General features: G+C 35.3%; 5 protein-coding genes and 1 pseudogene across 10 annotated transcripts; 2 read left to right on the forward strand and 4 right to left on the reverse strand.

Moving 5' to 3' along the window:
• Window positions 1–6,098: 6,098 nt before the first annotated feature.
• On the reverse strand, window positions 6,099–7,221 carry LOC142174698 (protein FANTASTIC FOUR 2-like). The gene has a single exon (XM_075240785.1). The coding sequence runs from the start codon at window positions 7,013–7,015 to the stop codon at window positions 6,293–6,295; it is 723 nt and encodes a 240-aa protein (XP_075096886.1). The 5' UTR covers window positions 7,016–7,221; the 3' UTR covers window positions 6,099–6,292.
• Window positions 7,222–9,371: 2,150 nt separating this feature from the next.
• LOC142179625 (uncharacterized) lies at window positions 9,372–13,353 on the reverse strand (annotated as a pseudogene).
• Window positions 13,354–14,097: 744 nt separating this feature from the next.
• Window positions 14,098–18,240, reverse strand: LOC142179349 (uncharacterized). Of its 2 annotated transcripts, XR_012707361.1 has the most exons (7): window positions 18,074–18,240; window positions 17,792–17,929; window positions 17,116–17,241; window positions 15,837–16,094; window positions 15,356–15,520; window positions 14,755–14,963; window positions 14,447–14,582 (listed from the first exon to the last, which is right to left on the reverse strand). XR_012707361.1 is itself a non-coding variant. In XM_075249061.1 (6 exons), exons 1-6 carry the CDS (start codon window positions 18,116–18,118, stop codon window positions 14,307–14,309), a joined length of 1,008 nt encoding a protein of 335 aa, XP_075105162.1. In that variant the 5' UTR covers window positions 18,119–18,239; the 3' UTR covers window positions 14,098–14,306. The 2 variants fall into 2 exon arrangements, 1 of the variants encoding a protein (XP_075105162.1); XM_075249061.1 differs by lacking the exon at window positions 14,755–14,963 and having other exon boundaries at window positions 14,098–14,582; window positions 18,074–18,239.
• An 8,803-nt stretch (window positions 18,241–27,043) lies between these two features.
• Window positions 27,044–35,715, forward strand: LOC107793390 (general transcription and DNA repair factor IIH helicase subunit XPD). 3 transcript variants are annotated; one of them, XM_075249064.1, is made up of 13 exons: window positions 27,044–27,774; window positions 29,266–29,546; window positions 30,739–30,815; window positions 30,911–31,314; window positions 31,934–32,127; window positions 32,233–32,413; window positions 32,535–32,659; window positions 32,978–33,067; window positions 33,790–33,868; window positions 33,956–34,032; window positions 34,315–34,423; window positions 34,994–35,141; window positions 35,287–35,715. In XM_075249064.1, exons 1-12 carry the CDS (start codon window positions 27,235–27,237, stop codon window positions 35,111–35,113), a joined length of 2,277 nt encoding a protein of 758 aa, XP_075105165.1. In that variant the 5' UTR covers window positions 27,044–27,234; the 3' UTR covers window positions 35,114–35,141; window positions 35,287–35,715. The 3 variants fall into 3 exon arrangements, with proteins under 3 accessions (XP_075105165.1, XP_075105164.1, XP_075105163.1); XM_075249063.1 differs by having other exon boundaries at window positions 35,217–35,441; XM_075249062.1 differs by having other exon boundaries at window positions 34,994–35,715.
• A 3,184-nt stretch (window positions 35,716–38,899) lies between these two features.
• LOC107793388 (putative aspartic proteinase GIP1) lies at window positions 38,900–41,409 on the forward strand. The gene is made up of 2 exons (XM_016615732.2): window positions 38,900–39,371; window positions 39,669–41,409. The coding sequence occupies exons 1-2, from the start codon at window positions 38,980–38,982 to the stop codon at window positions 40,585–40,587; spliced, it is 1,311 nt and encodes a 436-aa protein (XP_016471218.2). The 5' UTR covers window positions 38,900–38,979; the 3' UTR covers window positions 40,588–41,409.
• A 1,741-nt stretch (window positions 41,410–43,150) lies between these two features.
• On the reverse strand, window positions 43,151–53,558 carry LOC142179350 (mediator of RNA polymerase II transcription subunit 33A-like). 3 transcript variants are annotated; one of them, XM_075249066.1, is made up of 13 exons: window positions 53,180–53,557; window positions 51,781–51,891; window positions 51,585–51,624; window positions 50,470–50,817; window positions 49,964–50,283; window positions 49,799–49,890; window positions 48,791–49,124; window positions 48,076–48,286; window positions 47,418–47,532; window positions 46,741–46,902; window positions 45,796–46,453; window positions 45,123–45,329; window positions 43,151–44,493 (listed from the first exon to the last, which is right to left on the reverse strand). In XM_075249066.1, exons 2-13 carry the CDS (start codon window positions 51,797–51,799, stop codon window positions 43,325–43,327), a joined length of 3,675 nt encoding a protein of 1,224 aa, XP_075105167.1. In that variant the 5' UTR covers window positions 51,800–51,891; window positions 53,180–53,557; the 3' UTR covers window positions 43,151–43,324. The 3 variants fall into 3 exon arrangements, with proteins under 3 accessions (XP_075105167.1, XP_075105166.1, XP_075105168.1); XM_075249065.1 differs by lacking the exon at window positions 51,585–51,624 and having other exon boundaries at window positions 53,180–53,558; XM_075249067.1 differs by lacking the exons at window positions 51,585–51,624; window positions 51,781–51,891; window positions 53,180–53,557 and having other exon boundaries at window positions 49,964–50,388; window positions 50,470–50,608.
• Window positions 53,559–59,055: the final 5,497 nt, after the last annotated feature.

The following is a 59,055-nucleotide window of genomic DNA, read 5'->3' on the forward strand; positions in this document are numbered from 1 at the left end:
GTAGGATGTTCCATGGACAGCTTCTTTTTGTTGATCATGTGATAGAGACTAATTAAACCAAACAAATAATAATTAGTAGCTCTAAATCATTGAATTCAAAAAAAAAAAAAAAAAAAAGTGCACCATGCATTTGCGCATAACGTTTCTGCTATGCGCGAGGTCTGGGGAAAAACCGAATCACATTAGATATTAAATATGTAATTTTACATTATATTTTTGTAAGAGGCTGTTTGTAATATATTTGACGACGGCTTTTTCATTTTCAGTAATTTTTACTAACTTTTTTTGCAATAAAATCACTAAATTAAAATTTATCACTTTAAAAGTACTGAACTTTATTGATGTTGTTATAATATGGTTTTGACTGAAAAACCTCACCAAACCACATTGAAAACCCTAATAAGTATGCCATACAGGACCGTCAAAGGATGTAGTGCAGTGGACAAGGTTGCTCCTCTCTTAATCAGAGGTCTCGAGTTCGAGTCCTGGGTATGGAAAAATTCTTGGTAGGGAACGCTACCCCCCGAATGGTGCCTTACCCGACGCAAATCCGAATATAGTCAGGCTCCAATACGGATATCGGACACCGACTTAAAAACCAAAAAAAAAGTTACGCCACACATCTTTCAGACACTCTCTTATAAAGGGATTAAAGACAAATTAAAGGTGACATAATTTCGTGTCTGTCGGACACTTTATGATTAGTTGTAGACAATTATGTGGTCCTTAGCCGTTTCTTTATACTTGTGGTTAATTTTCTTTTTGCTCTTTCTTTTTCTATTGCAATAATTCTCAGCCTCAAACCTACCAAAAAAGTTTAGTTTGGTTCTCTTTTATGTAAGTTAATATGATCTTTGTTTATGTGCCATTTATACTATTATAGTCCCTTTAGTTGACCATGGACCGAGGGTCTCCTGGAAACGGCCTCTCGAGCCTTCGGGGTAGGGGTAAGGTCTGCATACATATTACCCTCCCCAGATCTCACTTGTGAAATTATACTGGATCGTTATTGCTGTTGTTGTTGTTAGTTGACCATGGAAAAGTTGATGGATTAATATAAAGTTAGAAAGAAAGTGGATTATATATACCAATTAAGATTGTAGACTATAGTATATATTCTTTTATTCTTAATCAGAATCTTGAATTTGAGTTTTGTGCAAAAAGTCGCATTTGTTAGGGAATATTTTACCCTTAACGTGAAATTTTCTGGCGTGAATTAGAATTTAGTCAAGTCAAATGCGAGTATCAAATATATCAGAGCAAAATGGATTTTCAGGCGATTACTCTTTGAGTCGGGCTACTCTTTTAATTAATTTATTATCGAGAACTGAATTCGTAAAAATGGAAGTAAAGAAAAATACTTTTTGGATTATATATATATATATATATATATATATATATATATATATATATATATTAAGGAATTCGCATAAATTGACCATATTAACCTTAAATTGTTCATTGGCAATATAACAAATACTTCTAGGTTTGAATCTTTAGATGTGCTAGTTTTACATTTGTTTTTGAATTCTGTTGTTAGATTTTTGTGCTTTGCTGCTGGTGTGAGATAATAGATATCTAATAAAATACTCTAAATGACGCCCTGACACCATTATAGAATATATAATAGCGAAATAAAAGTTAAATATTAGGATGCTAAGAAAGTAAAAGCATTTCCAATATACCCTCCATTCAAGAAGACGCACATAATTCTCATACGTACAAATTTAAAAAAGAAGTATGCCTTATCCAAATCGGGACAATGACACTAAAACGTTGTCTTTTTGACACGATGGCAAAGTATAGAGAATATAATAATATAGATTGAAAGTATTCTTTCAAGAGAAATTTAAAAATAGCCAGATTTATAAGTGGTCATTCAAAAATAGTCACAGTTTCAAATATAATCGAAATTTAGTCACTTTTTATGTAAAGATAAATTTGAACGAAAATACTGTTCAAAATCTGGAAAAATACTCTAGCATAATATACTGGAGTTCCAGTATAAGATACCGGTCCAGCATAATATACTGAAGCCAGCAAAGTATACCGATCTAGCATAATATGTTGGAGGTTCATACACAGGTGCACCGAACTCCAGTATATTATACTGGACCGGTGTCTGTTGCAGCAAAATAGTGGCTATTTTTTTAATGAGTTAGCAAATGCTAGCTATTTTTGAATGATCAATCCGAAAACTAGCTAGACCGTGTTATTTTAACATGTATGACGCTAATGAAATTATTTGAACTTGTCATATTCTTCTTCTTCTTTTTTTTTTTTAAATCAACCATTCTAGCCATGGGAAATATGAATTTTTCTTTCTTTAAATTTTTTCTTTTTGGACACGTGCATTCGATCACACATTTTGAATGTTTTCAAGTGCATAAATAATTTCGCTAAATGATATTTTGTCTACTTAGCTTGAGTGAGATTGTGAGAGTTTTTTACCAATATTGTTCCTTATCTTTAAGGGTAGGTCTATTTTGATCCCTCAAATATTATCTTGAGCATATTTAATCCTTTAGTATGTTAAAGTGGAGCACCTTTAATCTCACGGACAAAATGTGTTCAAAAACTAACGGTGTTAACCAACTCTTATTCATTAAGCAAATCCTGTTCTAAAGCAAAACGTTTTCCTCTCCTTTTATTGGATAACGCAAATTATCACTTTAATTCCTCATTTTTAGATAATATCTTCTAAAATTTTGACCTTAAAAATATCCCCTTCTGTGTCAGCTTTTAATGAGAAAATTACACTATATAGCCGTTGTAAAAATAATAGACGAAAAAAATATAAAATTTGTATATTATTTTGTATATATATATACATTTTGTATGTTAATATACAAAAATTATACAAATTTTATATACTTTTTCGGCTACCAGATGTAAATAGTTTCTGCTGCGAGCTAAAAGTGATAATATAATCGGGCTATTCGTTTACTTCAATAATATGCCTAGAAGTAATCTTGGCAGCTCTATTTTTTTCAAATTTTAACTTTTCTTTTCGGAAAAATCAACCGAAATTTTTAAAAGTAAAAGTTTCAATGTTAAAATCTTGATTTTATCAGCTATGTATTATTAGTGGGTGTTGGTTTATAAAATATTTTCGATAAGTAAATTAAAAAGACGGTGAGTGCCGAAACCAACTCCGTAATTGATCTTGGACAGATTCTGTCAGTGAGACTAAGGTGCTTCACTTTAGCATACTTAAAGGATTAAATATGCTCAGTGTTATATTTGAGGGACAAAAATAGACCTAACCTCAAAAATAAGGGACAATATTGACCAAAAACTCGAGATCGTGGGAACATAGTTATAAACTACATGGCTATTGATTGACTCAAATGATATTTATGATATTTTTATGTATTAGAACCATCACGTAATTGAAGCTATATTTTAGGTAGATCGCCAATAAATAATAACTTTACTAGCAATCTATTCGACTTTTAGTGGCAATACAGATAACATTTAGCGGCGACTGAAGATGCAACAAAATGTAAAAACTTATGCGACCAAAAATATTCAAAAAAAAAAAAACATCATGGGTAGGTCGTCAATGAATGATGACTTTATAGTGGCGACTATAGTTTATAGTCGCTACAAAAAATTAACACTCACACGACAAAAGTCGCCATAAAGTTAAGGTTATTGTGGCCAAACTGAAAGGATGAACGATTCCGTGGCGACTCAGATCGCCACTAAAAGCTGAGTAAGTTGCGACGAATGCCGACAAGGTCGCTATTTCTAGCGGCGACCCTAATCGACTTTTAGTGACGACCTACTCGACTTTCAATTGCAATTTCTGTAGCCACAAAAACTCTTTATCCTTTACGTCGCAATTCTGTTCGCCACAATAATCTTGACTTTATCGCGACTTTAGTTCCACTAATACTATTCTTTTTTAGAAAAATTGGAGGAAAATGCATAAGTACCCCTGACCTATACCCGAATTTTCAACTATACACTTTATCTTTGCGGGAATCCTATTACCTCCTTAACCTTTTTTAAATGGAATAAATACCACCCTAAAGCTAGACAACTAAACTCTTGGCAAGTGGTGAATTACACACGCCCCCACATGTATTTTTAGTACTTTTTTTATTCTTTCTTCTTTTTCTTATCCTTTTTTCTTATTTCTTATTATTCTCATTTTTTTTTTGGTATTTCATTTTTTTTCTTTTTGTTGTGGTCACCGATGGCATAAAATGGTGGTCATCGGAATTTAACGAATACCAATTTGTTCCGGCGAATTTTTTTTTTCCGACGACAGGTTTTTATCCCGTTTTGTTTTAGATATATATAATTTTTTTTTGAAAGTATAATTTATGTATGGGAGGAAGAGCAAAAGAAATAAAAATGAATATAAGCTGAGAAGATTTTTCTTGTTAAAATATCAATATATCAATTTTTTCGGCTTGGGAAGGTTTTCCGATGATAATTTCCTCCCCCCCCCCCCAAATCTGAGTGTATTTTGCTTTGCTTATGAATAGATCTTTTTGAGAGTTTAATATGTGTGTGAAAAGGGTAAAAAGAGGAAAATGAAAAGCTTTAATATGTGTGTGAAAAGGGTAAAAAGAGGAAAATGAAAAGCAGAATAAATAGAAGAAAAACGATTAGGCAAAGTTGTCGGTGAATGAATATCCGTCGAAATTAAAGAAGAAACGAAAAAAGAAGTAAAAGAAAAAAGACAAAGAAAAAGGAAAAGGAAAAAAAAAGTAAGAAAAATGGTAAAAAAGAAAAAAAATCTGAAAATTATTTTTTCTTGCTTCTCACACACTCTGTCACGGCAACGTTAAGATTGCAAATAATTTTACTTTAAAATAGTTTAGGGAGTAATATGATTCCCGCAAAGATAAAGTGTGTAGTTGGAAATCCGAATATAGGTCAGCATTTTCCGAAAAATTGCCCTATCTGCTTTTAGTTCAAGTGTTATCTTGTTTGCTTTAGGCAATGACAGTTACCAGTCATATGTACACCTAGTACTGCAGCCCACTTGCATGAAGCATGAGCACATTTTGCTCATTTCTATTTATGTTTTAGCATAAATTTAACTTATATATACTGATAGTATAAAAATAATTTACGCAATCAATATATTTTAATCTGTTGTAGCATATAATTGACCTTCTTATTCTGATTACTAGTCTCACTTTTCATAGACGGTATTTATATATATTTTATTAATTATTTTTAAACGATCTGATAATGTAAAAGTTCTTTTTACTACGGTGTATAAAAATTAAACTCGTGCTTATATTGTGAATGGCTCATTGCTCATGCATGTGAGGAGACAAGAAAATTATTGAATTGGTGATGACTGATGAGTCATACATCAAGTTGTACCAATAGTTATAATTCCTCTCCAATGAAAAGGTGAAAGGTTCTCCATACATTCCAGTGAAGAATAAGGCAGTAATAAACAATTAGAAAAAAGAATATTAGCAAAGTTGAATCATACTGTGAGAACCATAATAACTACTCCATGTACAAAAGAATGAGAATAAATACACAGTTAAACCTCTCTACAATAATCTTATTTGTTCCGAATATTTTTTGATGTTATAGCGAAATGCTCTTGGAGGGGTTGTTCTGATGGTAAGCAACCTCCACTTTCAACCAAGAGGTTGTGAGTTCGAGTCTCCCCAAGAGCAAGGTGGGAAGTTTTTGGAGGGAAGGATGCCGGGGGTCTATTTGGAAACAGCCTCTCTACCCCAGGGTAGGGGTAAGGTCTGCGTACACACTACCCTCCTCATACCTCACTAAGTGGGATTATACTAGGTTGTTGTTGTTGTTGTATAGCGAAATGCTGTTATATAGAACATATATTATAACATAAAAATTGGTTCTGAAAAAACTTAGCTTTTATAGTGAAGTGTTGTTATAAAGGGATATTGTTATAGAGAGGTTTAACAGTAGTAGCAAAATGGGAAAATATCGAGGGTCTGTTAGAAATAACTTTTCTATCTGATTATATTAAATTTATTGTTGTTGTTGTTGCTGCTATATATTACCAAGATGGGGTAAAAGAGAGGTGTAGATCCAGCCAAATTTCCAAAAGAAAGCATTTGGCTTTTTATGAATATTTTAACGTTTATACACTGATAGGTAAGAAGAATTTTTCGCTATCAGGTCACCTAAATAATAATTACAGATAATCGCCATACAAAGTGCGGTTAGTAGCATAGATAATAAAGCAACTTACTTGCTACACTAGATTAAAAATTAAAATTATACTGATAACGTAAAAATTCTTTACAGCGTCGGTGTTTCATAGGTGAATTCTTTAGGAAATGACCACCCATAATTGCCCCCAGTTTTGTATCCCTTTGCTTCTATTTCCACTTTCCTTACACTTCCTTGCTAATCTTCTTCTACCATTCTTTGGCCAATAATCATCACCATTTTCATGTTCAATGACTTTGGCTTCGACTTCGGCTTCTGCTTTTTCACCATTTTGAACTTCAACATCTTGTTCAACTTCCATTTCATTATTATTACCATATTTTACCCAAGAAAGTCTGAGCGTGCCGTTAGCACGCTCAGCCTGAAAGTAAGGGCTGCAAGTACTTATCCTTGCAGCCCTTAAAACTAGGCGCCCGCCTTCACGATAAGATTTTATCTGTACTCTGTCCATTCCACTGATTGAAGTCAGAGGAGGTGGAAAAGTTACTGTCTTCTTGATTCTTTTCTTGAATTCTCGACATTTTGATCGTTTAACACCACGAGAAATGTCAGAAAAGAATTCATCCATATTGCTTTCACTGATATAATTACTGCCCGTCTCGCTTCCTAATATCTCTGTGCACATATCCAAGCTTCTTGTGTTCATAATGGAAGAAGAACATTGCTTCGTCGAAGGTTGAACGTCGATTTCCTCCGTTGTATCGGATTGATTATTTTGGTAGGAAGAAGAGTTGTTGAGGATTTGCATGAAACTCCAGTTACTCACATTTTCATTTTCTTCTATTAGTTCTTGTGGAGAAAAGTTTGATATAGGAGGAGACATTTTGGTATTGTTTTGGACCAAAATTGCAATTGAAAACAGAGCAAAAACAGAGGAATTCTTCTGGTTTTTTGTTTGAAGTGTGTAATTTTTAAGTGTGAAATTTTTTTAATATGTGTTTGTAAATACAACGTAAAATAGAGTTTTTATTCAAATCTCTACTCGATAAAGTAGCGCGACAAAGAGCAATGCGGGTTGACAAAGGATAGAAGGATAGGACATGAAGGAGAAGTGAAAGGTGCAAGCTTGAATTTATAGAGCTAAAAAGCTACCACTTGAGGGGGGTTTTTTGGGGGGGGGGGGGTGGGGGTGGAGTAAGAGGCGGAGTCAGGATTTTTAAGTTATGAGTTTGGGTTTCTTATCATTTTAAGTTATTGAGTTCTAAATTAATAATTTATATATATTTAATGAATTTTTAAGACGAATACAGGGTTCGAATCAAAGTTATTAGGTTCGATCGAATCCGCTTCCGGCAGTCTAGCTCCGCCCTTGTTGGGATTCTATATTTTGCAAGGGGGAGGAGAAAAGCTTTTGATGCCACTAGAAATATTCAGCTTTTTACTCTGCCACATATTATAATGAGGAAAAGAACAAGAAAAAGTTGAAGAAAGTGGGAGGCTATAATAACTTGAAATTAGATGAATCTCTCTGGACTTGTTTTTTTTTTTAAAAAATGGTATTTTCCTTTTTTCTTAAATTGGTAAAAGATATTGAGTTTTGCCTGGTTTTAATAGCTAAAAATTGGTTGATAAGTGTAAAAAAAAAAAGGAATTAAAAAAGGTGTGGATTGGTTAAATATCTTTTGTCCATACAAAAATTAGCCAACAGATTATATTATATAGTTTTTGCCCATCTCATTTGTACTTTTTAATTTCCACATAATTACCCTCTTCCCAACCCACTTTTCTTAACTAAAAATTCAAGAATTAAGACATCTTTTTCCAAATACTATTATTTTATTACGGACCGTTTAATTTTAATCCCAAAAACTAGCTCATGAGAGTTTGAGATCATATATAACATGTCCACGCCTCTCTATCGCGAAATGTTAGGATTCTTACATATAATATTGGAATATATTCAGAAGTAATGCGCGAGATCAGGCACCTATGTTTCCTAGTTATAACGGAAAGTTAGAAAATGTGAATGTATTTGTTTAAATTTCTTCCTTCATTGGTTTTTGGTTGTCTATCGAAAACAACATTTCTGTCCGTCCAGGGTAGGGGTAAGGCTGCGTACATCTGACCCTCCCGACCCCACTATATTTGAAATATACGGATATATTGTGGAAAACCAACACTTGTAAATGCACTATGATGTTATTACTTTAAAGTTTGAAATGTCTTTTAGAAAGTTAGTTCAATAAATAATGAAATCCCACTATAATTGATTGGCCAAGAATAATCAAGCTATTTTCTATTTTGTATAGTTTTAGGGATTAATAAGAAAAGTGTGTTTGGAGTTAATTATGAATTAAGTTAAATGTACCGATAAATTATAAAATTTCATTTATCATATGTTTTAGGCTATCAATTAGTGTTACTAAATATACCTTTACAATTTAATCGTACTTAAGAGAGTCGGAATTATCGACATCCACTAACATAATCAATTAATTAAATGAAATTATACACGGTGATAGTATAAAAAATTTAGAAAATCTTAATAGACCGATGAGAATGACGTCAAAATTGCATGGGCTAGCCAATTTTTGGATTGGTAATTTAAAAATAGCCAACATTTGCAAAATAATTGAAAAATAGTCACTATTTTGCTGCAACACGGAAAGTTCCAGCATAATATTACTGGAGATTGGTGCACCTGTGTATGAACTTCCACCGTATTATATTGGACCAGTATATTATACTGGAGTTCCAGTATAATATACTAGAGTTCTAGTATATTATTCTGGAACTCCAGTATATTATGCTGGAATATTTTCCGGATTTTGAACAGTGTTTTCGTTCAGATTTATCTTTACATGAAAAGTGGCTAAATTTCAATTACTTTTAAAACTGTAACTATTTTTCAATTACCACTTATAAATCTGGCTATTTTTGAATTTCACCCGAGAATGACTCACAAGGTGACATAATCCACATGCACATGCAAACCAATGCAAATTAATGGAAAAGTAATTACGCATAGGAAGTAAATCCAACGTCATTTTTGGCTATTTTACAAACGAATTAAAGCATAATTTAAGGCTGTTCTTGTCCTTAAGCACTTAAGCCCAGTCATAACTATGGACATGCATGTTACCATCAAATAATAAACTTTTATTTCCAATGTCTTTCTCCTGCAATATAATATGCAATTCATGAACGTGACGTTGGTTAAATATAATGTGCATCATATGTTAAATCATAACGGTAGTGGTGGAGAAGTTGATAGTTTTTTTGTAATAATCATTCTGAGACAAAGAGGGCACCTCGTATTCCTATTTAGGCATTGAGGGTACTTTGTAGTAGTTATTTTTTGAAAGAGATGAAACATTTTTGTACTTATTTTTTGGAACAGATGGCTTTTTGTAGTAGTCATTCTTTTGTAACGATGGCACCATATGTTCAGGTACATATGGCACCTTCTAGTTATTCTTTGGAACTGATGGCATTTTGTAGTAGTCATTCTTTGGTACAGATGGCATCTTGTATTCCTTTTTAGGTGTTGAGGGTGCCTTCTAATAGTTATTTTTAGAAGAGATGGCACCTTCTTGTAGTTATCTTTTGGAATTGATGGCTTCTTTGGCAAAGATGGCGCTTTGTATTCCTGTTTAGGCATTGAAGGTACCTTGTAGTAGTTATTTTTTAGAAGAGATGACTCTTTCTTGTAGTTATACTCTCGAACAAATAGCTTCTTGTGGTAGTCATTCTTTGGTAGTGTTGTGTATACCTGCTTAGGCACTGAGGGTGCCTTGTAATAGTTATCTTTTGGAAGAGATGGCACCTTCTTGCAGTTATATTTTAGAACACATGGCTTCTTGTAGTAGTCATTCTTTAGCAAAGATGGTGCCTCGTATACCTGTTTAGGCATTGAGGGTGCCTGTAATAGTTATTTTTTGGAACAGATGGCACCTTCTTGTAGTAATATTCTGGAACATATGGCTTCTTATAGTAGTCATTCTTTGGCAAAGATGGTGCCTCGTATACCTGTTTAGGCACTGAGGGTGTCTTGTAATAGTTATTTTTTGGAACAGATGGCACCTTGTTGTAGTTATATTCTGAAACATATGGCTTCTTGTAGTAGTCATTCTTTGGCAAAGATGGTGCCTCGTACACCTGTTTAGGCACTGAGGGTGCCTTGTAATAGTTATCTTTTGGAAGAGATGACACCTTCTTGTAGTTATATTCTGGAACATATGGCTTCTTGTAGTAGTCATTCTTTGGCAAAGATGGTGCCTCGTATACCTGTTTAGGCACTGAGGGTGCCTTGTAATAGTTATCTTTTGGAACAGATGGCACCTTCTTGTAGTTATATTCTGGAACATATGGCTTCTTGTAGTAGTCATTCTTTGGCAAAGATGGTGCCTCGTATACCTGTTTAGGCACTGAGGGTGTCTTGTAATAGTTATTTTTTGGAACAGATGGCACCTTGTTAGGGTTATATTCTGAAACATATGGCTTCTTGTAGTAGTCATTCTTTGGCAAAGATGGTGCCTCGTACACCTGTTTAGGCACTGAGGGTGCCTTGTAATCGTTATTTTTTGGAAGAGATGACACCTTCTTGTAGTTATATTCTGGAACATATGGCTTCTTGTAGTAGTCATTCTTTGGCAAAGATGGTGCCTCGTATACCTGTTTAGGCACTGAGGGTGCCTTGTAATAGTTATCTTTTGGAACAGATGGCACCTTCTTGTAGTTATATTCTGGAACATATGGCTTCTTGTAGTAGTCATTCTTTGGCAAAGATGGTGCCTCGTATACCTGTTTAGGCACTGAGGGTGTCTTGTAATAGTTATTTTTTGGAACAGATGGCACCTTGTTGTAGTTATATTCTGAAACATATGGCTTCTTGTAGTAGTCATTCTTTGGCAAAGATGGTGCCTCGTACACCTGTTTAGGCACTGAAGGTGCCTTGTAATAGTTATCTTTTGGAAGAGATGGCACCTTCTTGTAGTTATATTCTGGAACATATGGCTTCTTGTGGCAGTCATTCTTTGGCAAAGATGGTGCCTCGTATACCTGTTAAGGCACTGAGAGTGCCTTGTAATAGTTATTTTTTGGAACAGATGGCACCTTCTTGTAGTAGTCATTCTTTGGCAAAGATGGTGCCTCGTATACCTGTTTAGGCACTGAGGGTACCTTGTAATAGTTATCTTTTGGAACATATGGCACCTTCTTGTAATTATATTATGGAACATATGGATTCTTGTAGTAGTCATTCTTTGGCAAAGATGGTGCCTCGTACACCTGTTTAGGCACTAAGGGTGCCTTGTAATAGTTATCTTTTGGAACAGATGGCACCTTCTTGTAGTTATATTCTGGAACATATGGCTTCTTGCAGTAGTCATTCTTTGGCAAAGATGGTGCCTCGTATACCTGTTTAGGCACTGAGGGTGCCTTGTAATAGTTATCTTTTGGAACAGATGGCACCTTCTTGTAGTTATATTCTGGAACATATGGCTTCTTATAGTAGCATTCTTTGGCAAATATGGTGCCTCGTATACCTGTTTAGGCACTGAGGGTGCCTTGTAATAGTTATCTTTTGGAAGGGATGGCACCTTCTTGTAGTTATATTCTGGAACATATGGCTTCTTGTAGTAGTCATTCTTTGGCAAAGATGGTGCCTCGTATACCTGTTTAGGCACTGAGGGTGCCTTGTAATAGTTATCTTTTGGAACAGATGGCACCTTCTTGTAGTTATATTCTGGAACATATGGCTTCTTGTAGTAGTCATTCTTTGGCAAAGATGGTGCCTCGTATACCTGTTTAAGCACTGAGGGTGCCTTGTAATAGTTATCTTTTGGAAGAGATGACACCTTCTTGTAGTTATATTCTGGAACATATGGCTTCTTGTAGTAGTCATTCTTTGGCAAAGATGGTGCCTCGTATACCTGTTTAGGCACTGAAGGTGCCTTGTAATAGTTATCTTTTGGAACAGATGGCACCTTCTTGTAGTTATATTCTGGAACATATGGCTTCTTGTAGTAGTCATTCTTTGGCAAAGATGGTGCCTCGTATACCTGTTTAGGCACTGAGGGTGTCTTGTAATAGTTATTTTTTGGAACAGATGACACCTTGTTGTAGTTATATTCTGAAACATATGGCTTCTTGTAGTAGTCATTCTTTGGCAAAGATGGTGCCTCGTACACCTGTTTAGGCACTGAGGGTGCCTTGTAATAATTATCTTTTGGAAGAGATGGCACCTTTTTGTAGTTATATTTTGGAACATATGGCTTCTTGTAGTAGTCATTCTTTGGCAAAGATGGTGCCTCGTATTCCTGTTTAGGCACTGAGGGTGCCTTGTAATAGTTATCTTTTGGAACAGATGGCACCTTCTTGTAGTTATATTCTGGAACATATGGCTTCTTGTAGTAGTTATTCTTTGGCAAAGAAGGTGCCTCGTATACTTGTTTAGGCACTGAGGGTGTCTTGTAATAGTTATCTTTTGGAACAGATGGCACCTTGTTGTAGTTATTTTTTGGAACTGATGGCTTCTCGTAATTGTTATTCTCTGGTAAGCTAGATGGCACCTTGTATTCATGTTTAGGCGTTGAGGGTACCTTGATTCATGGAAAATTATGGCACTTTGTATTTGTCTTGTGACAATGGTGACACATGATAATTGTCACTCTTTACTGGGTTTGGGACTTTATTGTATGTTGAAACAGGTGGTTTATAAGAATATGGTGAATATGCCAATAGTGCAGGTTGCAATCAAGAAAAATGCCAATGCACAAACAAATTGAGGCATTTGTTTCTTCATTTGGCTTCCTATTGAGAAGATTTGAATTCTAAGGCTAGATGATTATTTTTTGGTTAATTCTGTTCCACTAAGGTCTTGAGATAATGGGATGCCATGAACATATCATACACCTTAGCTTGGCTCACTTATTTTAAAAATTAAATCCAAAATTTTATTGACTTCCTAGAACATGGATCCTGTTTACAAACATATCATTTGTGATTTTATAAAATGATTGGAGAGGAAAAAGAAAGAAGAAAATAATATTTAAGCCGTTAGCCAGCCTTACTAGTTTATTCTACAAAGTAATACTTCATTATTTTGGCTTATCTTACTAATTATATTTATATTATGAAAAAATAGCGATTTTAGTCCCTGCATTATAGTCTAATTCTGCTTTATACAAAATGCGCAAGTTTAGTTCTTAAACCTGACATTGTTAACTTTGGATTATTTTCTAAACCACTTCCGGTGAAAGAGAAAAAAGTGTATACTCTCTAACAAATTAGAGATTACAGCCCATTTGCAACTCCATTAGAGTGTCAATGAAATGAGAATTATATACAAACATCTTAGAACTATATACATACAAACATTTTGTCTTCCCTAATCTTTAATTACATAGCTTCTACAATAGAAGTCATCTTAGTCTTCTTGACTGGCCACATTTTTAATTATTCTCCACTACTTAGATTTTGAAGGTTTGGCTTGTCTCCATGTGACTCACGGGTTCGAGGTCGTGGAATCAGCCACTGATACTTGCATCAGGATAGACGGCCTACATCACATTCCTTGAGGTGCGGTCCTTCCCCGGACCCTGTGTGAATGCGGGATACTTCATGCATCGAGCTGCCTTTGCGGTCCATACGTCTAAAAAATCCATGGTCCAACTCTCATAATTTATCCATTTTCAAGAACTATGACAAGTTTTCTCTACAATGAAAGTCCTCTAGTCTCCTTGTCCTGGCCTGTTTTTACCTTTAATTTGAGCCTTTCATATTCTTCATTCTTGGAATTATGAAGGGTTAAGGTACCTAATGTAGTGATTATTTATTGCAAGGACAGCCAATTGTCATCGAGATAGATGTACTTTTGAAATTATAACTCTAAGATCAGTATCGAAAATACTAGTTTCAGTTGAACCCATTCAATATGGTTGCATCTTCCTATGCGTCGATGCTTCTACTCTAAGATAAGTACAACTTAAATCAAGCTTTACTTGATGAATGAAGGTGTTGTTGGGATGAAGTTTGGAGGATGAACAACATAATTGTTGTCTTTCATTATAGAGAACACAACTTGCAATATGAGCTACAAAATTTTACAATATTCGCGATATAGGCAGATTACATTGATTTAAAAAGCAGGTTTATACTTTATCATTGTTTCTTCATTCTTCATCATAGATCTCATCTAGTGATTTGGAAATACCGTATATATCTTTCTGTCGTGTTCCTGATCCGCCATTTGTCTCGGTATCCTCCTCTGGAGAAATGTCCAAACCCATTCCTCTTAGTAAATCTTCATAGGATGCAGAGAGATCTTGTGAGGTCAACTGGTGGTACTCAACAAGATGTCTAAGGCATTGGTTTTCCCTATTCAAGTTTGCATTTTCATTTGCAAGTCTTGATTTTTCAGTAAGAAGTGCCTCCATTTGAAGCCTCACCTGAGCAAAGTAAAAGAAGTAGATTAAATGCGCAGATATTTTGCAGATATCTATTTTGAGTCACAATTCAAATGATAGAATATGAATTTTAATCTAAGGTTGATCATGACTATTCTTATCTAGTGTGTGAGATATATAAACGGCTAGTTTATACAATTTCAATCTATCTTACATTCTGAAGGGGAGGCTTCGTTTAACTGGTAAAGTTGATGCCATGTGACCAGGAGGTTACACGTTCGAGCCATAGAAACAGCCTCTTGCAGAAATGCAGGGTAAGGTTGCGTACAATTAGAAACTTGTGGTCCGGCCCTTCCCTGGATCCCACATAGCATAGCGGGAACTTAGTGCACCAGGCTGGCCTTTTTGAATCTATCTTACTTTCTGTCATGGTTCAAGTAGTAAACCATTTGAGTGTCACGGTTCAAGCAGCATAGCTCTATGTTTATCTACCATATTATACTGTCAGATTATATACCATAAACCTATGCTACATTGTGTCAAACAATTTTTGTGTCATGGCCCAAAGTAACAAACAATTTGAGTGTCGCGGTTCGAGTAGTGTCACTCTATGTTTTCTATAGAGTGACATAACATATAATTTATTATACATCATGCCATGGTTGATGTAGTAGACAATTCGAATGTCATGGTTCAAGTAGTATCACTCAATGTCGTCTATCATATAATATATTATACTGTCAGTTTATATAACTTAAATCTATATCACGGTTCAAGTAGTAAACAACTTGAGTGAGGATGTCAAGTGTCATTACCAGGTCATCTTCTTCTGGTGGTATCCCTTTGTCAAAGCCATCGCGAAGTCTTCTATTCTCCTCCTCCAAAAGAGCAGAACGTTCTTGCATAAAACGTAAGTCTGATCTTAATGATTTCAATTCTCGAGCTAATGTGGCCGCTTTTGATGCCATGGATATTGCAAGCTACACAGAGATAATATCAAGTTAGCACTTAAACACAAATGCAGTAGCAACAACAACAACTATGCCTCAATCTTAAACAAGTTGAGGTCGGCAAACACAAATGCAGCAAAAGTAACTATAATCATTCTTGGAGAAATAACAACAACAACAACAGCCCAGTGAAGTCCCACAATTGGGGTCTGAGGAGGATACTGTGTACGTAGACCTTAGACCCTTGGGAGGGTAGAGAGGTTGTTTCCGATAGACCCTCGGCTCAGGAAAGAAATAGTAGAAACAAGCAATAGAACACAAGAAAAAGGAATGAAGGGGTACAAACATTTTTGGCTTTCTTGAACTTTCCCAGCTCTTTTGTGACCTGCCCATTTTCTTTTTTGGTATCATCATCTTGTTGTGCATCATCTGAGCATTCATCCAATTTCCTCTTCAATCCTTTGTTGCTTTCTTCACTCTCTTTCTTTTCTTTAAAACCCTCATCTTTACCTTCCTTTGATTGGTTTTCTCCACTTTTTGCCTTCTCCATTGTGCAATGAAGTATATCTGTTAATGTGGGCGGTTTCGCTAGATCTCTCGCTCCCTGTATGAATATATATACAATATATATGATCACTAGCTCGACGTTTATTTCTACGTTTCCAAACAATGTATGCACGTGCAAACACAACTTTCAACTTCTAAATATTCTTTTTCAACTATATTACAAGGTACATTCTTCCAAATACTCTTTTTCAACTTCAAATATGCGATTTTTCAACTTCAACAAAATATTGCCAAACTGTTATGCCTCAAAAGTTATATTGCAGAACCGTAAAAGAATACCTAATGCTTAACAGTATCTATGAGCAACTTCTTGTTAAATGATAAATGTAGAAGAACCTCAACTTTACAAACAAAAACTTCTTCTCATCAAACCATATCTTCCTTAAAACAAAAGGCCTTTGATAAATCACACAATAAATCATATATCAACAATATATATGTATAGAGAAAAATTTAAATAACATTATTAAATAGACTCTACTTAGAGGGTTTCAAATACACTGATTTTAAATCCTGAATTTGCTTTAAAGTTACATTGTACAGCTTTTAGAACTTACATATGCTTGACACTATGAGCAACTTCTGGTTAATGACAAACAAGATAGATGGTAATTCTTTCATTCTCATTAGCAATTAAAAAAGAGCAGCCTAGTGCACTAAGCTCCTGCTATGCGCAGGATCCGAAGAAGGAGCAGGGCGAAGCTATGTAGCTCCAAGGGTGGTCAACAAACCAGACCGCCCTTCATTAAAAAATTACGCGGTATATATAGGTAAAATATTAGATTTTAGTGGTATATAACATATACTGTATTGAACACCCTTTATCAGAGATATTTTTTACTTCTTTCAAGTTTGAACACCCTAGATGAAATTCCTGGCTTCGTCACTAGGAAAGAGCGGACTACAATGGTCAACTTGAGATAAAACCTCAATTTCACAAGCCAAAACTTCCTTTAAAAAAGTCATATTTCCATAAAAGAAAAAGCCTTATCAAAAACTCACACAATTAATCCTATATAACCTACAATCATATATTAAAACAAGGGATATATATATACCTGAAGGGCATTTTCAAGATTGTTAGACAACTCTGAAAGAGTGTAAGAAACAGAATCAAATCCTCTTAGTAAAAGCATAGCATCCTCCTTCATTCTCTTTGATTTATCCTCTGCTGCTCCATCACTCTACAACAACCATTTTCACACAAAATTAAACAAAAATTAAGACCCCAAAAAAATTCAAAAAATAAACATTTACCAATTAAAAAATGAAGCACAAAAAAGGTTTAAATTATGTGCATTAATGGTGTAAAGATATTTACACAATCAGGTCATTTCCTAGGTAACTAACGTGCTATCACAGGTTAAATTTCACTAATAGTACACAAAATCCTCTGCTGCTCCATCATTCAGCGACAACCATTTTGCAGAAATGCAGCCTTACTCTGCATTTCTGCAAAAGTTTGTTTCTACAGCTCGAAAACTTACCAGTTACACCAAGCCTCGGAGCAACCATTTTCACACAAAATTAAACAAAAATCAAGACCCCCAAAAAATCTTCTTCTTTTTTTTTTAAAACATGGACCAATTAAGACCCCAAAAAAAATTAAAGAGTTTCCTATGCTCTGACGGTATAAAGATATTTACATAATCAGGGCATTTCCTAGGTAACTATAACATGCTATCACAGATTAAATTTCACTGATAATACAAAATATTACTAGTTAAAATTTACCTTTTGAGCAGGGAGGGGAAAATCAATAGGGAGTCGATTTTCAAGAAGAGTATCAACTCTACTGCGTAGAGTACTCCAAAAACGTTTATCTGAAGATGGACTGTAAATTGGTGAAGAACCCATCAAACTTGATGACCCCTGAAAATTAAATAGTGAAAAAATTTAGTTTTTTTGGGTAATTTATTATACTGAAAATTAATAAAAACAAAAGGGGTAGTACAGAAAAAATGAATCTAAAGTTGTAATCTTTAATGTTGTGTTATTAAGAGGAGAATCAAGAACCTTGTTAAGTGAAGCAGGAGATGAAGATTCTACTGAGATTGTCATTTGAGCTTTATGGATTTAGAGAGAGAAAGTGAATTTGCACAGAGAGAGAGAGAGAGAGAGTGAGTAAAGAGAGGAGGAAGTTTGAACTTTGTATATGTAAGTTTCGTAACGGCTAGTTTTGGGGGAGCTGATGAGGTTGTCTTTAAATAGGAGAGTTCATGACACCAACGTTATAATAAATCGTAAGGTATCACCAAAATATGTGGAGCAATAAATGAGACTGCTCTTCCTTTAATCAGAGATTTCGAGTTCGAACTCTGGGTATTAAATCTCGAGTTCGAACTCTGGGTATGGACAAATTCTTGGTAGGGAGCGCTTTCCCCCGAATGGGGTCATATGCCGTACGAATCCGGATATAATCGGGCTTCAATGCGGGTATGAGATACGGAAAACCAAAAAAAAGAAATCGTAAGTTGCCTTGGTGTCGCATTTATCGTTGGTTTTGGTGATCCCATCACACGACTCGATTGACATTTACCTCCCATCAAAGAAGGATAAATACTTGTTTTGCACTAGTATTTACTCTAAAATCAAAAAAATTAATTTCTATATTTCATCACTAGGCTGAATAAATATGATTTGCAATTAATTGTGTTTTCAGTAGGACTGAGCCCGTTTGGACATAAGAAATTTTTTTTTTTTTCAAAAAAATTTCATTTTTTTTCCGAAATCAGCGTTTGTTCATAAAATTTTCAAATTTCACTTGAAGATGCAATTTAGAAATTTTCGAAAATTTGAAAAACTCCAAAAAAAACTATTTTTTTCAAAATTTTCACTCATAAATCTTCAAAAAAAAACCCAAAATTCTATTCATGTTCAAGCACAACTATAAAATTCAAATACCATTTTAACTTGAAAAAGAATTTCACCCTTTTTTGGGATTTTACAATTCTTATGTCCAAATGCCCACTAAGTGATTTGTTGCTTCCTTTTCACTTCCTTTGAGCCGAGGGTCTATGGAAAACAATTTCTCTACCTTCACAAGTTAGGGATAAAATCTACCTACACATTACCCTTTTCAAACCCCACTTTAGAATTACACTAGATTTGATATTGTTGTTGGATTAAGTGATATATTAGCTCGAAAATCAGCTATAACAACTCATACAACTCCAAGTATCCCCTAATTCTTGATTAAAAAAATTGTTTTTTTAATTTAATTCTAGATTTGGAGCAACACATTTTCAAACAAAAGATATTGTGGATCTTGTGAACGGCATGATCTTAAAAGAAAGTTCTGAAGGGGCATAAATAGGATTCTTCATCGTTAATCAAAGGTCTTTAATTCGAGTTCTGGGTATAGAAAAAATCGAAAGAAATTCAAAAATAACCAGATTTACAAGTGGTCATTCAAAAATAACCACAGTTTCAAACGTAATCGAAATTTAGCTACTTTTCATGTAAAGATAAATCTAAGCAAAAACACTGTTCAAAATCCGGAAAAATACTCAAGTATAATATACTAGAGTTCCAGTATAATATACCGGTCCAGCATAATATACTGGAGATTGGAAGCACAGGTGCTCCAATCTCCAATATATTATACTAGAACTTTCCGCGTGTTGGAGTTCCAGCATAATATGCTGGAAGTTCATACACAAGTGCACCTATCTCCAGTATATTATACTAGAACTTTCTGTGTTATGCAACAAAATAGTAGCTATTTTTCAATGACTTTGCAACGCTGGCTATTTTTGAATGACCAGACCGAAAACTGGCTAGCCCGTGCTATTTTCCTTCAAAGTTCAAACAATGTAAAGAACCACAAAACGCTCTTAAGGATATATCAATATTAATGCCTTAAAACAAGATGAAAAACCTTTTATTTTGTTTAAAGAAACTGCCATCTTAAACAACTGCCAGCAGACTCAAGCATGCTGATATTGGCCATGATCCTTTTATTTCTTGTCATCATCTAATCTATGTTGCTCAGACTCTCCGAAAATGTGGCCGGATACGTGTCGGATCCTCGAAAAGTAGAGCATTTTTGAAGGATCCGACACGAGTGAGGCTACATTTTAGAGAGTCCGCGCAACATAGCATCAAAAATAACCTCCTTGTATTAGTCTCTTAAACAATTCAGCTCATCCCTATGCTCACTTACAACAGCACGGACAATGTCTCCGACGAACATAATACCTACGATGCCAGTGTGATCAATGACTGAAATGTGCCTGATGCAGTAATCTGCAAGTGACATGCATGTATCAGAAAATAGAAAGACAGAATTGAAAGAAAACCTTGAAACGTTAAAGAGTATTGTTCTTAAAGAAATATTGCATGTATACAGTTTAGAAGAGAAAAAGAGACAAATTTCTTCAATAGACAAGAAAGCCAAAACGTATACTGCAAATAGATACAGTAAGTCACTTCCACGGAAGACCCAATTCATAGAGGTTGATTAAGGCCAATTAGAAAAAGTATCTTATCTCATGAAAGGTATTTCAGTTAGAATTCTAAACATATATTTAAGTTTTAAATAAAACTAGTAATGTTACATAAATAAATAACAACAACGACGACCCAGTAAAATCCCAGTAGCATGACCAACTTTAAAAGCCAGCCAAGAAGAAGCTGTTATCTTTAAGAAGTGGTTGATATCTCTTCTTTATTCCAGCAATTGATTTATTTTCCCCGGGTCTCAAACCACCAAGACTCCAACATTATAGTGTCATATGCGTCAAAGCAACCAATCAAAAAGGGCAGCCCGATGCAAAAAGGGCAGCCCGATGCAAAAAGGGCAGCCCGATGCAAAAAGGGCAGCCCGGTGCACTAAGCTCCCGCTATGTGCGGTCCGGGGAAGCGCCGGACCGTAAGGGTCTATCGTACAGAAGCAACATTACATAAGGAGTATCATCTGTAAATATTCTATGTGCGCAATGTCAATGGTGAGATGCAAAGACATTTTAGATAAAGCATGAAGATACTAGCCGACTGCACAGCATCATAAGGAGTATCATCTGTAGTGCACCAGAGCAGAGAACCATCAGTGCCTTTACCATGTCAGATATGTAGTGCTTTCAAAACCATGTTCTTCCATACGAGCAGCTGAAGTCGATTCATGACGTGAAGCATAAGTGGCCGCTTACTGGATTCACTAAGTGAACATGTCGTAAAACAGCATTCTTGAGTACATTTCCAAGAAAAACAATTGCTTGAACTCCTCCTTGCATTTTGTCTAAGAACAACATATTTTGGATTTAGACAGATAACAGTACAAATTTGGATACATTAGCAGCATAATGTCTTGCACTAATGACTAAAACTACATATATCGCATAATCAGTTCGTATTTAATCCAATAGGAGCTTAGATCACAGAAATTGACAGTCCTAGACTTACTTTCACTTAAAAGGGTCTAACCCTTTTTAACCAACAGTTCTCTACAACATAAAGCACCTTTACTTCAAGTACCCCACAAAAGATCCACCAAATGTAAAAACTAAGTAGAGGATTAAGACAACATAAGGGAAAATATTCAACAAGAAGATATAAAATTTTAGATTTTACCCCTACCCCGGAGGGGTAGAGAGGCTGTTTCGAAAGACCCTCAGCTTGAGAAGAAGAAAAATAAATAATAGACAATAGATCAATGACAGCAATAGAAGCTATAAAAATAGTAACAACATCATAAGAAATAAAAAAATAGATGTAAAATCAATAACAATAAACAGCAATACTACCATAGGAAATAGTGAGGAAACTACATAAACCACTAACAACCCACAGCAAAATATCAACAGGCCAACCCCGCCACCGGCATCAAGCCAAAATAAAGATCGAGCTTGGGCATATGGAGTTGCAATTGGCAGTAGCACAAAAGTCCGTTATTTTAAGAATTGAAACATTTGCTTAATATGTTATTTTTATTGAGTTCTTGGTCATTTATCTATGCCTATTTAATATTTTTTATTTATGTTTTAAATTGCGCTTCCCATGAAAAAAGCGCGCTTTGCTTTGCACTTCTCGCTTCGGTGAAGAGAGGCCTCCTCGCTTTTTTCCGCTTCGCTCTCCAAAACACTGGCTCCAAATACCATAACCATTAGCCTGAATAAGAATTCCCAGTTTACATTGTCAAAGTATTGTAAAGGATAAAGTATTGTATTACTACTGTTAGAGTATCTATCATCGTCAATGGTACTGTAGAATTTTTTTTCCCTATTCTAAAAGGGTCTAAGGCAAGGTGATCCACTCTCGCTATACCTTTTTATTCTTGCTTCTCTTGTCGTTGAAACATCTATCATTCCTCTCCATCCAAATAGACCAGAAAATGCAAGAAGGAATAGCAGTCCAGTATGTCCTTTGATGAAGACTGCTCGTACCAGACTACCAGCTGCTTAATGCAAGTTTAATGCATCCTGGCATGACCCGTTGGACACCAAAAATGGCAAAAACATTGTCCAGATCTGCCTAGAGAAGGTACAGTGATGCTGTAGATAATTTACTGCTTCATTGGCATTTCCACACAGAAAGCATCTGTTGCACAAAACAAAACCTCTTTTCAGTTGTCATGGGTTAAACAAGCTTCGTGAGTAGCGATCCAAGTGAAACAGGTGGCTCTTCCAAATGTTTTCCATGGCCAGTCCTTTTGAGTGCCTCCCATATTCCTCAAAAGATTTTTATAACATATTTTTACAGTAAACTCCCCGTCTTTCTGATGCTTCCACCACAGTGAGTAAGCAACCTGATCATTGAGAGATATAGCATCCAATTTCAGCAGCGGTTCATTTACATATTACTGTTCTATGAGAATGTCAATTCCAAATAAGCATCCAGTACTCTTGGCTCATATAAAAACCTCCAAAAATATATTCTTAAATAATTTTAATATGATGTTTACCATCCATCTATAGTATATTCTGTCAGGGTTAAACAATTTTCATTTCAATGCCAGGAAAACCAAAATAATTCATACTATATGGTTAATGAATAGAAGGATGGGGTTGATCTTGTCAGCTTTAATTCTATTGCACCTGAGAAATCCTTGCACAATAACATTGTAAGTGACATTGTTGGGCAAACAACCGTTGCCTTCCATTTTTCTTAGCATATCTTTAGCTTCGTCTAACATCCCTTTGAGACAAAATCCAATTATCATTGTAGTGTATGTTCTCGCATTCGGAACCAATCCAATTAAAGAAAGCTTCTCAAAAATAGTATGAGCTTTATCGTGTTTACCATTTTTGCACAAACCATTAATGACAAGCCATGCAAGATAGTATTGTAGGTAAAAACATCAGGTTTTGACCCCTTTTGAGAAATTTCATGAAACAATTGCATGGCCTCAGCCAACTTCTTTTTCTTACAGTACCCATTTATTAGTATGTTATAGCTAATAGTGTCAGGCTCAATGTTCTCACCAATCATGAAATCAAAAATTCTCCTCGCTCTATCCACTTGACCACGCAAGCAATATCCATCCATTATCACATTGTAGGTGAAAATATTAGGCTCTACACCTTTTCCGACCATGTGTTTCATTACTTCCTCAGCATCTTCAACTCTCCCTTCTTTGCATAGTCCATCTATCACCGCGGTGAAGGTGCGCACATCTGGATAAATATTAAGGCTCACCATCTCAGAGAACAATGTCTTAACCTTTTCCCACTGACCAAGCTTACATCAACAGCAATCCCAAATTTCTGCATTTCTCTAGAAAGAGAAATAACAGCAGTGTAATGCTTCCTATTTGCCATAGTCTTGAATAATTTAGAGAAGCATACAAGAGAAGCGTTTGGTGAACAGTTGCAATTGGTTTGTTTCATTAGTAAAGAGTAAAGACTAAAGAATAGTAGTATATTGTAAGACCACGTTTGGCTTAGCCGATTTAGAGTAGCGGATAAGCATTAGCCTAGCCGCTGAAAAATATTTTTAAATGATGAATCTGATTTACAAAATAAACAGTTACGTGTTTGGATAAAAGTGTTGAAATTAATAATAAACAGCTGAAGAACTAGGTATACGAAGAGTTTTGTTTAAAAAGAATTATTTTAGGGATAGAATAGTAAATATTTTGGTCAAACCTAAAGTGCTTATAAGCTGAAATTTGATAAGTTGGGGGAGACCAACTTATGGCTTTTAGCTTATTTTTGGCTTATAAACACTTAACTTATAAGCACTTTTAATTTTACCAAACGCGCAAATAAGCCAAAAAGTGCTTATAAGCCAGTTTGACTAGCTTATAAGTTTAGTCGAACACCCTCTTGGATTGTCGAAATCAATTTATTTTTGGTCGGTTTAAAAAAGAATAATACCTCTCTAAATTCGGTAACAATTTAGCTTAAACTTACAATTCTAACCATAATGAGAAGCTTTTATAACCACACAAATACTCTGGGTAGGGGTGGCAAATGGGTGGATTGGGTTGAAATTGGATAGGTCAAGATGGGTTAGATCAATAAATGGGTCATTGCCCAACCCAACTCAAAGTGTACTTGGGCTAAGATGGGTTGGGTCAAGATGGGCTAAACAATGGGTCATAACCCAACCCGCCCAACTTGACCCATATTTTAGAATCATGCTCATCTTGCATAAAAAAAGTCTTTTGCCTTAAAATGTGTAAGTCAAAAAACATTTTGATGGTGGGGTGGGGTTGGGGGAAGGGGAGGGGAGCGGGTGAGTGATGCAGAAAAACGAAAAAAAAAAACAAAAAATTGAAAATACATATTTTTTTAGGGGGTGGGGGAGGGGGGTTTGTGGTGCAGAAAAAAACAGAAAACTAAAAATACAAAAAAAAAAAAAAATTTGAGGGGAGGGGGGTTTTGCAGGGACAAGGTAAGTAAATGGTGCATAAAAACAAAAAATCATAAAATTTAAAATACCAAAAAAAAAAAGTAAAATTGGGGCAACTAAATAAATTTCTATATAAGTTGGGTTGAGATACATTTTCTTTTGGATGAGTTTCATGGGTTGTATTTAGGCTGCTTAATGGGTCAGAATGAGCTATAAAATATAATGGGTTAACTTGGGCTCAACCTAAATTGACCTATGAGCTAAAATGTTTGTAACCCAACTCATTAATCTCTGGGCGGGTTAGATGGGTTTGGGCTCAAATTGACACCCTTAACTCTGGTTCCCTTTTGACTTGTTTATGATCACAAATTCCAAAAATCTTCATTTTTTCTTAAGCTCCGTACCCAGTCAAACAAGTTCACATAAATTAGATCGAAAGGGTAATATTTATTCATGGGAGTATAACTGTATAAGTCGCAATAAGTGAATGCAATTTATAATTAGTAATAAGTGAATGCAATTTATGAGTCGTATTAGCTTAATTAAGGTTAGACAAGGTGAGTTGTTGTGATGGTAAGCACCCTCTACTTCCAGCCAAGAGGTTGTGAGTTCGAGTCACCCCAAGAGCAAGGTAGGGAGTTCTTGGAGTAACTGTATAAGTCGCAATAAGTGAATGCAATTTATAATTAGTAATAAGTGAATGCAATTTATGAGTCGTATTAGCTTAATTAAGGTTAGACAAGGTGAGTTGTTGTGATGGTAAGCACCCTCTACTTCCAGCCAAGAGGTTGTGAGTTCGAGTCACCCTACATATAAATGTTCCATTTAGCACTACAAGCATTATATATCTCTCATTTTAACGCAGTTTATATGTTCGCATTTGATGATTCACAATTTTAAAGTTAAATATTTTCACGCTTTATTATATTTAATAAAAATTTACTCAAAAGAGCGTTTGCTTAAATAAATAAATGGTATAAAATATTCGAAATGAAATAGTAAAAAAGCAAACCAAAATAAAAAAAATAAAAAAAGAGAGATTTTCTATATATTAAATATTACTGTAAGTTTTTTAAAAAAATTGGTCACATACGCAAAAGGAAAGAAAGTTTTTTTTTTTTATAAATTTTAAATTACATACTTTCACTACTTTATTTTTAATAAAATAGTTTACGCAAAGGAGCATTTGCTTAAATAAATTTAAAATATTCAACATAGAATCATAAGAAAGCAGACCAAATAAAAACAGAGAATTTTCTATATATATTAAATATATTACTATAGTTTATAAAAATATTGGTCACATACTCAAAATGAAAGAAAGTTATTACTGTTTGACCAAAAAATATAGATCTTGGTTCAAATAATTAAGTTTGTATAAATGATGGCTAATCTTAGCTAATAATAATATATCTAAGATGAAGTTCTTAAAAGGGCCACAAATACTACGAAAATATAGTTGAACATTGACGGTAGCATGCAATAAATATTCTAGAAATCAAGGCAGTATAGCATTCAATATCAATAAATAGCAATAAATGACATTTAAGTTAATAGAATCAATGAGTCACCCAGGAAAAGATGGAATAAGTGGATGTTCTTTCTGACAAGAATTTTAGTGAAAAGGTGATGTTTTAATATTAGCAATGAAATCCGATTCTTTTTTTCAAGTCAAAGTGTTTTTTTTTTACAAATGAATATCATATGTCCCATATCATTGTGTATTTTTCTATTCATAGAACATGTTCCTAAAAAACCCTAACATTGTTGACACCTCCACTTCGGCCTTTGTTGACAATTCGACTTCAGACTTCGCCGCTTCTTGGTCTCAGACTTCGCCGCTTCTTGGTCTATTTTGATCAACAACAACTTGGGAACTTTTTCCTTAGTACTATTTTGGCTTAAATATTCTAAAAATAGCTTTTGACCCATACAATTAATTATAAAGTAATTTAGATAGACATAAAAATTTGTCAAAACAATTTAAATTTTTTTTTGGGGGGGGGGGGGAGGGGGCTTGTTTTGATGTTTCGCAAGCATTAAAAATGTTTTTAAATCAAAAACAAGCCAAAAGTAATACATTACGAGTTCCATCTTTCTACATTTTAATAAACTTATTAATTTTTTTAGTTTGACAAAGTAAATTGGTTTATTATCCCTTATATTTTTTTTTATATATATTCCTCATTAGTCATACACCAAAAATCATAACCCACCCCCCTCACTTCCTCTCCGCTTCACTCCTCCATTAGGGTCTCAAATTTTCCTCTTTATTCTCCAAAAGACCCTACCAAGATTCAATCTCTTTGATCAAAAACCCAAAAAAAAGCTACAAAGATTCAATCTTTTTGATCAAAAAACAAGAAAAAACCAAAACCCAAGTCATGAAATTCCAATTAGAAGACATAACAGTGTACTTCCCATATGACAACATATACCCAGAACAATACTCATACATGTTAGAACTCAAAAGAGCTTTAGATGCAAAAGGCCATTGTCTTCTTGAAATGCCAACAGGAACTGGAAAAACCATAGCTTTACTTTCTTTAATCACAAGTTACAGACTTTCAAAACCCTCAAGCCCAATTAAGCTTCTTTATTGTACAAGAACTGTACATGAGATGGAAAAAACATTAGCTGAGCTTAAATTATTGTATAATTATCAGTTACAGCAGTTCGGGCCGGGGGCCCGAATGCTGGCAATCGGGCTTTCATCTAGGAAGAATTTGTGTGTGAACCCAAATGTGGTTTCTGCTGAGAATAGGGATTCTGTTGATGCTGGTTGTAGGAAATTGACTGCTAGTTGGGTTAGAGCACTTGCTATTGAAAACCCTAATGTTCCAACTTGTTCATTTTTTGAGAATTATGATGCTGCTGATAAGGCTGGTACTTCCACTTTGCCTGCTGGTGTTTATACTTTGCAGGTATTTTGAGTTATATGCACCTACAATGTAATGAATTTTGACCGCATCATTGTAATTTAACCTGTTAGAGTTGGTTACTTATATTTATTGCATGTTACTGATTAATGCTTCAATCATAAGTTATATGCGCCGACATTGTAATTATTTTTATACCATCAGTGTAATTTAAGTTATATAGTAGGTTACGTGCCATTTTTAAATGACCTGATTGTGTGTGAATATTTTTTACACCAACAGTGTATGCAACTTAAACTCCATTATTGATTATGCTTTGATGCCAAATTAGTTGGAGTTGGACGCCTCCAGGATTTGGTATGGTGATATGAGTTTAGTGCGTGATGTTTGGGTTAGGCGCACTTCACGGATTTCAACCATGTCGCAGACGAAAGTGTGGTGTTTATAAGTGGTGAATCATGAATGATAAGAGGGGCGGACTCATTATCCACTGAGTTTGGAGCCTTGCACCATTGGCCCTCTAAAGGGCAGCTCGGTGCACTAAGCTCCCGCTATGCGCGGTGTCCGAGGAAGGGCCGGACCACAAAGGTCTATCGTACGCAGCCTACCATTGGCCCTCTAGTTATTAAAATAAGTTGGAGTTTGGCTATATGAATCTGATTCAAAGTTAAGACTATTTTTAAGCTTCCATCAACCTATTGGAACAGTCCCATTTCATCTACTTATGCTTTTATGAAGCTCACATAGGCACAGTTAGGAAAAAGACACTTTTTTGCTTGCACCAGCTGGGAAACAAATTGGTCATTGTTGATATTGCTCTTTGTGAAGGATGCAATGACAATTGTGTCTAATCTACTTTGGTTTGAGAAGGGGTCATAGAGAAACACCTGAATTTGCAACGGGAAGAGAGATAACACTTGTTTTTTCATTGCATTCTATGGTCTAACGGCTGATCCTTGACTAGAACTTTTACTGTAATTATTGAGTCAAGTTTGATTGCTTATGTTTTTGTGTTAAAGTGGGTGCCCAAGTTTGCGTATGTTCCTGTAAGATTGTTAGAAAGAGAACTGGGTTATAAAGAAGCGCTTAAATTTGCAGTGGTGAAGAGATGTGACTAGTTTTTGCACTGCATCCCACGCTTCATGGACTGATTCTTGACCAGAAATTTCTCTGTCTATGTTTGAATCAAGTTTTGTTGTTGGTATTTTCTCTGATAACGGGGGTGCTCGAGTTTGCATATATCCATGTAAGACGGTTAGTCTCCATTCGTGCAGGAGCTCATTGTTTGGCAATGATTTTTTTGGAGGATACAAAGACATCCGATATATCCTATTCAATTTGGCTCGAGAAGTGCTTGTATTTGCAGTGGCGAAATGAGATATATTTGTTTGGCAATTGCATTCTATGCTCTAAAGATTGATTCTTGACTAGAATTTTTTGCTCTAGTCAAGTTTTATACTTTGTATTCTTCTCTGTTGATGGAGGTGCTCAAGTTTGCATATGGTCTTGTTAGATGATTAAACTGTATTGTTGCAGGAGTTAAGGATGTACGGTAAGGAAAAAGGTTGGTGCCCATACTTTTTAGCGCGGCATATGGTGCAGCAGGCAAATGTTGTGGTTTATAGCTACCAATACCTGCTTGATCCCAAGGTTGCTGGTATTATATCAAAGGAGATGGAGAGAGAGTGTGTTGTGGTGTTTGATGAGGCCCATAATATAGACAATGTATGCATTGAGGCACTTAGTGTTAGTGTGAGGAAGCAGACGCTTGAAGGGGCAACAAGGAATCTCAGTAGGATGTCTCAGGAAATTGAAAGGTAATTGTTACGTTAGGTAAGCTTCTTACGAGTGCTACTTGTTATCTTCCTGCACCGGCAATGCTTAACTTCGCATGTTGATGTTGTTTGTTTTGCATTTAGCCCCACAAAATTTAAATTCTTGTTCTATACTATAATGTTGATTTTAGTGATTATCACCGGGACATTTTGTGTTCATACCCCCCTTCATAGGAGGACCTAGGATTTGAGCGCGACGGAGGCACCACTAAACTTAAATATGCCAATAATTAACGATAACCAATAATTAACGATAAAATTTGGTGTGCTGTTCTTTAAGAAATTAATAAGTATGACAACTTATCCGCAATATATAAACAACCAGAAATTTTTAAAGAAAGAAAAAGCACTAAGCAAAGAGTGAAAGATTACTTTGCAAAATAGGTGTTGTAGGAAGCAATGTTGATAGAAACGGTGTCGCCGGACACTGGTTCTTTAATTTTTCTTATTTTATATATATATATATATATCTCAGTATTTTGTTATAAAACATTTTGACAAAACTGGTTTACTAGGTCTGTAATGAAGCCTTCAATTTTGCGTAAGAGGCCAAGGTTTCGAAATCTGCAAGGTTAAAGGACATAAACTATCATCGAATCCAAAAATGAAAAAGAAAACAAAAGAAGAAAGGAAAAAAATGCTAATTTTGCTTGAACTAGGTCTAGAACACTAGACCGAATGGTAAGGAAAGCTAGAAAGGTGCTTAAACTAGCAGCTCAACCACTGTTGCCGTCCAGCTTTTGTTTTTCAGGGGGTCCAATTAAATTATTTAAGGGGTCCTATCTGGATATACAGTACACAAAAAATCTGTATATACATGGTTTTTGCCGAACCTAACAGGTTCCGGTGACCCCGCACCCTCCACTGAAGGTCCGCCTCTGCCCCCCTTCATGCTGAACCATAGTTTGCATATTCTTACGTACACAAAATGGAAGTATAAATTTGCTAATACCATTTGAATTCTTTACTTATGCTGTAGTTCTTTTGGTTAAGTTTTGGCATATTTGGAGTACCTCGGAGATTGTTCAGCCATAGTATATATGATGTTATCATCTGTTATAATCTATAACCCCCTCCCCACAAGCCCCGAAAAGGAAAATACGTAAAGAAGAAGAAAAGAAAAGTAGACAAGTGCTGAATACCATGTTTGTCTAACATCTTGCATGGTAGGAAGGCTGAAGGCCACTGATGCTGGTCGATTGCGAGCAGAGTATAATCGTCTTGTTGAGGGTCTAGCACAAAGACTGCCTGGTATTTTGAATATATTGTCTGTTGACTGTGTACTTCTAATCATGTACTAGTGATATTAACCGAGGTGTTCGCTCATTATTTCTTCTTTGTTATAGCTCAGGATGCATGGCTTGCTAATCCTGCCTTGCCTGATGACATCATGAAGGAAGCGGTGCCTGGAAATATAAGGCGAGCAGAGCACTTCTTATCTGTTTTGCGAAGATTTGTCCAGTATCTTAAAGGGCGTCTTGACACTGAAAATGTGGAAAAGGAGGGTCCTGTTGCCTTTGTTGCTTCTATTACTACACAAGTTGGAATCGACCAAAAGATGTTAAAATTTTGTTATGATAGGCTTCACTCTCTTATGTTAACCCTGGAGATAACTGATACAGATGAGTTTCTGCATGTGCAAACTATTTGTGACCTTGCAACGTTGGTAGGGACGTACTCTCGGGGCTTTTCAATTATAATTGAACCTTTTGACGAGAGAATGCCACATATTCCTGATCCTGTTCTTCAGGTGCGTGTTTGCTGCTCATGAGGCAACTATGGACGTATTTGTCTTATCATACCTCAAGCTAGTCTAAGTTTGCAACATATATCTCTTGATTTAATTTGGGTTTTTTTTCCATTTTTAGCCCGACAGCCGAAAATAATTACAGGCGGTAGCTCAAATATACAAAACATATTTACACTTAATATAGAAAACATATACATTTGCGGGCTTTTTTTTTTTGGGCGGCCCAAAAATGTTATTTTCCCATTGATTTATCTGTATCAGAGATTATTGTTCTTAGTTTCTTCTGAACATTTTATCATGGAGATATTGGATATTTCTAGTGCTCTTGTTTTGTTAGTTGTTCTTCAGGCACTTACTATTATGCCACCCCGTATCTATCCGAGAATGGCGTCCATTTGTCTTGCTTTGACTAATATTATTTTTCTTTTAATGATTGTCTCAATTAGTCTAATAGTAATCCATGTTCTGTAATGAAAAATTTGTTTCTAAGAATATTGTTACTATTACTATATCGAAATACATTCAACTATAAAGATGTCTCAGTCGACAGTGATCTTTCAGTAGTTGTTTTACTATTAGTTTTCAATTTCCTTACCTCAGAAATAATTTGGCATGCCAGCTTACCTGTCATGATGCTTCTCTCGCCATAAAGCCCGTTTTTGAACGATTCCAGTCTGTTGTTATTACCTCCGGGACCCTTAGTCCCATTGATCTCTACCCGCGTCTTCTCAATTTCAATCCGGTAGTCAGTCGAAGCTTCAAGATGTCTTTGACAAGGGATTGCATATGCCCAATGGTCCTTACACGGGGAAGGTAAATCTTTGAACCAGTTGTTGACCCTATAATTATACTAGTCTCAACCCCCACCCCCTTCGGGTTTGGTATATGTTATCTGTTCTGTATTTGTGTTAATTTCAGTGATCAGCTTCCAGTAAGCACAAAGTATGATCTGAGAAGTGATCCTGGCGTCGAGAAAAATTATGGGAAGCTTTTGCTAGAAATGGTGTCTGTCGTTCCAGATGGCGTTGTCTGTTTCTTTGTCAGTTACTCTTATATGGATGGAATCGTCAATAGTTGGCATGAATCAGGAATATTAAAGGTGCCAGTATACCTTTTATTTTATATGAACTGATGAGATTAATGCTTTATGACTATGCCTTAGCAAACACATGTGGCTCCTTCTCTCTACTGTTTTTTCTTATCGACGTTATATGATGCAGGATATAATGCAACATAAACTCGTATTTATTGAGACCCAGGATGTTGTAGAGACTACATTGGCTTTGGATAATTATCGCAGGGCTTGTGATAGTGGGAGGGGTGCTGTTTTCTTCTCGGTTGCTAGGTGAATCTTTTTTCGAGTTTATGCATTTAACAATTTTGTACTTCTTCCTTGCGTGTTTCTTCTTTGCCAAACAAAAATTACTATGGGGTTAGTATTTCATTTGTTTCGGCCTTCGTGCGGGTTTGGTTAATTCAGGTCAGCAACTGAATTAACTCAACTTTTGAAAATGGAAAACTGATCTTTGGACAAGAATGAGTTCAAACCCTTTTCAAAATTTATGCTTCTGGTTTGGTTAGGTTTTGGCCTAATTTATTTTTGAGTTTGCATTTTCTCTCTTTCTCTCCTTTTGCTTTAAAATATGTCTGTGTTACTATGCAGGGGAAAAGTAGCTGAAGGTATAGACTTTGATAGACACTACGGCAGGCTTGTGATCATGTTTGGTGTTCCTTTCCAATATACACTAAGCAGGTTAATATCTCTACGTCTTATGCTTCACTTTCATGTACTGAGGTACTTAACTTGGATTTTATGTGAATTAGAGGATTTACTGTTATTAGAGCTGTCCATTTGGTTGGTTTGGCTTCCATGACCACAATTCAGTTTTTAACCAGACTATATATCACCAAAATCTCAATTTAAAAAAGTTAAAATACTGCCCTCTTATTAGAGTCACCTGACAAGCAAGATCAATACACTTAGGGCTCGTTTGGTATGAGGGATAAGGGATAATTAATCAACAACAACAAACCCAGTATAATCCCACTGGTGGGGTGGGATTAATCCTGGGATTAAATTTAATATGAGTTTATCCCATATTTGGTTGGGATAAAATCGTGGTATAAATAATTCCGGGATAATCCCGGGATTATAATTTTTTTTATCCCTATGGGAGGGTGGGATAACTAATCCCGGGATAATTAATCATTGGATAATTTGTTCCCAACCAAACGACCCCTTAAGCTAATTGTTCTCAAGTCATAAGCTTCATCAAAAAGAAACTGTTCTCTTATGATCGAATAATGAATGGATGTTTATCTTTTTAATCAGAGAGAAACTGCAAGAGCATATTCCTTATGATCTATTAATGAAAAGAATATCTTCTTTAATAGGAGAATCTTTTCTCTGATTGAGACGTGTGAACTTATCTATTTAATGCTATAAATTGCACCTTTACCTTGTTAAATTTGCAGAATATTACTTGCACGATTGGAGTATCTTAGGGAAACTTTCCAGATAAAAGAGGGAGATTTTCTTACCTTTGATGCTTTGGTACTTTCAGACTCAGTCAAGTCCTTATAATATTTATTTGGGACTTCGTTTTGATATAATTAACTCCATATATACATATATATTCAGAGGCAAGCTGCTCAATGTGTGGGGCGAGTTATCCGTTCAAAGGCAGATTATGGCATGATGATTTTTGCTGACAAAAGGTTTGCTTCTTTGTCTGGGTCATTTCTATAATATTAATGAAAAGACAAGTTGGAACGGAATTTACAAAAGATGCACAAGGATCTGGTTATATGTTTTACAGGACCTCTTATCTATTATCCTAACCTAAAATTAAATAGCTAGCCCTCCTTGGTGATTTTTGTTTCTTGAATATGTACTAGTTCGTCCAACCCCCCCCCCCCCACACACACACACACAGCCACACCCAAAAAAAATTTTGGAACGAGATGCTTGTGATGCTTGTCTCTTTATCTTGTGATCAGATATAGCCGTCATGATAAGCGGTCTAAGTTGCCTGGATGGATACTTTCGCATTTACGGGATGCTCACTTGAACTTGAGTACAGACATGGCCGTGTATATAGCAAAAGAGGTATATCCTCTTTCCTGTACGCTGTTAATATTCAGATGCAAAAGAACTGTTCGCTGCTGTTACTTAGGAGTGTTCAACTTCTGCAGTTTTTGTGAATTATCAAATGTGCTCTATGTCCTACTGAAAATTTGCTTTCGTTGTCCTCTCTTTTCTTTGCTCGGTCGTAAGCGTCCCAAGGGAAGGGCTAGGTTGTTGGAGTTGTTAGTGTTAGAATGTAACCACACTGGTTAAGGGAATGTGCTGTTGTTTATTGTTTTGGGCAGTTCTCATTGCACGAGCTAGCTTCTAAGGTTGAGTTAGGCGCAAAGTTCATTTTCTCAACATGGTATTAGAGTCAGATACATCCCTATTCTTGGTTTACCCAATGTTGTGCGCCCTGTTATATTGCTCATGATTCAAATATCTAGTCCCTGGCGTGCAGGGGAAGGGGGTGTTAGAATGTCTCACGTTAGTTAAGGGAATGGACTGTTCTGTTGTCTCCTTATATTGTCTTGGACAGAAGCATCAATTTGATTGCATTAGAAGAACTGACACTTCTTGATTCTTAAACTTTCCGTCTCATGGATGCAGTTCTTGAGGAAAATGGCTCAGCCATATGATAAGAACGGTGCATTGGGCAAGAAAACTCTATTGTCACAAGAAGACTTGGAGAATATGATCACTGGCCCTGATGGAGAGATGTTGCTTTAGGTGCCAGTACTCAGGCAAAACTTTTTTGGTGAGAAATCAATTTTGTTGCTACGCTTCCTGGAATTTTCAGTGTTTTATATACTGAACAGCAACGTTACTATAGTGTGGCTGCATCGTTCAAGTTTTCCCACAGTTTGAAGGTTTGGTGAAAATGGAGCTGATTTTTGTTACAGCTTTGCAGCAACCTTCAGATGGGGCCTTAGTCGATACGTTTAGAGCAGATTTCATTTAACGATCAAAAACCATTGGAACGTTGATGCAAATTTGTACAATTTCGGATCAATGTAACTCTCTACCTTCAGATGGGGCCTAAGTCGATACGTTTAGAGCAGATTTCATTTAACGATCAAAAACCATTGGAACGTTGATGCAAATTTGTACAATTTCGGATCAATGTAACTCTCTTGGTTTTTTAGAAGCCGGAATAGGTTTTAGGTTGAACATAGCATGGATGTCGCGAGCCTATTGGCGGAGAAGATGTATTTATTTTCTACATAAGCTGGTTGTGCAAAGTCTGCTCATGCATAAAGTAACAGTGTAACTTGAGGTCTGAGTTTGAGTTTTAGGCAAATGAAAATTTTGTTGACCAAAATTTTTATGCATATAAACACAAATGTATGTGGTGTTGAGTTTTACTTTTATTTCCAAATTGATGTTTATTTTGCATTATTTTTGAAATAGTGTCGACCTATTGTAATATACCCATTGGTTTTCACATAAAAAAAATTATTTACATATTTTTAACTAAATTTTTCGACAAAGCTGTGTCGGATGAGAGAGTACCCTTGTTGCTATTTATATGCATATATTTATTATATTAACTTTTAAGTTTTGATAGTTACTTCATTTAAAATTTGATCTAACTGTGTAATTACATGACTTGTACAACCAAACAACACGCTTGCAATTGCACTGTAATTATGTTATGACAAATAAACATGTCGTCATAATTCCTAGGTTGTGTAATTACTACCCTAGTAATTACACTAATTTCAATTACCATGCGAATTTCCAAATATACCCTTATAAATTACCTTTTTTTATAATCTTATAGTGTTCGAACCAACTCAAGTATACTTTAACTAATTTTACGGCATACTTATTACCTGCCACTAGTATAAATATAATAGAATTTATCCATCAAGATTTGGACATACGAGAAGAATCATTTGAAATTCCCTTTATCTGGTCCTTTCTCTTGTGTTTATTTATTGATTTGCAGTATTAGCCAGAAAATTGTGTACTAAAATTCAAAAGAATTGATTACCTTGTGGTTAAAGAGACAAAGAAATTACATCACCATATGTTTGAATATGTTCCATGTTTTCTTGCTTATAAACTAATAAAAAAAAACCATTGACAGCCTATTGTTCTTCTCTTTTTTTTTCCCTCTATTCACACTAACCTCAACCCAAACAAGACCTACAGAAAGGAGAAAAATAAAAGAGAATAATGGACATTAAATCTAATAGCAATATTTTTCCCCAAAAAAATAAAAAAATTTACCTACTATACCCGCAATGGCGAACGCGGAATTTTGTGCAAATGGTGTGGGCAAATAAATCACAAGTTAGCTTGTAAGTGAGCTCGTAAGCAAATAAAGAACAAAACTTCAGCTGCTATGCTTAAGTTCAGCAATTACAAACAAAAACTTCAGCAAATAGAGAAAAAAACTTCAGCTACTATTCTTAAGTTCAGCAATTACAAACAAAAATTTCAGCCCGCTTGGTTCAGCACACTTGCTACTTCAAGCCCGTCTACTAGAATGCTGAAATTTTGCGTAATTGTCTTTGCTTCTTCAGCCCCGTATGCTAAAGTTACGCGAAAAAGTGGGTAGACTTACAATTTTTTTGCAAAGCGGGCACAAGTTAAAACGTGACCCAAAAACGGGTATAGATACAAATGCGCCTGTTTGATATTAGTATAAGTGCCCGACTAATCCAGATTCGCCTCATAGCTTTGTTAATTCTAAGTTGCATTAATACTAGTGGTCTGTATATTCAATTGTCCCTTTTATATTACTTTTATCCCATTCCTTTATATTTATACCCAACTTGTACCATTTTGTATATTTAGATCGTACGTAATGATATTAAACTCATTGATTTTTTTTATTTTTTTATTATTTATTTTTTTTGTGAACCCAGCTTGCTTTTATCTGATACAGGATAGAAAATTAGAAGGGAATCCAAACTTTAAAATATTACTACAGATTTTTTATTCGAAATCAGACATAGTGAATGCATGCCAACGTGATGAAATTGCATGGTTTAAAACAAAAAAAAAACAATATTTTTATAATACTAATTATGGCCTCATTTCATTCTTTATTGCAATTTGCGAGATGATTGGGTCGAGCGTGAAATTCAAAAATAACCAAATTTACAAGTGGTAATTGAAAAATAGTCACAATTTCAAAAGTAATTAAAATTTAGCCATTTTTCATGTAAAAATAAATCTGAATGAAAATACTGTTCAAAATCCAAAAAATATTCCAGCATAATATACTGGTGTTCCAGTATAATACACTGTACTTCCAGTATAATATACTGGAGTTTCAACATAATATACTAGACTTCCAGCATAATATACTGGAGTTCTAGTACGATATACTGGACTTCCAGTAAATATTCTGGAGTTCTAGTATAATATACTGGTCCAACATAATATGCTGGAAGTTCATATGCAGGTGCATCAATCTCCAATATATTACGCTGGAACTTTCCGTGTTGCAGCAAAATAGTGGCTATTTTTCAATGACTTTGCAAACGCTGGCTTTTTCAATGACCAGTCCAAAAACTGGCTAGCTTGTGCTATTTTCACTAGATAGAGTATTATCACTTTTAGCCCGCGCCAAAAATTATTTATATCTGGTAGTCGAAAAAAAGTATATAAAATTTATATAATTTTTATATATAACATACATAATTTATATAATTTTATATATTTTTTCGATTATTATTTTTACAGCGGTTATACAGTGACATTTCTCTTCAAAAATTAACGGCATCTTCCCCGCATAAAACTTTCCTCTCTTATCCTTATAAAGCTCTTTTGCCACCTATTAAAAATGAATCTATAAAGTCGCACACAAAATTTGTGCAACTGTCGATTTATTATCACAATTCAAAATATATAAAGGTTTGATTCCCGAGCTGTAGAGGCAGGGCCGGACCGTAGCAGTATCAGGTTCATCTGAATCCATTATTTTTGACGTGAAGCAAAAATTTATATGTAAAAATTATTTAAAATAGAAAAAAAATACCATATATATTCACATAACTTTAATAATATAATGAGTTCGAACACATAAAATTCAAATTCTTGATCCGCTTCTGTATAGAGGTTGCTTTACATCTCGAGAAAATAATTTTTAATGACAACTTAAAGTTAGAATATAAGAAATAAATATATAAAGATCTTCGGTACTTTATTTACAAAGTTATTTTTTGTGATCTCCTGTGAAAAAGTCATATAATTTAAAAAAAAATGTTTGCAATAGACTATTAAAAAAAATCTTCCAAAATTTTTTGAACGGAGCAGTGGCACCAGTGTCAGCCTGTCAGGCGTGACCGTTATAGAAAAGTGTCTTTGCCACTAGATCTACATGTGAATACAAGACCGTTCATTCGGATCGGATCGGATATCGATCCATTCAATTTCGGATTTCAGATTTCAGATTTCCGATTGGATCGGATTTTGGATTGTGTTTATTAAAATTTTGGGATTTCGGATCGGATTCGAATTGGTATATTTTAATCCGATCCGATCCAAAATCCGAAATTATTAGGCAATGTGTAAATACTACACTTTAATTTCGGATAGTCAGTAATTCCTTTAAGCAGAGACTCTAAAAGCAAACAGCTATGCAGAAATCTATATTCTTCATATTTCTCTTTTCTATTTTGAATTCTTCTTCTCTAGTTTTTTCACAAGATGCATTTTTAGCCCCTATAACCAAAGACAATTCCACAAATTTATATTCTCTCTCAAATTATCTCAAAACTCCATTGCAAATCACAAATTTACATCTTGATCTTGGTGCTTCAATTAGTTGGGTTGATTGTATTCGTCGCTACAAATCTTCCTCCTATCAACACCTTCTCTATAACACCTCGCTTTGTGAATCTCTCGAGACCCTTGTTTCTGGCAATTGCTTCAAGAAACCCGGCCCGGGTTGTTTCAACGACTCGTGCGAGTATTTTTGTGAAAATTCAGTTACACGAAATGTTTTTATAGGGAACATACTACTTGACTCGTAAGTAATTTAACTATAATTGTTACTAATTTAAAGGAAAAAAATATACTAATTCATTTGTCTCAATCAGTTCCACATTTTTTTGTCACGAAAAGATTGATAAATTTCTATATTTATAGGAATTAACATGATTTAGTGTAAATTCCACTATAATGATGCCTTTAATATTTAATAAAAATAATACATGTTTATAACTATGATACTAGAAGTTAATTTCAAAAATATATATATTTATCGCCCAAAGCTTTGTATAAATATTAATTGCATTTATTAATTTGATGTAAATATTAAGTGCAGGCTCGCCTTATCCACCACCGACGGCCGGAATCTGAGTCGACTCAAGGTCGTCAAAGACTTTATCTTTGCATGCTCTAATACAAAAATACTCCGGGGACTTCCTACAGGAGTCACCGGCGTAGCCGCATTGGGAAGATTCAACTATTCACTTCCGTTTCAGCTCAGCAGAGCTGGCTCTTCTCCGGCGGTGTTCGCCGTGTGCTTGCCGAGTTCCGCGGCCTCCGGTAATGGCGTTGCATTTTTCAACTCCGCCGGACCTTACAACTTCCTGCCAGGAATTGATGTTTCAAAATCATTGATTTACACTCCTCTGCTTCTGAATCCGGTCGTCGGAACGGTGATATTTTACACGCGCCCATCCGACGAGTATTTCATCGGAGTGAGTTCGATCAAAGTGAACGGAAAATCAGTACCGTTGAACCAGACGCTACTGAAAATCAACGAGGAGAATGGATATGGCGGGACGAAGATTAGCACGTCGACGCCGTACACGGTGTTGCAGACGGCTATGTTCAAGGCGGTAACGGAGAGGTTTGTCGCGGAAGCGAAGGCGATGAATTTGACGGTGACGACTCCGGTGAAGCCGTTCGAGGTGTGTTTCCCGGCTAAGGCAATTGCATTCACGCGCCTTGGACCGGCTGTGCCCACTATTGATTTGGTTCTGCAGAAACCGGATGTGTTTTGGAGGATATTTGGGTCCAATTCGATGGTTCGGGTTAAGGCCCAAAATGTGGATGTTTGGTGTTTGGGCTTTGTGGATGGTGGGCCTGAGCCCAGGACGTCCATTGTGATTGGTGGGCATCAAATAGAGGATAATCTGCTACAGTTTGATTTGGCCCAAAAGAGATTTGGATTTAGTTCTTCACTCTTGTTCAAGAGCACCAATTGTGCAAATTTCGATTTCACTAGCAGGAAATAATTATGATTTCGATCTATATTTTGTCAGCTAAAACTTTGCATCTATAATTATGGCCAATCAGCATAATGGTCAAATTATTAAGAAAGTCATTTGTTCACCAACTAAGAGCCCGTTTGGATTAGCTGATAAGCTTAAAAGCATTTTAAAGTACTGAAACTGATTTTTTAATAAATATTTACGTGTTTCGATAGAAGTGCTGAAACTAATAATAAGCGGTTTATTTATTTGGTAAAAAAATAGTAATAAAAGATAAGAGACTTGAAGACATGGCAATCCCACAACAGGCAAGCTGGATGGTCAGGCAGATTCTGAGTGCCAGAACAATACTACAACAGGTACAACATAATTAGCAGATCAACAAGAGCATGGTTAGACAGTTCTACCTTCAGCTACTGGGGAATAGGCCTAGAGTCAACTGGGAAGTGTATGATGTTTCAAAACAAAGCTAGACCTAAAGCCATATTCACAATGTGGCTACATTTGCAGGGGAGACTTTTAACTGTAGATAGATTGATCAAATAGGGGGTAACTATGGATTCAAAATGTTCTCTATGTCAACTTCATGATGAAACTAGAGACCACTTATTTGTGGAATGCCTCTTTACTAAGGCAGTGTGGCAGAAGGTTTTATGCTGGATGCAAAGACAGGATGTAGTTCGAGATACCTGGGTGCAACATCAACAATGGATGATACAGAATGCTAAAGGCAGATCTTATGGAGCTCAATTGTATCGAATGGTATATGCAGAGGTTACACATAGTGTTTGGATTGAAGGGAATCTGAGAATATTTCAACAGAGAAGCAAAAGCGTTGATAGCATAGCTAGAGAAGTAGCCTACATATGTAATGTGAGAGCTACCAAAGATATAGTATGTAGGTTGAGATTGTTTCTTTGAGTATTTGATAGATATAGCTGCTGAGTTTATAAAGCGGGCTATGAATTGTAAAGATTATTGGTGATTAATAAAATGTTAATTACCTAAAAAAAAATGGTAATAAACTGTTCTTTTATAAAATGACTAAAATACCTTTAAATTTTTACAAAAGATTATAAATTAATTTTTTTTTTTGGAAAGAAAAAAATGAAATTTATTTTGGAAAAGGTATTTTGTGAATTAAAAAATAGGGGTATGCATTCGATTTTGACCCTTATCGATAATTGCTTATCGATTATCAATTTATACATATGCTTATCGTTATCGTTTCAATAAGGTTTCGATTTTTTCGATTTCGATTTATCGATTTTGGGGCTTATCGATTACACCAATAAGAAAATTTGCGAGATTACGGAAAGTATATCGAGTTTTTCAAAAATTCAAACAAGTCAAAAGACTTTAATTTGTTTAAACTTTTCTTGTTTACACTTTGACATTACTATTAGACAGGGTTCTGACCATTTATTAAAGTCAAAATTTGTTATATCAAAGAGTCTTTTCTGAAAATGAAATCACTCAAGTGTATTACAATTATTGAAAGAAATATTGTATAACAATATCTTTCATTATTGTTTAGTTTTATTTCGGGGTGCAAACTTGCTTTCAAAATTATGAGATGCGTTGTGTGGACCTCTTGGATTAATGAGGCAAAAGGAGCAGACGACCTAGCAAAGCATAAAAACAATTTTAATTTTTTTTGAAAGTTTAAGTATATATTATGTGCCTCCCTGTTTTGTTTTATTTTCCTATAAAAATTACTGTTTACGTATTAGGTAAAGGAAAGGGTATTATAGAATAAGGGTATATTTGTCTTTTTAGTATACCTTATCGGTTTATCGATAAACCGATAACCGAAGAGGACAAAATCGATTGATAAATCGATAAACCGATAACAAATAATCGATTCGATTTATCGATAAACCGATTCAAATGCACACCCCTATTAAAAAAATATTATTAAGGATAAACTAATAAAAGCTTTGATCAAACTAAAAGTGCTAAAAGCTGAAAAACCATAAGTTGCGGGAGATCTACTTATGACTTAGTGTTTACCAAATGCATAGATAAGCCAAAAAGTGCTTATAAACCAGTTTGACCAGCTTATAAGCGTAGCCAAACACCCTCTAGGTTGTGTGAGCACGTATTCCATGTTAACTTGGAATGCATGTTTCTCTTTCGTATTGTATCTTTCTCCTAACATCGGTGAACTCGCGAGCTGGCTAGATGCATGAGGCAAAGAGCTTGTACTACCCCGTTTGATTGAACTAACCCTTTTGGTGTGTTTTAATCCCATAGTTTCTTATATTCTATCTGTACAATATCAACTAGCCTTCAATTCCAAACTACTTTAAGTCAATACAGAAATCTTTTGTATAGCGGGAACCTTGCCGTAACCGGTAAAGTTGCTTGTCATGTGACCAGGAGGTCACGGGTTCGAACTGTGGAAACAACATCTTGTAGAAATGCAGGTAAGACTGCGTACAACAGATCCTTGTGGTCCGGCCCTTAATCCGGACCCCGCGCATAGCCGGAGCTTAGTGCACCCAACAGATCCTTGTGGTCCGGTCCTTCCCCGGACCTTTATACTGACAGTTATATTAAGAACTCAAAAAGAAAGAGAAAGTAGTAAATAAAAGTGAGATTATCATAATCAAACTCAACCGGCCCAAAGTGCATGATAGCAAAACAAGTCAAAAATGCAAGGGGGTACCTGCAGAATTCCAAAACTTCTATATCTGTAGTCACCATATACTCAATCCAAAAATTGTAGAAGTTGTAGATCCTCTGATTGAGGGCTCATCTAGCAAAAGTTCAAACCCCCTTCTATTATCATTTCAGCAGCAGTGCCCATAGCACCAACACCACTAGTTTCCAAAAGGGCCAAAGCTAACACTTCCTCGTTCAGCCGTTTCAATCCCTTGCTCAGCCTCTTTAAAACCTCAACATCCACCTCCAAAAGCCACTTTGGTGTGCATCCGACCATTAAGCCTATGAATCCTGAAACATATGCTCTCCATGTAGCCTTGTTACAACCAAGTGTTATTTTCCCATCTAGTGCACTCGCAAGAAACTCCAGATGTGCTCCAAGAATACTTGGCCGCCATTTGGATGCGGGTGACAATGAATCCACACCCCAAGCAAATGTTCCGGACAGAAGTGCAAAGTAAGCAAGGACATAACCCCTTAACCTTGCGACCATTCCCTCTGAGACCCCACCGTTGGGCTCTGATCTATGTGCTGATATAAACCAAGATGGTAATGTTTCTTTTAGCAAAGCCTGGACCAAACTTAAACCACCTGTAATCCAAACTAATGAAGCACCCAATGAAGCTGCAAGCTTGACACGGGTCATTGCTGCAGCAAGAGAGACCTGACAAAATGCAGGGAATCCACTTTCCATGTTATGACAAGAGAGAGAACTCATCGGATTTCTGGTTTTCTTGAGTTTCTCCAATTCCTCAGCGGGGAATCCACCATCCGCAATAATTCTGACAAAATGCATCAGAAGGGTGACGACCTCTTCTGCCATAAACATGACATTTCTGACAACTCTATGAACACGCAAGTAGAGTATACCAGGGGCAACGGGAGAAATACCACCAGAAAAGTGCGAGCCAAACCCATGACCAAGAAGTGAACCGACACCACCATTGCTTTCTATAGAAGATGTACCTAGACCTAGTGTAGCTGTAAAGCAGACCCGAAGCAATTGAACTACGGCATCACTGCTGTGGTGGAACACAGTTCGGGATGCAGAGAAAACAAGAAAATCACTCCAACGTCTAACCTTTTGCATCCATAGGGCAGCTATAACAGGCATACATGGCCAAGGACAACTTGTAGCCAGGTTACTCAATGCTGTGCCCACCAAGTTCAGAAAGCGATCAGTACCTCGTTCAAGCTTATATGTAATGGTGAGGCTCACAAGGACTGCCAGGGGCAAAGGAATAATAGCTGGAGAATTTCCACCTACAAAACACATAGCATTAGCTAAGCAATGGAAACGAATGAATGAGTAGTTAAATTCCCTGCACTTAATTACTCCTACGCACAGATGTGTTAGATACACAGGCAGAGCCAGGATATAAAATTTATGGGTTCTGAACTAGCCATCGAACCCATAGCCCACAATTAAATAGTTATACATATTTTAATGGATTTTTAATACAAACACAGGGTCTAAACAAAAGCTACTGGGTTCGAACCCTTAACTCATACGGTAGCTCCGCCCCTGATTAGATAGATATGGTAGTCTAGGTCTGCCACATAGCAAAGATAGAATTGATAAACCCTTGTCAACTATTTATCAGAAAATATAATTCGATATTTCAACAAAGGAGATTAGGGATCTAATCCCCCCAAACCATACTTTAACGTCACGACAAAAGGAATGGAAAAAGAAGGGGGTGGGGGTAGATTCGTGTTCATTCTGCCACTGTATGATTCATTTAGAAATTCACACGGGGCGATTAACTTGTCACAACGGTAACCAGACCCATAGGTTAGAAGAAAGAGAAGAGGGGAAGTACGTTTCTAACGCCACAGTTCCTCTCGTCTTATAAGAAACAGGTGTCAGATGAAATCAAACGAGTACACACCTACAGAGACACTTGGTACATCTACACCAGTAGCAGCTAGGATTTTCTTAATCTGTTGTTCCACTGTTGCTAAATTTGCAGCTGGACTTGGCCAATCAGTTCCATTCATAAAAGCAGGCTTCCAAAGACCCCGTGTCACTTCAGCTGAAAAGTAACTTGCAATTGTTGCCAAAGACGCAGGAAGAAAGTCAGCTAGATCCTTAAGACCTGAGATGGAGAAAATGCAGCATTCAATATACTAAGACATAGAAATCATTAACTTAGACTTGACAGCATCATCCACGTGATAAGTTCAAGTTTCTCGTGCGAATTTTCCTCTTCTTTCTATCCTTTTTCTCTGTGTTGCGTGTGTGTGTGCATATTGAATATAAAGGATCTATCAAGCAGTGGCCGTGTGTAGGAAGGAGACACAATATATCTTACATCAAAAGTCCTCTTCTTCTCATTAAAAGGAGGTTAACGACTTCACTCTTTTTTTTTTGTTGTTGTTGTGGGGGGTGGGGGGGTTGTGTGATATGCCTCATACCTCTGACAACTGGCTTAAGTGTTTCATCTCTCTCGCTCTCTCTCAACTGACAACTGGCTTAGGATTGCTTTCGAAGCCTAAGTGTAGACATTATATTCAAATGACAATTGCACTCTAATTTTATTAATCTTTACCAAATAGGCTAACCTGTGGCTAGTTCACGTGGTGACAATCGCCCGTGAGCACAGGCTGTCAGAGCAGCATCAAGCACAAATGGAACAGCTTCCAAAACATCCCATGCAGGTAACTTAAGATGAGGAGATATATCTTCGTTGCCAGACCCAGATGAGTTACTACTACCTGAGGTCGTTGGTGTAAGGGACTGACCAGCACTATTTATTTTTCTAAACATGAAGTTCAGCAGTGCTTCAACAATCTGATGAACAGGAGTTCCAGGGACGAGACCTGAGAGAGGTGAAGCAATACATGCTTGATTTTGCCGGTACCAACATTTTAGTTTCGGAAAAGAATCCATAAATATGGGTTCTTCAGGTAATCGACACGGAGTTCTAGACAATTGCTTGCTTTTGCTTTGACCTTTAAGCAAATCTTCAGAGCATGCCAACTGGGAGTTACGAACCAGCAATAGGTATTCAGGAGTTAGATGGGATCCCACAGGAACATCTCTGGTGACATGCTCAAGTGGTGGCTGATCAAATCTCCACAACTTCAGCAGAAGTGTGAACGCATTCGAGAAAACAGCATGTGAATTAATCTTTTCCGACATTAGAGTCCATGATATATTGGGAGCACAAGAACCGAAGGCTTCACAAATTGGCATCAATGCACCAGCAAGCTGTGGAACCTGGAGAAATTTTAAGTACACCGTCAGTAACAGAGGAAAGAAGTTTGGTTTCTCCATCTTTATCTTAAGCCCAGCTCTACTCAATATACTTTTCTCAAAACCTATTTTCAACAGAACTTTAGTTCTATAAATTGTTGTTCAGGTAACCTATCTCTATAAAAGTAGTGCAACACTGCAGCTGTATGCTAGCATCTGATTCAAGTCTATGTGATTTTCACCGACATTAACATATAAATGACATCAAACATAATTCAGAATAAGAAAAGTGCAGCGGAAGTTTAACCTACCAATCCATGCAAAGAAAAGATCTGGATACAATCGATAGATGATATACCAATGAGAAGGACATTCAAAACTGGAGCATAGCTTATCAAATGGCTTTCAGTTCCACAATAATCAGAAGGAACACAAGGTGAAAGCAACCTAGTGATGAATAGAACGGTATGTTCCTGCAAGAATGTAGATGAAAATACAGTGCAAATGAGTGTGCAAAACATAGAAATGAAATATACAAGACACCCAGTTTTGAACTTGAGAATGACTTTAGAATACCAGATTTTTTAACAGGGTACCTTTAAAAATGACTTTAGAAAATATCTGAATATATTTTCACTTCAAAGTAAAATCAAATATACTACAGATATAAGGGATTAGTGATGGTGGCTAGGTGAGTGTTCTTCCGCTCCATCTTTGTTGCCACCTTTCTTTATTTTTAACCCTTTCTGGGGGTTGCTGATCTAAACACAAACGGTAATGCTTCTCAACCTAGTTTACCAATAACATTTTCACTTATTTATGTTTTTTTCATCTCCTTTTTGTTCATCCAGTTAAGGTTGTTCTTTGTGCAATGCTCACAATGTTTGAGAGGAGACTTGACCTAAGGTAATGAAGGCTCTCAAAGAGGTTTTGCTGCTACTATAGTACAAAATACTGGTTTTAATCCCAGAGAGATGGGATGTGTTACCTGTATATTCCAACCACGAGCAAGAGAGGCCCCACAGAGAATAGTAGCAGCAGAAATCTTTTCTTCATCGGAACCATCGACAGCAATCTCATATATTTTCTCTATTTCTGCTAAGCTTCCATCAAATCCATGAGCTTATTAAATTTAGTTTTCATACCACTGGATAAATATCAAGAAAGAGCATCTGATATGTCTGGCTTCAGGAAAGAAAGGGATTTTCAACCGAAGATCAGCTTTTCTTTCTACCAGAGAGCACCAGATGTGAATACTTACAATTTGCAGATGTTTCTTAAGCAGAAAATGATATGCCCATTATTTTGAAGTGATAGCTCTTTTCTTATACATCTATAACTATAAACTTCGAGTATGACCTTAAAAGCAACCATATTAACCAGTGGCATGGCGTAAAACTACTGCTTAAATCTACTGAGGCTTTCTTTAAAAGAATATGCCCGTTATATCAAGCTATGAACAAATTTCTATATTGTTTAATTCTCTATATGGAGAAAAACTCCTAATATGAACTTAAAAGCAGCCACATTTACCAGTGGCACTGGGACACCACTACTGCTTGACCAAATAACCTTGGCCGATGATGGCGTGAAGTGAGCAAACTAGAAACAAAGAAAAGCTTTCTAATTGTCAACATCTGTCATACCTTGAGGCGGGTGTTGAAACCAATGCACTGACCATTGGAGGAGTTAGGAGAGATCCCTTCATCAGTGATGACCAGCCAAGCAATGGGCCTGAAATGCTACGAGGCACTTGATTGCATTGACCTTTTACGTATCCAGGCCATAAATAAGCAGATGTATCCAAAATGTTTCTAGCAATGCAAGCCTCAACAATAAGGTGCCACAAGTTCCCGGCTACAAATAGTTACAGATGATTAGCATACTTACTAGTTAGGAATAGGCTTTAAATTTGTTACAGAACTTTTAATTTTATATATATAAATAAAACTTATTTCCCTATTAATCTTAAATTATTCTGGCATGATGACGATATGAGTTGAGCTTAAAGAAATAAGTGAGGATTCATATCACCGACCCCAACTTTGTTTGGGATTGAGGTGTAGTTGTTGATTAGCATACACTACCACTATAACTACTTATGCATATAAGAGCAAATAAGAGATGCACTATTGATTAATTAGATTTTTCGACCATACCGTCTGAAAACAATCTGCCCAAAATAAATAAAAAAGCAAAGAATTTACAAAGAGAAACAAGTACATGGGTGGGGTTGTGGGAATAAAGAGGAAGCAAACTCTAAAACTTAGTCAAATTGAAAAGAATGTAAGATAGAATGCAGGCAGCAACTGATACAAGGCTGACAAAACACAGGTCTCACTTGAAATCTACTGGACTCACCACAATTGACAGGCATGCCATTCAATTTCATCCCATCAAAGTACTCACTTCCCATACTTAGCCCTGAAAGGAACATCATTGCTTTAACAGCAGCTTGGTTTGCCAACGGAATTGCCGGCAGTGGTGGGGTCAACAAGCCTTCATAATCATGCAGTTGCTGTAAGCTAGAAACCAAGGCCTGACAACGTTTTCCCGTGGACTCTTTTCTTTGATCACTAGAGGTGCTATCATTTTCCTCTTCAATGATGTTGGTAATTGCTAGCGGTGTAATAGACAACAATAAGCATAGGCAGGTATCAAGACGAGGTACTGGTCCCTCGCTCGAATCCCTTTCCTAAATTGACCCAAAAGAAGTTATTTAGACATTTTCAATATCAAACTGACGCTATTAAAAAACTGCAGTTTCAATTCTGATAAGCTGTTTCATTTTACCTTCTATACAAAGGAATGTAAATTCTTGGCTGACAAGGAAACCCCATATTTAGCCCTTAACAAATAAATTAGGCTAGTTTCTAGAACTTTGAAACTTGGAAGCACTTCTCAGCAAAATTGTGTTAGAAAATAAGACCTAGAGCTGAAGATGGAAAATGACAAATGGCTAGGAAGCATAGGTTTTCTATCATCAAGCCGACTAGCAGAAAATGCAAGTGATCCAGAAGCCATAACAGCATGAAGATATTGCCGTGAGCTTGTTTTGCATTCCCTAGGGAGGACTTCACGGTTTTTGGATATCAATAGCACCAAAGCCTCCAGAGAGATATTCTAAGATTTCTTAGAGCTGACGAGTTTGACACTAGAAGTTGTAAGTGCTGCATGAAAGAATCCCAATTTGTGGGCCTAAAGAAAGAACAAATGCATATTTAGCTACCACTAATATCTATTAGTCTAGCATAGTACCAGTATAACTGCTTATGTATATACTGGTATTTGTTTCATTTAACCTTCTATACAAAGGAATGTAAATTCTCGGCCGAGAAGAAACCCCATATTTAGCCCTTAACAACTTACTCTATTAACAAGCCTTAGGGCTGAAATCCATAATCCAAAAAATGTGTCCTGCCATGTTGTACGGTTAGTTGCCTGCAGAGCCTTCACCAGACCTGCAAAATAACTCCATTTTAGCAGGTCAGAACAGGGTATACTAAATCACTTAGACAATACTACAGTGTTGACCAGTTAGAGTGTCAGCGGAACTTGTAGCTGCCACTTGAAGTCCATCCATGGTATCTTCTAGAAAGAGATCAATTGGTAGCCAGAGAACTGATGTACTAGCAGCATCACGCCGACTAGCAGAAAATGCAAGTGATCCAGAAGCCATAACAGCGTGAAAAAATTGCCGTGAGCTTGTGTTGCATTCCCTGGACAGGACTCCAAGGTTTTTGGATATCAATAGCACCAAAGCCTCTGGAGAGATATCCTTGGAGTTTCTTAGAGCTGCCGAATTTGACACTAGAAGTTGTAAGTGCTGCATGAAAGAATCCCAATGTGTGGGCCTAAAGAAAGAACAAATGCATATTTAGCTACCACCAATATCTCTTAGTCTGGCATAGTATGCATTTTTTTAAGCACTACTTCTCATTTCATGGCTCAATGGAACTCTGAGAAAAAAAACATTAGTAAGAAACATGTTGCTATTTGATACAGCGCAAAACTTAATGAAGGAAGCTCTATGATCTTACATGTTCTTACGTGCCAAGTAAAGAATCATGGACGTCAATTTGTCCCCAAAAAGTTCACCAATTATTTCAATAGCCAACACAGTGTTCATTCTACATAATCCTTCACGATGTTCAACTCTTTTCCCAACAAAGCCATCACGATTGCTGATTTCCATTTCTTGAGTTGCAACTGGCCACCTAGACTTCTTTTCAGCAGTCAGCTCCAGCAATCCTTCATCGTCAAGTGAGGCATCAAGTAACTGCCATACAACCATGAAAACATATCCAACCACATGCTTTCCACTTTCAGATCCCTGAAGTTCAAATATCTGGGAAAGATGAAGAGTATCATTTATCGACTCCATAATCCTGCAATAGCAGTACCAGATAAGTTAACTCTTTTACTGAAATTCATCCACAAAAATTATACTAGTTCAAAACAACATCAATGCTAATTTGGAGAATTTGAATCAATAATGAATATTATTAGTTTTCAGCTATGTTGCGCGGACTCTCCAAAATGCTGCGGCACCTGTGACGGATCCTCCAAAAGTAGTGTCTCCAAATATACACTACTTTTGGAGGATCCAACACACGCCCGGCCACATTTTCAAAGAGTCCGAGCAACATAGGTTTTCAATCACATGGACATCTGTTTACCTCCCAGGAAATATAGGAGGACAAACAATGACCAGAGCATACACTGGAAGATTATGTCAAAGAAATTTTACTTAAGATATCATTCTCACAACAGATTGAGGCATAAATTAGAGGACCTCCTTCTGAAAGAAAAATAAAACATATAGAAAACCAGAAAATGAACATAAGAACCTCTGTTGACAAAAAGAGACTATTGAACAAAGAGTTATGCCAAATTAGCCAATAACATTTCAGAGAAAAAAAGAGAATACTCTAGGAAACATCATAGATTATGCTGTTATAATTTGAAGATTAGTGTCCAAGGGAATGATTACACAGCGAAAGTGAGCCATTTCATCCAAAGTAATTCAAACTAAATCTTTTAACTTATGGGACATAATATAGAACTTGATAATATGACTGAGATGAACCATGAAGTCTCAGAACCAAAGAAGGATTTTACACTACCACGAATGACATAAAATGACAGGCATTACCATGAAGTTTCAGTACCAACGAAGGATTTTACAGGGGCACCTACCACGAATGACATAAAATGACAGGTGTCAAAACACTGATCCTAGCAACAGATAATATAGTCTAAAGCATCTAGCGAAAGAAAAAAGATTCTTATGGAATCAAACTAAAGAGACAATACAAGAAAATGGCACAAAATAGGAGAACGAAACGTACTTTTGATAATTTGGACCATTACTTAGAGATGGTAATGAAGAAGCATATCTTTTCAGGAGTTCCATATACAGCCTGTATGCCATCGGACAGCTCCTTCGGGTAGGAATTACTCTGTAAAAGAAAAGAAATTATAAAATCAACACAACAAAGAAGACTCAATCAATCAATCAACTATGGCTCAATCCCAAACTAGTTAGAATCAGCTTATTTGAATCCCCTATATCAATTCCGCTCTACTCAAGTGCATTTCAATTCTCCGTCAACCTAATGCAACTCTCTCTCTTTTATTCAATCAGCTATATGAATCCCATATATCCATTCTGCTTATGTGTTGAAGTTTGTGACTATAACATCTAAAAGCTTAAGCTGTTAGAGAGATCACACTTTTATTTTCTTAATTATGTCTTTTATAACATAAGTTGTTACAAAGATCATGCTTTTATTTTCTTGATAATGTCTTTTCTTTTCTTAATTACGTCATTTAACACGCTCCTTATTTTCTTAATTGTCTTTTATTTTCTTAAATATGTCACTCACGTGCGGGCCTGGGCTAAGCACATGAAAATTCCTTTCCTTTCGTGAGACTCGAATCTAGGACATCTGCCAGCTCTGGTACCATATTGAAGCGTGTGACCATCTAATATAAAAGTTTAAACTGTTAGAACGTGCACACTTTTATTTTTTACAATTATGTCTTCAATGTGGCAATATTTCAAACATGAACCATTGCGGACAAGTGTCAGAGCCACCGGTCCTTATTATAACCATCCACTCTTACACCATTCGAAACACATCCAACAACTGTTCTCACTCACACACACAAACCCACTGCTTTTCCAACATTCAACACATTTCGTTAAATAAAAAACACTAAACAAAAGTGAAGGGACAAAAAAAAAACCTTTGATTGTTCTAATACCATATCAAAATTGTGCAACCATCTAATCTTTTGCTTTTAAAAAAAAATTTATGTCCTCAACATATTCCGTAAAATAAAAAACACTAAATTTTCATAAAATAAAGGGGCAAAAAAGGGACCTGGTAATTAAAGGTCTTTTCTTTTGTTCAAATAATTTTCTTTCTTTTATAATATTGAAAAAATGGAAAAAAAATCCTTTTTTGGATAATTTTTGTCTATAATAACCAAATAAGATTTAATTGTTAAATGTTATTATACGTGTATAACAACCAATCTCTATAAAAGCCAGAAAAATATAGTAGAGAAATTTGACTGTACTATATTAAAATGTGTGACCATCTCATATCTCATCTAAAAAGTTTAAGTTGTTAGAGAGAACACTTTTATTTTTTCTTAATTATGTCTTAAACACATTTCGTAAAAATACAATGACACAAAATTTGCAAAAATAAAATAAAATGAAGGAGCAAAAAAATGGACCTGGTAGAGAGAAGAGCGAGAACGAACAAAGGAGGTACAATTCTAACCGTCAAAGCTTTCTCTAGAAATTTCCAAGCAATAGGAACGTTATTCGACCAACATATATGATTCACTAAAATTTCGCCGACGGCGACGGACGGCATGGATACGCCGGCGGAGTTGAGACTTGAAGAAAGTTGCATGGCCCATATCAAAGGATCGGTGTTTTTCTCCTGAGCTAATTTAGTTAGCTCAGTTACTCTATCGAAGATAGAGTGTACGGTTTCCATTTTCATTGCTTAGGCGAAAAAATGGTGTGCTCCGGCGAGTTGCGCCGGCTGTTTTGACGCCGGCGAAAAACAGAATAAGTATGGACTGAGTAATGAATATGGGTGGTGTGGTGGGTCTTCTTTTCTATCTAATATTTATAGGAGAAATTAAAAAATATCAACATTTACGACTGGTCATTCAAAAATAGTCTAATTTTAAAAGTAATCGAAATTTAGTCACTTTTCATATAAAGATAAATTTGAACGAAAACATTATTCTAAACTCGAAAAATAGTATGCTGGAACTCCAGCATATTATACGGGAGTTCCAGGATAATTATGCTGGAACTCCCGTATAATATGTTGGAGTTCCAGCATAAGTACACTAGAACTCCAACATAATATACTGAACTTTCAGTAAATATAAATGTCCAGTATAATATACTGGAGTTTGGAGCACCGGTGCTCCAGTCTCCCGTATATTATACAGGAGTCATCAAAGCATATCGGTCTAGCATAATATGCTGGAGTTCGTACACAGATGCACCGAACTCCCGTATATTATGCGGGACCGGTCTCTGTTGCAGCAAAATAGTGGCTATTTTTCATTGACTTCGTAAACGGTGACTATTTTTGAATGACCATTCCGAAAAATGGCTATACCGTGCTATTTTAACAATATTTATATATTTATAGTTATTAATTTCAAGAGTCAAATGACATAATTTTTGAAATACCTTTTAAATATTTTGAATTTATTAATTACTATGATGTAATTTTAAATATATAACTTTTATTTCAAAAAATATTAAATTTGGTGTCATAATTTATGGTCAAAATTAAAAAAGTTAGACTCTCGATTTGAATACAAATTTATCGCTTAAAACATATAAAAAAAATTGTCATTTAATACATGTCATAAATATTTGTGATTACAAAATCATATCACAAAAAGTAAAATAGTAAAACTGTGTCCAAATTAATAGGATAACTAAGGTGTGCCCATATTAATCTGAATACCTCTATTGTTAAAGAAATAATTAATAACAATGATAAATATAAGTTTTTAACATTATAAAGATTTATTATACTATTAATATAAATCACTTATTATAGTAATTTAGTTAAGTTTTTATTACATTACTAAGTAATACTTTATTATAGAGATTATATATAATTACCTTAACTCATTTATTCTGTGAATACTTTATACCTTGCTAGTGCATAAAATTTAAACTTTAATTTATAATAGGAGTTTAAGTTTTGTACACTGATAATATTCACTCAAGTCTAGTTTAATTTTAAAAATAAAATAATTTTAATATAAAATTTTTGAAGTCAAATATACGGGTAAGAAATCGGAAAATAGTCACTTTTAACCTCTCCAATTAGAGTTTAGCCAGTATTTAAAAAGTTATTAGCAAATAGCTATTTTTTTTACACGAAAAAATATTTGGACAAAAATACCCTCAACTAAAACACGAAAAATTCCAGACTACTTTTAGTTTTGCATTAGAAGGGGCTAAAAAGGTACTTTAAGTCATATGTTTGAATCTCAACTATGATATACTAGTATAATAGTATGAATATTGAAAATTAATATAGCCAATTCAACTTATTTTGGATTAACTCGCCGTAAAAGTAGGAGAAAATGCACCAATAGCCATTTTTAAGCCCGTTGTTTAAAATATATTCACAATTTACAATGTATTTAAAGATTAGTCAATTCACTCAAACTTTAGGACTAAGTATTCTGAATTTGAAAATTCAAGATTAAGTGTCTTGAATTTCTGAACTACTAATTTAAAACTCAGGAGATAAGATTCGAACTTCTAGACATAATTTTTGAACTTTAGGATAAGATGTTTGAACTTTGAGGTTTAAACTCTAGGACGTCAGATCTTGAAGTTTGAGCGAATTAACTAATCTTTAAATATATTTTAAACAACATGCTTAAAAGTGACTATCGGATATTATTTCCACGTAAAATTACCAGTACATTAGTTGGATACAAATGTATGCTTTAGTGGAATTTCGATGGACCTCATCACTTTTCTTTTTTATAATTAAGTACTAGTAATAGATTTGATTATCTCATTGCATAATTATCCTATAAAAATTAATTTAAAATATGTCCAATTTAAGCGTGTGCACTACGCATAATTGTTGACCTTTGATGAATTAAGCACATATGAAATCAGATTATGCAAGTACACCATGATTACTTTAATGGACCTTATGTGATACGAATTCGAATAGGTCGGACTCCAAAACGAGCACCAAAATTCAGATGAGAAACCAAAAAAAAAAGTACTAATAGAAAAATGAATGTGTAATTTAGGTTTTATGATTAATTATAAAAGATTTTTGCACATTCAATGTAATTTAGAGGCCAACATTTCTCGTTTTTTTATTATCAGCCAATGCTTAAAATAAATATCGTCTTTTAAGTATTTAAATATTTTTTATACCGTCATCGAATACATTCTAAATCTGCATCAATAGCAAAAATCTATATCAATTTGCGCTGAATTTGACCCGGCAAAGGATAGAGCAAGTGTCGCTAAGTTTAAGATAAACAAAAGCTAGTTAATTTGACTTTGTTTAGTTAATTACTTACATGATGATTAAGACAATATTATCCAATTACACAAGCAAATTGTTGAAAAATTATAAAATCAGAAATTTATTATTTTATTAGCCACATGTAAAACGGAATTCTTCTTGTCTAATTAGTTAGTTCCTCAAAATATCAACCTTGCTAAAAGAAATAAAAAGAAGAACTAACTAGCTTAAAGAAAAGGAGATGCTGCAAAACATTATGGGTGTGTTTGGTATAACGGAAAATGTTTTTTGGAAAATAAATAATAGTAATTTTATTCATTTTTCGGTATTTGGTACAAAAATTAAGGAAAATAACATCTTAAGAGTGTTCATAAATAATTTACATGAAGTCATAAACTTTCGAACCAACAATCTTCAGAACCCACAAATTTCATAAACTTCCGAACCGCTAAACTTTCGGGAAAAAAAAAACTGAAATCTGAAAAAAAAGTCTTTTTGGAGAGAGGAGGTGGGGTGGGTAGGTGTGGGGTGGGGAAGATTTTCTCTTGATAAAGAAAACAAATTCATAAGGAAAATATTTTCCAAAACATTTAAGCCAACCAAACATGGAAAATTGAAAAATATTTTCCAAAAAATGTTTTCCTTCGTACCAAACACACCCTAAATAAGGGTATCACCGCAAAAATGTATGGCATTTACATTCAATTATTTGAAAACAGAATATATATACACATGTGAATGATCATCAAAAGTTCAACAAACACTGAATTCTGAACTCATAACTTTAAAATTATGACGAGTTCAGTCCTAAATGACCTCTTAAAGGATAATTGAACAATCAAGTTAATTTACGTACTGAATCCACCTTCACCTCACAGAATACTGCACCAGTTCATGGGTTCTTCTCTGATGACATGATCAATAATAATGGGTTGGTACAGCGACGACGACGACGACGACGGATCGTAGCTAGAATAAGGAGAAGAGTTGCGGTAGCTCGAACCGTAATAAGGTCGATCAACCAAGGCTCTTCTTGAAGAATAATAAGAGCTTGGCTCACCCAACCCATTGGAGTTGTGGTGGCCATAAGGTCCATCTATTGCACTATAGTTATTATTATTATAGCCATAGCCATTATTATGGTTATGGCCATAGCCATTATTTTGCCCATAGTGACTTCTTTGAGTGAGATTTGGATGTCTCAATTTCACTGATATTAATTCTGCATGTTGTCCTGATCTTGACAATGCCATTAACAATCTGTTTGGATCCACTTCTCCATAAACATTTGCTATTCCTTGTTCTGCATCTATTGTCAATGCATATACTCCTATACAAAGGCAAATTCAAAATCAAGAATGAACAAACTTATTTGAGTAAAAAAGGGTCGCTCGGTGCACTAAGCTTCCGCTATGTGCAGGGACCGGAGAAGGGGCGGACCACAAGAGTCTATTGTACGCAACCTTATCCTGCATTTCTGGGAGAGGCTGTTTCCACGGCTTGAACCCCTGACCTCCTGGTCACATGGAAATAATTTTACCAGTTATGCCAAGGCTCCCCTTCAATAAACTTATTTGAGTATGAATAAATGTTTTTAATTTTTTTTAAGTTTCTACTTTATATATATAATTCAAGTCAACAATAGGGGATGTGAACGCATGTGCGTTCGCCTATGTTCTTAATATTCTTTATGAAAATTAAAAACCTCCTTCTTTTAGATAAGAATCAACTTCATTTTTTAGCGAAACTTAATTATAAAGAGTTTAGGTTTTATGCGCTGACATTATAATTTTTTTTATATAAACCGGTCATTTACAAGATAAAAAAGGAATTAATTACCTCGTACAGAGTGCAACACTTCCATCATTTTCATCTTACAAGAATCGCAGTTGACATTCACTTTCAAAGTGCAACTCTACAAAACAACATAAAAAAGCAATTGAACAGAAATGCAAAAATAATACCAATAATAACAAAATCAACGAGCTTAATGGTTCCAAGTAAAATATATGATCGTTCTCAATATCAATAACACATATGCATCTAGAACTTTTGTTGAAGTTAGCAAGGTTCGATGACCCCCCCCCCCCTTCTTCTACTTCAAGTCCGCCTCTGCATGAAGATCATAAAATCGCACTATACAATATTGGTGCATGTTTAACCAAACTTTCACAATTTACTTATTTTGAAAAGTATTTTTCGTAGAATAGAGTTTCGAAAAGTTTACTATAACTACAAACATACAAGAAAATTGAAAGCTAAGGATATAAAAAAAAAATTACTTACCACGTCTGCGAAGGGCTCCATGGAAATCATTTACTGGTAAGTATAAAAAGAGAGATTAGTGAGAACAAAAATATATACATATACTTATATTTAACATATACAAATATATGATGAAGAAGAGTGCTAGGATTTTAATAATGAGATGCAATTTTCAAGATTTTATCACGTCTGAAAAGGTAAGTAAAGATTTGGTTTCATTTGGAGATTGTCTCAAAATGGAAATTCATTAATTTGCAGCTTAAAAGAAGAAATCAAATATCTTATCAATATATTAAGTAGTATATTACTTCAATCAAAATGGTAGCAGCTTTTACAATAAGCCACGTGATATCCTATTCTAGATTAAATTTTTATATACACTGATAATATAAAAAATTTATACTATTAGATTATTTTAAAAATAGTTATATGTAATTATGAAAATTTAACACAAATAACTTGTTACAATAGGTTACATTATACTGATAATGTAAATTTTGTATTCCTCATTTTAATTACAATTAAGATCTTTTAGAATTGAGCAATTAAGATTGAGAATGTTATTGTTTATTTATTTACACATGGTTTACATTTATAGTGTTTGTTTAATGTTTGGAACAAGTATTCTTGCAAAGACTCGATGGTCAAAATGAGTTTAACTAATATTCATCGACGTTGCACCTTTTCTTTTCTATAAAGTATTTCCAAACATTTTAATTTTTAAACTTATTAAGGAAAATAATGATAAAGGTAAGTTGGACTCTAAATTTATTCTAGACCATATTTATCAAAAAAGGG

Source organism: Nicotiana tabacum, chromosome 3 (genome assembly GCF_000715075.1).
Source record: "Nicotiana tabacum cultivar K326 chromosome 3, ASM71507v2, whole genome shotgun sequence".
Lineage (NCBI taxonomy): Eukaryota > Viridiplantae > Streptophyta > Magnoliopsida > Solanales > Solanaceae > Nicotiana > Nicotiana tabacum.

Excerpts from the sequence above, each read along its gene's own strand:
- LOC142179349 (XM_075249061.1), bottom strand. The coding sequence starts at position 18,118 with ATGACAATCTCAGTAGAATCTTCATCTCCTGCTTCACTTAACAAG. Across the intron at positions 17,930-18,073 it reads CTCCTGCTTCACTTAACAAG|GGGTCATCAAGTTTGATGGG; the intron begins GTTCTTGATTCT and ends TTTAATTTTCAG. Across the intron at positions 14,583-15,355 it reads CACCAGAAGAAGATGACCTG|GTGAGGCTTCAAATGGAGGC; the intron begins GTAATGACACTT and ends TACTTTGCTCAG.
- LOC107793388 (XM_016615732.2), top strand. The coding sequence starts at position 38,980 with ATGCAGAAATCTATATTCTTCATATTTCTCTTTTCTATTTTGAATTCT. Across the intron at positions 39,372-39,668 it reads GGGAACATACTACTTGACTC|GCTCGCCTTATCCACCACCG; the intron begins GTAAGTAATTTA and ends TATTAAGTGCAG.
- LOC142179350 (XM_075249065.1), bottom strand. The coding sequence starts at position 53,454 with ATGAAAATGGAAACCGTACACTCTATCTTCGATAGAGTAACTGAGCTA. Across the intron at positions 51,892-53,179 it reads CTCGCTCTTCTCTCTACCAG|AGTAATTCCTACCCGAAGGA; the intron begins GTCCATTTTTTT and ends TTTCTTTTACAG. Across the intron at positions 46,903-47,417 it reads CTCGTGGTTGGAATATACAG|GAACATACCGTTCTATTCAT; the intron begins GTAACACATCCC and ends ACATTCTTGCAG.
- LOC107793390 (XM_075249062.1), top strand. The coding sequence starts at position 27,235 with ATGAAATTCCAATTAGAAGACATAACAGTGTACTTCCCATATGACAAC. Across the intron at positions 33,068-33,789 it reads TTCCAATATACACTAAGCAG|AATATTACTTGCACGATTGG; the intron begins GTTAATATCTCT and ends TTAAATTTGCAG. Across the intron at positions 34,033-34,314 it reads ATGATTTTTGCTGACAAAAG|ATATAGCCGTCATGATAAGC; the intron begins GTTTGCTTCTTT and ends TCTTGTGATCAG.
- LOC142174698 (XM_075240785.1), bottom strand. The coding sequence starts at position 7,015 with ATGTCTCCTCCTATATCAAACTTTTCTCCACAAGAACTAATAGAAGAA.